The 72,089-nt window shown below is 40.2% G+C and overlaps 3 protein-coding genes across 4 annotated transcripts; 1 reads left to right on the top strand and 2 right to left on the bottom strand.

Moving 5' to 3' along the window:
- Positions 1-17,767: 17,767 nt before the first annotated feature.
- On the bottom strand, positions 17,768-20,538 carry LOC135703844 (probable ATP-dependent RNA helicase DDX23). 2 transcript variants are annotated; one of them, XM_065225174.1, is made up of 2 exons: positions 20,349-20,538; positions 17,768-20,297 (listed from the first exon to the last, which is right to left on the bottom strand). In XM_065225174.1, the coding sequence occupies exon 2, from the start codon at positions 20,279-20,281 to the stop codon at positions 17,828-17,830; it is 2,454 nt and encodes an 817-aa protein (XP_065081246.1). In that variant the 5' UTR covers positions 20,282-20,297; positions 20,349-20,538; the 3' UTR covers positions 17,768-17,827. The 2 variants fall into 2 exon arrangements, with proteins under 2 accessions (XP_065081246.1, XP_065081245.1); XM_065225173.1 differs by having other exon boundaries at positions 17,768-20,287.
- Positions 20,539-31,088: 10,550 nt separating this feature from the next.
- glu (structural maintenance of chromosomes 4-like protein gluon) lies at positions 31,089-69,182 on the top strand. Its single transcript, XM_065225195.1, has 5 exons — positions 31,089-31,318; positions 31,379-33,272; positions 33,332-34,406; positions 68,032-68,631; positions 68,696-69,182. The coding sequence occupies exons 1-5, from the start codon at positions 31,195-31,197 to the stop codon at positions 69,053-69,055; spliced, it is 4,053 nt and encodes a 1,350-aa protein (XP_065081267.1). The 5' UTR covers positions 31,089-31,194; the 3' UTR covers positions 69,056-69,182.
- On the bottom strand, positions 47,995-49,395 carry LOC135703895 (plasminogen receptor (KT)). The gene is made up of 3 exons (XM_065225263.1): positions 48,795-49,395; positions 48,498-48,738; positions 47,995-48,428 (listed from the first exon to the last, which is right to left on the bottom strand). The coding sequence occupies exons 1-3, from the start codon at positions 48,876-48,878 to the stop codon at positions 48,295-48,297; spliced, it is 459 nt and encodes a 152-aa protein (XP_065081335.1). The 5' UTR covers positions 48,879-49,395; the 3' UTR covers positions 47,995-48,294.
- Positions 69,183-72,089: the final 2,907 nt, after the last annotated feature.

Here is a 72,089-nt window from a genome sequence, read left to right as displayed (position 1 = left end):
TTTTGACAATTTTGACTTAGGAAGCATTACTGCCTCTAAAATCGATTTTTTACAGAAATCATTAATTGACATGATTTCTGATATGCTTAAATCTAACTCCATGTTTGATGCTATTCAAACTGGAGTAAAATATGCAAATAATATTGTCATGACTTTAAAATTCAGTAATGGATTTTAAAGCATTAAACATTTTAAATTGGAATGCTCGATCTCTTAAAGATAATGAAGACGAGCTATTTAACTTTTTGAGAGTTCATAACGTGCATATTGCCGTTATAACTGAAACGTTCCTTAAACCTGACCATAAGGTTAAGAAGGACGCAAATTACTTGATTTATAGAAATGATCGTCTTGATGGACCCTGTGGTGGCGTTGCCATCATTGTTCATAGAGGAATCAAACATAAAATTCTTTCTTCATTTGAAACCAAAGTTTTTGAAACTTTGGGAGTTTCTGTTGAAACAAAATTTGGACAACTTACGTTTATAGCTGCCTATTTGCCATTCCAATGCGTAGGCCAGCAAAAGAATTTTCTCAAGGGTGACCTTCAGAAACTTACCCGACATAGGTCTAAATTCTTCATTATTGGTGATTTTAATGCAAAACACCGCTCATGGAATAATGCTCAAAGCAATTCCAATGGTAATATTCTGTTTGATGATTGTTCAACTATTCAATATCCAAACAACCCAACATGCTTTTCTTCTGCAAGAAATCCCTCAACTATTGATTTGGTCTTAACTGATTCATGTCAGCTTTGTAGCCAATTGGTTACCCATGCTGACTTCGGTTCTGATCACCTTCCAGTAACTTTCCATTTGGCATACTTTCCTGATAAATGGAAAAATGCAAAAGTTGTTCCAATTTTGAAGCCGGATAAAAATCCAGCTGAAGCTTCTAGCTTTGGACGGTAGCTAGTTTGCTTTCTTTAATAAGTAAACTTTTTGAAAAGATAATTTTAAATAGAATGATGCTTCACATCAATATGAACTCAATTTTTGCAGATGAGCAGTTTGGATTTCGCCATGGGCATTCAACTACTCATCAACTCTTAAGAGTTACCAATTTAATTCGTTCAAACAAATCTGAAGGCCACTCAACTGGAGTTGCTCTTCTAGACATAGAAAAAGCATTCGACAGTGTTTGGCATGAAGGTTTGATTGCTAAATTGAAAAAAGTTTAATTTTCCACTTTACATTATGAAATTAGTTCAGAATTATTTAACTGACAGAACTCTGCAGGTAAATTACCAAAATTCCAAATCCAATCGACTACCTGTTAGTGCAGGAGTTCCTCAGGGTAGCATTCTTGGGCCTATATTGTATAACATTTTCACTTCGGACCTCACTGATTTGCCTCAGGGTTGCAACAAATCTTTGTTCGCTGATGACACAGGCATTTCCGCTAAAGGAAGAAGTCTTCGTGTTATTTGCAGCAGACTGCAGAAAAGTTTAGATATTTTCTCTTCTTATTTACAAAAATGAAAGATTTCTCCCAACGCTTCCAAAACTCAACTTATAATATTTCCACATAAGCCTAGAGCTTCGTTTTTGAAACCTAGTAACCTAGTGGTCAAACCAAGTGAAATATCTTGGATTAATACTTGACCAAAAATTAACTTTTAAATATCACATTGAGGGCATTCAAGCCAAATGTAACAAATATATAAAATGTTTGTATCCTCTTATAAACAGGAAATCCAAACTTTGCCTAACGAATAAACTTCTAATATTTAAACAAGTTTTTAGACCGGCCATGCTTTACGCTGTGCCAATATGGTCTTGTTGTTGCACTACCAGGAAAAAAAGCACTTCAAAGGATTCAGAACAAAATTCTGAAAATGATTTTGAAGTTGCCTCCCTGGTACAGTACTACCGAAGTACATAGAATTTCGAATGTTGAGACTTTAGAACAAATGTCCAACAAAATAATTAATAATTTCAGGCAAAAATCGTTGCAATCCTCAATTGCAACGATTAATTCCCTTTATACTTAGATAAGATTTAGTTTTAGTTTTTAGTTTTAAGATATCAATTGTTATACTGACATGCAGGTTTAAAAAACCTGTTTAAAATACTGAATTTCCAAGACACACACTAACTTTAGATTACTGGAGTCAGTAAAATTTTACTGGGTTTTTGAATTGCGGATCGCCCAGTAGTCATCACAGAAATAATTTGCATTACCGAACTGTCCGTAAAGTCAATCTGTCAAAAATTACTGTTCATTCAGTAATTGGTTCGAGTTGCGTATACTGGAAAACCCAGTATTTTCTTTTTGTTTATTTTGCTGCAATTTAACTGACAAGACAGTTATTTGGTTAATTATTATGCCGTGTTACCCAGTTTTATTAAAAGTAGTGAATGTGCAGTCATAAAAGCATGAATCCTGGTGCAATTCACCGTTTATAATATGCCAATTAATATGACGACTTAATCCCTTGACGTACCCCGGAATAGCGCGTCGATAGTGAAAGCAAACAATGCAAACATCCATTTTGTTAATCAAAATTTATTGGAGACCAAGGAACTGCAAAAATAGTAAATAATAAGTGTTGGTACTAACGAAATAGTTCTTCAATTTCGCTGTTGAGCTTTCTCAGTTCCGTCATGATATAATTCAAATTATAACAAAACTGCGCGATAAAACACTTGCTCCCGGATTTTACTGATGGCGGCGGGAATGAAATTGACAGGTTAGAGTTTTACAATTCTTGATCGGTAAAACAAAGTGGCTATTTCGCTGACCAGTCGGTAATCAAATAAAGACTACTTTGTGCACAGTAATTATTTTTACTGACTTTTCGTGAAACCACGAAAATTTGGAAATTAACGACTTTCTCAGTAAATAAATATTCTGTGTACAGTATTTTGCATCAAACGATACCGAAGTTCAGTTTGTGTTTTACAGAACGTCGGTTATTCACCTGATTTAAACTGAATTTTCAGTAAATCTTTCGTTTTACCGTGTAAGCCCAGTACAAAAAAATACCGAACAACTAAATGCTGGATTAGTGTGCAGGAACAATGTAAAAATACTTAGATATATATCATAACAATTAAGGCTGGTAAGTTACTGTAGTAACTGGAGCACCTAGGTTAAAATGAAATGTAATTTATTTTGAATTTGGATCAACAAAAGAGTTAAAAAAAAATAAAAAAAAGTGAGCGCTCAACTTCCGAGCCAAGCAGACGTATTCTGGAAGTCGATCTCAAGCTATATATCGTTTGTCGCGCTGCGTTTTTCCATCGCCGAGCCGTAGCGTGTTCCCGCGTACTACGACTCCACGATGGCGCGTCGCGCGAACACATTCCGCATAGATTATACGATGTTGCCACCTGCGTGCAGAACAAAAAGCTGCTAGTGCAGAAGTCGTATGCCGATGCGACAAGGCAGCCTTCACCAACACCAACCAAACCAAATGCGAAGCCACGGAGCCAAAATCCAACGTTGCAGACAAAACCCCCGAAGAAGCCGAAACAGCAGTTGTTGTCGGTTACACAAAAACCAATTAACACGCAGTCGGAGACACAATTTCCTCCACTCACTCTCCTCATCATACCCGTATCGGGTCCAAAACCGCCGGCGGAGAAAAGGTCGCTGTCCAACACGTCCGGTCAACAGTTCCCTGATGGTGGAAAGTCCGATGGCAACGAGACAGACGACTCGGCAATCGCCAGCTCCAGCATCGCTACTATCAATATAAACACGATCACCAACGAAACAAAACTCAACGCCTTCCGAACTTTTATCAGAACGATGGAGCTTGACATCGTGTTTCTGCAAGAAGTGGAGAACGAGCAGCTCTCGATTCCTGGCTATAACGTTGTCGCAAATGTCGATCATTCGAGAAGGGGGACTGCATCAGCGCTAAAAAAATACATTCGGTTTTCCCATGTAGAAAAGAGCTTGGATGGCAGGCTCGATGCTCTATGCAGGTTGAGAACACCACATTGGCAAACCTATATGCATTGTCGGGAACAGCAATACGTGCCGAGCGAGAACGCTTTTTCATTTATTTTTTTGCCATTTAAATGATCTTTATTTCTTGTGATTGTGTGGTTTACATGTATGAATTTGTTAAGTGACACAGATGCGTCTTTTCAACTTTAGTACATTTGAGATTTTAATTATTATTTACAGTTCCTAGTCCTATCAGGCCTATTTTAAAGTATGACCACCTTGGTGGGATTGGTTTGATTTGAATTGGAAAAAGGAGACTACTTATAACTACTATTTACAACTACAACTAACCTACAACTACTATGTACACCTAACCTACTATATACAAATTGCTTATCAAAGCATGTTCTGATAAATTACATTTTTGTGTAAATTTAGTCTTAATTTCGTTAATTTTGGAATCTATTTTGGCAATGCCTGCCTCTTCATGTAAATTTGTTATTCTAGTGTCGAAAGGACGATCAAGAACCATCCTCAGCACTCTATTCTGAGCGACCTGAATTTTGTTCCTGTGAGTCTGTGCACATGATTCCCACACCGGAGCTGCGTAGAGGATCGCAGGTGCTATGATTTGTTTGTAGACAGCCAGTTTGTTCACCCTTGAGAGGCGGGATCTGCGGCAAATCAGCGGATACAGACTCCTAACCAAGGCGGAACACTTGACTACGGTTTTCTCCACATGCGAGCGGAATAGGAGCTTTTCGTCAAACAACATCCCGAGATAGGTTACTTCGGCGGACCACTCAACCCTTGTGCCATCCATGATTACAGTACAAGAGGGAGCCGGTTTTAGTTTGGGTGATTGCCGATGGAGGAACATGATTGTTTGTGTTTTGGAAGCATTGATTTTGATTTTCCACGTGGTGGCATAATCAGCAAAGGCGTTAAGGCATCGTTGAAGTTTGTTCGTTATTTCGCGAGGCATCCTTCCTTTGACAGCTATTGCGGTATCATCTGCGAACAGGAAAAACACGCAACCGTCTCCAAGGGGAGGAATGTCGGAAGTGTAAATGCTGTAAAGCAAGGGTCCCAGCAGACTGCCTTGCGGGACTCCAGCTGGGATGGAAAACGTGTCTGAAAGACAGCCATTCAACGATACCTTAAACGACCTTTGCTGGAGGTAGTTACGGGTGATTTTAACCAGATGTAATGGAAAGTTGAAGTTACAAAGCTTGTATACAAGCCCATTGTGCCAGACATTATCAAACGCTTTCTCAACGTCTAACAAGGCCATGGCTGTGGACTTGGATACAGCTTTGTTACTTCGGATGTTATTCATCACCCGCACTAGCTGGTGATTTGTGGAGTGCCCCTTTCTGAACCCAAACTGTTCCGGAAGGAGAATGTTATTTTCCTCGACAAACTTGAGCAAACGATTGAAAATGAGTTTCTCGAACAATTTGCTCAGCGCTGAAAGGAGGCTGATTGGTCTGTAGCTTGAAGGCAATGTTGGGTCCTTCCCGGGTTTGCGGATAGGTATGATTTTCGCTGTCTTCCAGATACTTGGAAAGTAGTGCAGTTCCAAGCATAAGTTGAAGACAGCAGCCAGCAGAGAGTGAACCTTCATGCTGAGATTTTTAAATACTAGGTTGAATATTCCGTCAAACCCGGGGGCCTTCATGTTTTTGGTGCATTTCAGCGCTGAGCAAATCTGTTCCACTGTGATTCTATCCTCCGGAGGGATGGCACAAGGGGAGGAATCAAGGTTGAGTACGCATTGCTCAACCTGAACTTCGAGCGGACTTTGGATGTTGAAGCCAAGCAAGTGCGATTTGGCAATATGCTCACCAATCGCATTTGCTTTCTCCTGAGGGGTGATAATGGGTTTAGGGTGCGTCTTTAAGACCTTGGCAACTTTCCAGAATGGTCTGGAGCGGTCGTCCAGATTCTGGACAAGCCGCCCGAAACTTTCGTTCCGGAGTGAGACCATTTTGGAAGCAATCTCCTTGTTCAGATTGGCCATTTCACGTTTCCTCGCTAGATCTCCAGTCCTCTGAAACTGACGTCTACGAACATTTCTCAGGCGAATTAAGAGTTGGGTGTGGGAATCAATGGCAATAAACTTACCCCTCACAGGAACTCGTCGGACGCACGCCTCGTCAGCCACGGTTATGGCTTGGTGGAGTACTTCCAACGCTCGGTCGATGTCCTCCACGGAGTCAAGCGGCGGGTTGTCGATGATGTGCCTGTCTACCAAGCGTCCAAACTGGGCCCAGTTTACGCGATGGTAGTCCTTGCGCAGGCTTGGAGCAGCAGCTACGTTGTATCCCAGTTCAGCCACCACCGGTTGATGGTCGGAGCTGAGTTCGTTTAAGGCTACCGGCTTGGACAAGCCGGTATTTGAAAGGAACAGGTCTAGCGTCGATGGGTTGCCTGCCGGTGAGATGAATGTTGGCTCGTCCGAGAACCAAACGGAGTACAGCCCATGCTGCGAATGGTCGAACAGCAGACGACCGCTTTGGTTCTGCTGGTAGTTCCGCCATGCCTCATGGCGAGCATTCAGATCTCCTCCAACAACGAAGCGGGAACCGGTACGGGTGATGGTGGACAGGTCTTTCTTGAATTTAGCCGCTAGTCCGCTGCTGGCGGCACACTGTCGAGGGCAGTAGACGGCGATGAACTGGACGTATCCAGTCGACGACTCCACCTCCACACCAAGGGCCTCGATGATAGAGGTGCGGATATGGGACAGAGTGTGGTATTTTATTCCTTTCTTGACGACGACCGCAACACCACCCCCCCTGGAGCTGGTGCGATCAAGCCGGATAATGTTGTGGTCAGGCAACCAGAAGCTGTCGCCGGACTTTAGATGGGTCTCGGTTAGAAGGCCCACGTCGATGCTGTGCTTGCGGAGGAAGTCGGCAAGCTCAATCTCTTTTGCTCTTACAGAGCAAGCATTCCAGGTGACGATAGTTAGCGGTTTAGACGCCATACTGGATGATGAACTTACCGAGCACCTGGATCTGTTCGGGCTTATTGCGGCACTTACGAAGAGCACCGGACATGTTGACGAAAATTTCCATCAGTTCATCCGCTGAGAACAGATCGGGGTTGTTGTTTTGCGCTGTTGGTTGTCTCCAGAATCCAGGGGGGATGGAGAGCTTTGGCCAGCAAAATCACCGGAAGCTTCTTGAGGGGGGGCGGGTTGCACCCGCGAATTCGCTTGCCTTTGCTGGGGAGCACGAAGAGGCGGAAAATCCTCCGTCCTGAATGCTGGGGTTTTGTCCTTCTTGCGTCCTGGTTGATTGTTGCTTGACGCCTGCTTTCGGATGCGTTTGAAGTCCTCGCGTTTGGAGCACTGTCTGTCGGAACCTTGATGTGCACCACCACAGTTAGCGCATTTTATCGCCACGGCTCCATCCGCAGGGCAGTTGGAAGTGGCGTGTTCTTGAGCGCAGTTGCTGCAGCGTGGCTTGATGTTGCAGTTGCGGGTACCGTGTCCAAAATTGAGGCACCTCATACACTGCGTTACGTCACGATGGCCGCCACGGTATGGCTCCCACCGTTCGATGATGGAGCAGATCGATCGGATGGCTTGTAGCGCATTGAGCGTCACCGTCCCTTTCTGGAAGTGCACCAGGAAAAGACAATCCGGGTACGTCTTCACGTTTTCGTCTCTCCTTGTCATTCGGAAGACAGCGATTGGGGCAAGCTTGTACCGGTTGATTTCAGCTTCGACCATCTTGGGGTCGAAGTTTGGTAGACCCCTGATGACTACCTTGAAGGGCTTCTCACCGGGGATGTCGTGCGTGAAGAATTCCGCCTTGGTATCCTTCAGATATTTCACGGCCACTTCGTACTCCGCTTTTGTTCGGAGCATCACCTTGGTGCCGATCCTGCCGAGCTTAAACTCAGCTGCAACGCCCAGCGATGAAAGATCGCCAATCAGCGTGTTGAGTGGGACTTGCTTCACCACCAGTGGAGGAAGCTTCATTTTTGCTGCACTCGGTGTGGCAGCAGTTTCGTTGTCGACGGCGTCGCCGAAATCACCAATGACGCTGACGTTCGTCGCGGTGGCATCGTCCCGTCCACTCGCACCATCGGACTGGCCTTGATTTTTCTTCCTCTTCTTTGACCGCTTCACCGTGGCTGAGGTGGTATTCCCTACATCGGTGGGAAGAGTAGCGTACCTATTCGAAATAGGTACACTCAAGCTACCCTCACCGCTGATCTTCTTCTCCGTTTTCTCTCGGAGCCTGCTCCGGGAGCGCTGTCTTCCCATCACACGAAGCGACCGACACTACTGACGACGCGATTAAACTGCGAATGTTTGGAACAAACTAGAAACTTTAGAACAACTCGACAGAGCGAGCAAAGACCGAACTGTACTGCTTGACGTTCAAGCAGAGAATCTGTGAACGCTTTTTCAATAATACCGTCGCCTTTTATCTTCGGCACAACACCGAACATCTAATACTTGCCGGAGATTTTAACTGTGTGCTACGATCATGTGACTCGTCGGGCTTCAACAGCAGCCCCGCTCTCCAGGCCACGGTACAGCAGCTATAACTCAACGATGTTTGGGTTAAGTTGTACCCCCACGACCCCCTTCTCCACATACGTAACGCACAACTTGGTCTCCAGGCTCGACCGCATATACGTCAGCAATGGTCTATGCACGTATCTCCGGAGTGCAGCCACGCATGTATGCTCTTTTACGAACCACAAAGCGCTTACCGCAAGAATATGCCTCCCTAGCCTCGGACGCGAACCTGGCCGCGGTTACTGGTCCCTTCGTCCCCATATTCTCACTGCAGAGAACATCGAAGAGTTCCAGATTAGATGGCAGTATGCAACCCAACAGCGAAGGAACTTTCCAAACTGGATAACGTGGTGGATATCATGCGCTAAACCGAAAATTCTTTCTTTTTTTCGGTGGAAATCTCGCGAGGTGTACAGGGAATTTCATGCTGAACACCAACGTTTGTATTCGCAGCTTCGGCAAGCATATGACAACTATTATCAAAATCCAACGGTGCACGCTATATCTGAAGGCACTTTTTTTTGCAACTTTCATGTACCTCAGTTTTTTCTTCACAGGATGTTAAAATTGATCCCAACATATAATAACAACATAAAATAAATGAAATTCAAAATAAAATAAGCGGATGCACATATGATATAATAATTGGAACAGAAACTAGTTGGTCTGATAGCATTAATAGCGAAGAGGTCTTTGGTAGTAAATATTGTGTTTTTCGATGTGACCGCGATTTATCATTATCAGGTAAAAAATCAGGTGGTGGTGTACTTATTGCTGTGAATGCTACATTTCAAGCTGAACAAATTGTTAGTGAAAGCCAAAAAGAATTTGAAGATGTGTGGGTTAAAATTTTAATAAACGACGAAGAACATCTTTTCGCTTCTGTCTACTTTCCTCCACACTTTTCCAAAAAACCAGCTTACGAAAAGTTTTTCACTGCTGCAGAACTGAAAATTCAAAGAGAAGATCCAAGAACCAAAATTCATATTTATGGAGATTTTAACCAGAATACTGTTAATTTTATACAGGATAGTGATAATGATTCTCTGTTGTTACCAATTGTAGGAGAAAACGATACTTTGCAATTCATCTTTGATAAAAGCAGCCACTTGGGACTTCATCAAATTAACCATGTTCGTAACCAGCTCAATTCCTATTTGGATCTTATGTTTACTAATTGTACAGAAGATTTTTGTATTGTAGAAGCAGCAGTTCCATTATGGAAGAATGAAAAATTTCATACGGCTATTGAATACTCAGTGTTCACAGACTCGCATCGGTCACGCCCAAGCGTTGTTGATTTTGAATTAGTTTATGATTTTAAAAATGCAAATGTTCCTGAATTTAACAACAGACTGAATAACATAAGTTGGCAAAACCTTTTAAAAGATGAAAACAACATGGACAAGGCTGTTGACATATTTTATACTAACTTATACAATATTATTGAAGAATTCGTTCCTAAAAGACAAAAGAGAATAGTGAACAGCACCAAATATCCTGTGTGGTATACACAAGAAATCAGAAATATTAAAAACAGGAAGCAAAAAGCACACAAGGCGTATAAAAAGTTTAAAACGTCAAAAAATTTAGAAAAATACGTTGAAATTTGCGGAGCACTTGAGGCAGAAATATCGTCAGCATATGAGAATTACAATTCAAGAGTAGAGAACAATATAAAATCAGATCCCAAAACGTTCTTTAACTTCGCGAACGAAAAAATGAAGTCATGTACATTCCCATCACGCATGCAGTTTGAAGAGTGTGATAGCACTGATAGTGAGGATATTTGTAACCTATTTGCTCGTTTTTTCCAAAACACATATAAGAAATCCAGTAATGCTCTCGATTTGAACTATTTTTCTTACCTACATGAAGGGGAAAATGACGTATCAGTTAAAAATATCACTGTTAAAGAAATTTTTATGACTTTTGAAAGTCTCGATGCTGGCAAAGGACCTGGTCCTGATGAAATACCTCCATTTTTATTGAAAAAAATAGCAACAAGTTTTGTTAAACCATTGTTTTGGCTTTACAATTTATCTCTCAAAACAGGTGATTTTCCAAAAATTTGGAAGAAATCATTTTTAGTTCCAATATTTAAATCTGGCAAACGGTCAGATATTAAAAACTATAGAGGTATTGCAATTATGTCATGCATTCCTAAAATGTTTGAAGCAATTGTTAACCAGAAAATATTTAACCAGGTAAAGCATCGCATTTCAAATAATCAACATGGTTTTTTTTAAAGGTCGGTCAACGTCTACTAATCTGTTGGAATTTGTAAACTTTTCTATTGAAGCAATGGATAGAGGTAATACCGTTGAAACCTTATACACTGACTTTAGTAAGGCCTTTGACAGAGTAGACATTCCCTTACTTCTTTTTAAATTAAAACGTTTAGGTTTGACAAGTACACTTTTAAAATGGATTGGATCATACTTGACAGAAAGAACACAGATGGTCCGCTTTAAAGAAAAAATATCTTCGCCAGTTAATGTTACCTCGGGAGTTCCACAGGGATCTCATTTAGGTCCTTTATTATTTATTTTATTTGTGGATGACGTGAAGTTTGTGTTAAATCGTTTAAATGTGCTCATATATGCTGACGATATGAAACTGTACATGGAAATCTTTGACAATTCTGATTTGCTACATTTTAAAAATGAAATTGATGTTTTCTACAACTGGTGCGTTAAAAGTCTGCTGGATATTAATGTTAAAAAATGCAATATTATATCATATTCCAGAAAAAACACTACTCTAGATTTTACATGTACTCTAGGAAACCAGCTGGTTGTAAGGTGCGATAAAATTAGGGACTTAGGAGTAATTCTTGACTCGAAGTTTACATTTGTAGATCATGTGAATACCACAATTCACAAAGCAAATAATATGTTGGGATTCATAAAAAGATTTAGTTATCATTTTAAAGACCCATATACCATCAAAACACTTTATATAGCTTACGTGAGATCAATTCTCGAATACTGCAGTGTGGTTTGGGCTCCATACCATGAAACTTATATAAATCGTATGGAATCAGTTCAAAAACAGTTTTTGTTATTTGCTCTTAGGAAACTAGGCTGGACCTCTTTTCCCCTTCCTTCTTATGAGTCCCGTTGCATGTTGATAAACATTGAAACACTTAAGAAACGAAGAGAAATTTCCATGATTTCCTTTGTCAATGATATTATCTCACAACGCGTAAATTCAGAAAAAATATTAGCAAGATTAAATTTTTACGTACCATCACGCATGTTAAGAACTCGAAATGTATTTCAACTGTCACCTCACAGAACGAATTATGGTAAAAATGGACCAATTAATAGAATGATGAGAGTGTATAATAATTATTGTGAGCATATAGATCTAACGATGTCTAAAGATACAGTAAGGAGAACACTAACTGCTAGGATTTCATCTCGTTAAGTTTAAAACAATTTTTATTTTTTTAGATATTTGTATATGCAGTCTACATTTGCTGACAATTTCAAATAAAACGTATGTTTTAAAATAGCATGTAAGGCAACAGCACTATTGTAAAACGGTCTACACTGATTGACGACAAATAAATAAATAAATAAATAAATAAATAAATAAATAAATCATATCTGTGATAGTTTTAAAATATTTCACCTTGGGTTTTTTGAGAAAAAGTGTTTTGAAGTTTACAAAGCCGATTATGAAGGAGTATATGGCCCTATTGACGATACAAAACTATTACGAATTGAACTTAGGAGTTAAATAAGGTTTAAAAGTAGATTGAATTAATCCAAATGACTTTAAAGAGCTCTCTTTGACTCTCAAGTAAGATTCGTATTGATCCGTTTACGCAAAATCAATTAATATTTGTTGCTAGAGCAACATCTTGTTTATTTTTTCTCTTCCCTCATAAGAGTAAAAGATAAAGGACGAGCAGGACAGTCTAGGACAGCCACGTAATCATAGTAGGCATTGATTTTCGTCCTGTTCCGAGTGTTTTTTTATAGATGTATTGTGTAGAAAAAAAATTTAATAAATATTTAAAAAAATCAAGAAGAAAATAGAGCGTTCGCTTGTTGTGCTTCGAAAAAGCGACTCTGCCTAGAAAAAAATTTCACTCCACTTTAGTAGCGACGATCGTTGAAAGATTTTTACCGGAGTTCAATAAAGGAGATAGTAGGTATCCGACATTTTTGTGTCCCGTACTCAGCAGGTGGCGAAGGTGGCATTTGCTATCATGTGCGGCAAAACATTTGCTTGTATTTTTAAAAATAAATAGACATGTTTGACTCAACGGCGACAACGCCGATAATACAGGAATTAAACTCACATGAGGTTAGCTACTCTTGCCCAGTGAGTTTAGGTAGCCCTCACTTTGAATTACTACAGAACTGCTGGAGCTTCATTGCAGTTCGCATATTTTGTCTAAGGGAACTTTCAGGAAGGTTTAGCGACTTTCTAGGAAATTCTGCAAACTTTATGGAACTGTAGTGAAGTTTATTGAACTTCAGGGAAGTTCTACAAACTTCAGGAAAATTCTTTAAACTTTTAAGATATGCTTCGATCTTCAGAGAAGGTCTATAAACTTTTGGAAAATTCTGCCAACTTCAGGGCCTTTTGTCAGTTTCAGGGGAGTGCAATGTCCTCCTGGTAAGTTCTACGCACTTCAAGAGAGTTCTGTGAATTATAGCAACATTATATGAATTTCAATGATACTCCGCAAAAAGTTCTTTAAACGCCAGGAAACGTTTGTAAACTTTAGGATGCTCTGTGAACCACAGGGAAAATTTGATAACATTAGGGAAATACTGGGAACTTAAAGAAATATCTGAGAATTCCAGGAAATGCTAAATTCAGAGACGTTCTGTGAACTTCAAAGATGTTCTAAGAACATCAGGAAAGTTTGAAGAATTTCATCGAAGTTCAACGAAATCAAGGAAAAACTTCTATAAACTGTCTCATTGGGTTGCTGGTGGAACAACTTACACTTCATGTCTTAGAAAAAAGGTATGATAGAGAGGATTTGTTGTGATATCGCTTTCTCTTTTACGCTTCTCTTATGAAATGTGATCGACGATAACGCTTCAAATTGGGTGGTTGCTGCAAATGCGACTCAGCATACGCAATTTGGATTCGCTGGTCGCCATAGTAGGTGCTTAACAAACGTGTAGTTTTGGACGGATGCAATTTTGATCATCAGCTAAAGATTTTGGACAATCTGGATCCTACTATCCGACTGACGTTTTTTCTGACTACATTTTTGAATTCATCGCTCGATTTTACATGGGAAATGACCATCAGCGACAAAGTTCAAATATGCTGTAAACTAGTGTAATAATAGTAAATTTAGAGACTAAACCATTGCTATTAACTTATTTTATTTATTTAAACATGACAAAGTTACGATATCTTACGGTACCGAAGAAGGAATCTTACTGTTCCAGTGAAATGTAGTATTTTGACAACTTTAATCTCTTTTTGAATCATTTTCAGCTGAATTTGTTTCTATCCTTAACAGTTTTGTATCGTCAATAGTCCACACCCAACCGGTGGATGTAAGATTCGCTTACAATTATGTGGGATTCATCATCAGAGGATGTAAGTGGAGACCGCATGAACCGAGGATGCGATATACCTAGCTGCGGTCCAATGCAAGAAAATTGGAGACCGAAAAATGTAGAGTGTATTAGTGAGGTAATTTTATTGTGTCGAAAAAAAATAGGAATTTGGTTGCCGACTGGACTTCGACCACGAACATTGCGATTATCAGACCTGTGCTTTCTCCACTGCTCTCTCCATGTTCCTGAATATGGGCAGCCTAAAAGCAAACATGAAGCGCTCATTTTCTCGCATGCTCGACTTCGTATGCTTTTTCTGCTGGAGATATTCGAGACAAGTGTGTGCGTCGTTCTACAATGTTCTACAATGTGCGTCGTTCTACAAGCTTACTGGTATAGTCGAAAGCATAGATAGTTCACGAAATGAAAAGACAAAAAACCATTACGGAACTAACATTCATTGTAATAGAGGCATTCGAGGCAAGTGTGTGCGTCGTTCTACAATGTTCTACAACGTGCGTCGTTCTACAATCTTACTGGTATAGTCGAAATATCCACGCTAACACGAAATAAAAAAAGACAAAAAACCATTACATCGCTTGCATGGTCAATTCCTAACATTCGTTGCGATGTTCATGAACAGAGGATGATAGGAAACGGAACTAACATTTATTGTAATAGATTTTTGGTTTGCGTGCATATACGCCTTCCTAAACGCCTAAGTATGCTTCAAAACACTTTTTCTCAAAAAACCCAAGATGAAATATTTTAAAACCTTCACAGATTTGATTGTTAGGATCAATATTAACTGCATGTGATGAAAAAACTGAGGTACATGAAAGTTGCAAAACAAGTGTCTTCAGACATAGCGTGCGGTGTTGGCTACGATCAACCGTGTGAAAGCGCTGATGCTTACTCACCAGCGAATGTTTTCCCAGCACTTTATGCGTATCAACGATACATTCATCGCAGGGGAAAATATCAGCACGTTCCAGCTTGGCGAGAGGCGAAGGAAAAAAACCGTCATAACAGAGCTGGGTATCGAGAACGGCGAGACTCTAAACAGCTCCGAAACAATTGAAAACCACCTACTAAACTACTTCAGGGAGCTTTACAGCGTCTGACGAGAGCGAGGAGGCACAATCTTCTTTCCACTGCGAACGAGTGATTCCAGAAAGCGACGAGCGAAACGAGGCGTGTATGGCTGAAATAACAACAGCAGAAATAATGTCATCTATTCGCACATCGGCTAAAAGGAAGGCTGCTGGCAGCGACGGGCTTCCCATCGAATTTTACCAACGTACGTTCGATGTCATGCACCGAGAGTTAAATGTTAAATCTCGTTTTAAACGAAGCTATGACCACGGAGCTTCCCGTTGAGTTCGTCAACGGAGTGATCGTGCTTGTACGAAAGAGATGAACTGTAAACACGGCACGAGGATACCGACCGATCAGCCTTCTAAACGCAGACTACAAAATCCTCAGCCGTATACTCAAATCTCGTTTGGAGATTGTGTTGAGGTCGTACCCGGTTTTGAGCGATGCGCAGAAGTGCTCTAACGAAGGGCACTCAATTTTTCAAGCAACTCAAGACCAACAATTGAAATGGCCTCAACTCCATTTTGTAAACAAACCTTGTAAGGCCATTTTCTCGCGAACCGAAGTCCGCAAAAGCAAACCATCATAATGAACAGGTAGGAGGAATTCTTCTCTACCCGATTGTGGTTTAGTTTTGCAAATGTAGGTTTTGGTTCGCGAGAAAATGGCATTACAAGGTTTGTTTACAAAATGGAGTTAAGGCCATTTCAATTGTTGGTCTTGAACTCTTTCTCTGAAGGATCGCATTGCAGAGCTGATAGCGAGGAAGCGGAGAGGGAAACTAATAAGCTAAGATCTCGATCACGCTTTCGATCAAGTGTCCCACTCATTTCTCTATGGAACAATGCGGTAGTTGGGGATAAACCCAGCCTTCGTCGGTTTACTGGCTCGTATTGCTGGACAATCTTCGTCTCGCCTGCTGGTCAGCGGGCATCTCTCGCAGAGCTTCGCCATCGAACGTTCGGTTCGCCTTTGTTTATGATACTGTTCGTCATCTACCTCCATCCGTTTCTGATACAAACGGAAGGGACTCGTCGGCCCCGATCTCGTGGTGGCTTACGCAGATGATGTGTCTGTTATAGTTACCAATACACGCGTGATTGAGCGCATCAATGACCTGTTCGGACGTTTTGAACGTGCCGCCGGCGCAAAGCTCAATAGATTGAAAACTGTTGCAATCAACGTCGGGCTCATTGATGGAGATCCACTGAATGTGCCATGGTTACAAACAGTAGAAACGGTGAAGATTCTTGGCATTTATTTCACTAACTCAATCCGCGCAATGACTAAGGTTTATTTGGATGCTCAAGTTACCAAATTTGCTCAACATTTGTGGCTGCACTCGATGAGGGGACTTAACCTTCAACAGAAGGTTATTTTGCTAAATACCTATAAATATCACGGCAAGGATTTGGTACGTGGCATCAATCCTTCCACCATATTGTGTCCACACAGCGAAAATCACAGCAACCATGGGTTCCTTCTTGTGGCCCGACCAACCGGCGCGGGTTCCTATGGAACAATTGGCACAAGGCAAAGCATCTGGCATACTAAAATTGCAGCTACCGGCACTCAAATGCAAAGCGCTTCTGGTGAACCGTCACTTACAGGATAGTGGCTCCCTTCCCTACTTTCAGTTCCTTCTGAACCAAGCAATTCCTCCTCCCGCAGATTTTCCTTGCCTTAAACTATTAGCCCAACAAATTCCACTTCTCCCCCCACTTATCTGAGAACACCCCTCCAGCGACCAAATTCATCGTGTTCTTCTGGAGCGGACAGATACACCACGGGTCGAGAGAAAATATCCTGGATGAAACTGGAGACATATATGGACGAATATCGGGTCGAAACAACTGTCATCAAGCCATCGAAGCAGCTTGTATATGTTGATCAACGAGAAGACGGAGCATAGAAGGTTGATGAAGATCATCCAACGGGTAGACGGCGAGAGCTGCTTGCACTGCAACGCTACGGTTGAAATATTGCAGCACAAGTTCAGCGGCCGCCCCCGCGTGACGCACGCATGGGCTTCCATACAGCAGAGGACTACGACGATACTCGGCGGCTGGCAAAGGCTGTCCATCGAGGATCTGCTTCGACCAGAACTTCTGAACATAGGGCTAAGAAAACGAAACGAAATTTTGAAAATCTTTGTATTGTACATCGACTCTGTTAATTCTGTTAACGATAGAATAGATGTTAGTGCCCTAAATTTTTACATCGATTGTGAACAATAATACGTGTAAATTAATGTTTTAACACAGAAATAAACAATACTTTCACAAAAAAATAAATTAACACAACCAAATACGAAGTTTGACCCATTCAATGAGATGAGTGGATGTATTTAATGGTAAACAAATATCAAAAACTGAATAAATAAAACTAGATGAACCTTTTCAATTCAACTCAGATTTTTGTCTTAAAATAAAAATTTCTCGATATTTTTCCAATCTTTTTAGTAAGCACAGATGCATTCAATCACATTGCACGTTTCTTTTTAAAATGATCCCTCCAAAATAAGTGTTAAATCATTAAAAGCCAGTTTTCTCATGCCCAGTTTTTTTACAGCTGGGACTGACTTACGATTATGGGCAGTTACCTAACATGTTACTGCCTTGTTTCGACAGGATGTGATATAAATGAAAACATCACCTAATTACCACATTTCGAACGAACATCATTTTATTAGGAAGGAATCTTAAGCTATCCTACAAATCAATCAAATCCAACTTACCCTCTAGGCGAAAATCTTCTCCTCCCTTCTCTTCTTAGTAACCACCGTTCCCGGCTTATGCTGCGCATCCGGGTGATTCATCAGTTCCGGTGGGCACACCGACACCGGACTGGCGGCAACGATCAGCTTCAAGTCGTAGAACAAGTGACTGTCATCCTTGGTGCAGAACGAAATAGCACAACCCGTCTTTCCGGCACGACCAGTACGACCAATACGATGGGTGTAATCCTCGATGGACTTGGCCATGTCGTAGTTGATGACCAGCGATACATCCTTGATATCGATACCACGACCAGCAACGTCCGTGGCCACCAGAATATCCTTGGATCCATTTTTGAGCGAAGCGAGGGCGTACTCTCGCTGTTCTTGACCTTTGCCACCGTGCAGCGTACAGGCATTGTAACCGAGTTTTTCCAGACCTTTGGCCAGCACGTCCGCTCCCTTCTTCTGGTTGACGAAGATGATGCACGGAGGTTCCACTCCACGGGACAGGATTTCCATGAGCTTCTTGCGCTTCTCGTTTTCACCCATAATGTGCACGATCTGTTCGGTTCGCTCGGTAGGTTTACCAACGGAACCGATGTACACTGTTGCCGGACGCCGAAGATAGGTTCGAGCCAGCCGTTCTACCGCTGGAGGCATAGTAGCAGTGAACATGACAGTTTGGCGATACTTTTTCTTGGTGTTGAAGTTTTCCATCAGCTTGGAAGCATCCTCGGCTTCTTCGGTGTCCGGTTTCAGGTTAGTCACGGGCATGTACTCCAGAATCTTCTGGACGTCCGGTTCGAAACCCATGTCAATCATACGATCAGCTTCATCCAAAACGATGTACGTACACTGATTCAAGACCAAGTAACGATTCTCCAAGACGTCGATCAAACGACCGGGAGTTGCAATGACAATCTCGCAACCAAGTCGAAGTCGGAAGCCTTGCTCTTCTCGGGACAAACCACCAACGACGACGACCGTGCGGATGCCCAAAGGTTGACCAAACTTCTGAGTCTCCTCTTCGATTTGTTGAGCCAATTCTCGCGTTGGAGCCATAATGATTGCATACGGGCCTTGGTCAGCCGTTTCTAATCGATCAATTTTCGGAAGCGATTGAATCCAGGACAGCAATGGGATCAAGAAGGCCAGTGTCTTACCGGAACCAGTTTCAGCAATACCGATAATGTCCCTATTTTGAAGACCAATCGGAATGGCCTGTCTCTGAATGGGCGTGGGCTCCTTATAGCCAACTTTGTCAATGATCTCCAAAATCTCCTTTGCAAAACCTGTTTCGCTCCAGTTTCTGAAAGGATTGGGAATTTTGCCTCCCTTAATTGTGATGTTATAATCTTCCCGGAAGATACGCCAATCACGCTCGGTCAACTCGTCGCAATCCTTCTCGGACCAATGGCGATCGTCCCATTTCTGCTTGTCTTCCTTCTTCTTGACCTTCTTCAAACGAACCTTCTCCTGCTCCTTCTCGGCATCTGTCCGACGTTTTTCCAAAAGATCTCCGTAGAACTTGCTTTGCTTCCGCTTCTGGTCTTTGATGTCAATTCCGGCAATGTTACCCCGGCCGAAGAACTGCACATGATGGCGTTCTTTGTACAAATTGTTATAATCTATGGAAGTGTCCTCGGCAGCATCCCAATCAAACACGAATTTCCTATCGTTCAGCCTCCTCACCCTTCTCTTCTTCTTAATGATTCCCAGATATCTCTCTCGGATCGCTTCCTGTTCCTTTTCTTTATCCTTAACGGTGGTGTCTTCGGTGGTTGTAGAACGCCGTTTATCATCATCCTTTTCCTTGCCATCCCTCTCCCGTTCCCTGTCTCTTCCTCTTTCCCGTTCACGTTCTCTCTCCCTCTCCCTCTCCCTTTCCCTTTCCCTTCGATCGTATTTTTCCAGGGGATCCTTCTTTTCTCTATTCAACAGCGTCGTAACTGGGACATCTCCAAACTTGGGAACTCCACCCGAAGCAGCTGCTCTCATTGCAGCTACTTCCTCCTGTCTTCTCTTTAGCGCTTCCGCCGCTCTTTGCTCCTTCGTTATAAACACCGGCTTACTCCTTGCATCTTCTTCCGCTTTCTTTTTGGCCAACAATTCTTCCAATGAAAGCGGTTCCTTTTTGGCCTTTTCCGCTTTCTTCCCCAACTCAGCTTTTACTTCCTCAACATCATCGTCCTTCTTGTCCTTTTCCTCCTTCCGTTTCTTCTCCTCGCGATCCCGCTCCCTGGAGCGAGACCTCTTCCTGTCAGAACCAAAACCAACATGCATACGATCTCGGTCCCGATCCCGATCTCGCTCTCGTTCCCTTTCGCGCTCCTTCTCACGATACGTTTCTCTGTCGCGAATATCCCGATCGCGTTCTCGCTCGTACTCCCGTTCCCGGTAGCGGTCACGGCCACGATCCCGTTCCAGATCGATTCTTTCACGGGACCGCGAGCGACGCTTTTTGTCACCGGCCATGGTTAGCTGGAATTTTCTGGAAATTACTGATCGGTTTTATGCATCCAAATAAAAAACGTTTACAAACCTTTAAACGCAACTTTCGATGTGAGTTGTCCTTCAAACAACAGAGATAATAACAAATTCAACGGGATGACTGGAACGATTTGCCGAAACCAGATGTTAATACTTTCACACAACACTGAGCTGAATAAAGTAATGTTTGGTAGTTCATTTAGTTAATTTCCTTGCAAGTTGAAGCAGAACCAATTTCCCTGAATAAAAATTCAATTCAGCAATCGTACGCAGAATATAAACACATAAAAGCATCGGTGCGCAAATGACAGTTAGATTAAAAATAAAAATAATAAAAAATCCTGAAGGGCGCATACAGTGAGAAACGAAACAACTCAAAATTAAGTATTTTATACCTTGTACAGACATACAAAGTTCACTGTTGTACTACCGTTGTACTGCTTTAAGCTAGTACCACAAATTGTACGTTTTGAGGTACTTGATTAAAGGAGTACAACCAACAATCAATACGAAACTAACGATTTTAAATTGGCTCACCACTTTAGTAGCCTATTGGTCCCAAGCAAACGATTAACGTACCCTATTCTAGTTGAAATTCTATTACTGCACTATGTTTGTTTTGATTCGCTATGAAAGTTTGACAGATAACATCAGGGGTGTGTGGATTCATGCAGAACATGCAGGGGTGAGTGAAATAGCTTGGGACTGCTTGGGACCGTTGTTCTGGTACTGAGTGAGCCAAAAATAATAATGATTTTCTTCGGGACCCAGTAGTCTTAGAGTTACCTCTATGGTACAACGGTACTAATTTGTATGTCTGTCTGTGGTATTATACTCTTCTTCACCTGCGTGAAAAACGAGGGGGGGCGACACTTCTAAATCTCAATTCTAGATGCTCAACAAATCTCACACTACACGAAACGAAAATCAATTATTTAATTCATGTCTTTCACTTATACATTTTTGCCAAAGCCTCAGCCTTATACATTCCATAAGACAAACTACATAGGTCCTACTAGAATGCATAAAAGGTATGTGTGACCGCTTATAGATTTCATTTGACACATGATCTTTATTAACTTTTTGCAAGGCGTCTGCTTATTAGTTGACTTATACATTTTATGAATAATCAGCAATGGAAATTTGCCAAAAGGTATAAGGAGATTTCTATCCGTGTAGCGAATCAATCTTCGAAAATTTTCTTTCATTTCTCGCATCTTTCTGCTCAGTAAGCAAGCCACTGCAACCGACGATCTTTGAAATCCTTGAACTAAAAGCTACGAAAGAGGCCTTCATTAAGATCCACTTTCACGCGACGTTAAATGTTTCGATTTTCTCTTTACGCATGGTTCAGGCAATCATAACAAGCTATGACCGACGTGACGATTGTTTGAGACCTGGTTAAACAAGCTATTCAAATGAAAATACGTTCTCGAATTTCACTTGGCATGTAATGAACAACAGAAATACGCGATAATTCATATTTTCGCTATCTGTTACTGTTTCCAAAATATCTAATGGCAATTACCTTTGTTGTAATACTTCCTGTATTGCCATGGTCATCTGGGAGGAAGGTCGCATGTAGTGCTTTCCCCAGGAACCGTTCACGGCCACCAGCTACTGCCCGTCCAGTCTTGGGCGTATCCAGCGAGGCATCCTTCAGATTACTTACAATCTCCGACACTCAATGCAAATCGCAGGCACACTTACGCTAGTTACAAAAAAAAACACACCCGTGCAAAGAAACGGATCAAATAAACGTCACTCTCGTGAAAGCACACCCGTCGTCGTCGAACAGCTTTCTGGATCTTTAGTTGCCTCTGTGATATACTTACTTGCGGCATACTATTTTGGGAGTGTATATGAGCGTGTACCATGTACGGTAGCTCATATCTCATTGTGATGGTGGGACATAGTAGACAAATTAGAGAAAAAAAAAAACAAAAAAGAAGGAGGTATTAGTATTAGTTATATGTAAACAAACAAACAAAAGAAGAGAAGAGGAAACAAGAGCAGAAACATAAGAAAGGGGATAAAGTAGATAAGAAAGAAAAGAAACGTAGGCAGATTATTAGAAAAGGCATTATCCGAGACTCAGCAATCAAATGTCACTCCCACCGAGAAGAAGGAAGTCACCGGTGATGGAGTTTCTGTGCGAATAAAAAAAAAACGAAACAAATAAGCGAGCAAATAAATATAATACCGTTCCGATTCAAATTTCGGACGATTCAAATTTCGGACACTTTCATTTTTAATTAAATATTACATCCAGTTAGAAACAAAGTAATAATGTTAGATGATCGTGGAGGGCACTAGTCAAAAAAATTAAAAATTTACAAGACATGTGGATCATATTCGACCGAGATAATCAACTTTTAAAAGTGTCCGAAATTCGAGTTTAAGTGTCCGAAATTTGAATCGGCACGGTACATAACATAACAAGAAAAAAAGAAAAAGAAATGTATATATTTGTACGCACTTATTTTTTTAATTATAGTCACTTTAACACTTTTGGGTCATTCGTGACTTGTCCGGGGGTGAGATTTGAATTCGTGACTTTGGCGTGAGATGTATGGATGCTAACCTCTACGCCGGGGTCGTTCCCTGTACGCACTTAATCTAGCTCGGTAAAATCTCCAACAGTCGATTACCTCGGCATTTACTTTTGCTTATATCTCTGCAAAATATCTGTTTGTTAGCTGATATCTCCGCAAAATGTTATTTGTTAGCTGAGTCTCGGCAATTGTTTTACTGGATCTCAGCAAAATAAATTGCAAAACTGCTCGGCTGTTGGAATCCCGGCGAAAAAATTTAAGTTTGATATATATGTATACCGAGGGGTGCGGCACATCTAAATCTCGATTTTAAATGGTCGAAAAATCTCACACTAGCGAATCAATCAACGAAAAATCTTTTTTCATCTCTTGTATCTAAGCCCATCTACTCGCATCACTCTTCACCTTTTTGCAGGAAATCTTCAAAATCATAATCAATCGTGTTTATATCTATTAAGCGCGAGTGCATCTCACAACAGCAAAGCATAACATTTCCTGCATCTTAGATAGAGTCGCCCCCCTCGATGTATACATGGTGCTAGCATAGAGGTAACTCCCCGCATAAACAATAACCATAAAATGCGCCTAACCACCAATTCGGGATATCATCCCAATTTTATGTGGTATGGTCGCACCACCTAAGATATCGTCAGTATATGGTACACGTTTATTAGGGTCTAAAGGCCGGCGCACAATAGATACGTTTTCGGGTTTTTTGACAGATAATGCATGGGCTAACTGTTAAAAAACCCGAAAACGTATCTATTGTGCGCTGGCCTTAAGACTAGAAGGTCCCGAAATAACGTGCTCAACTTTTTGGCTCAGCTCTGGTACTCTCTTCGGTCCCAAGCTAATCGATTCACCCCTCGAAACATAGGAAAATCCATTAACCCCTCATTTTATCTGTCAAACTTTCATAGCGATTCAAAAAAAAACATTGTGTAGTACTAGAATTTTGACTGGAATGGGGTACGTTAAACGTTTGCTTGGCACCAATAGGCTAGTCAAGTAGTGCGTCAATTTGAAATCGTTAGTTTCCACCGGTTGCTAGCACCATCTATCATCCACATTCCCAAGCATTGATGTGCAGCTAGAGCATCCCTCGTTCATGCCATTTTTTCACCAGTTGCTTTTCCCTCGTTCTGTCAACGCGTCAGCTGTGTTGAATAAAAACAAGACAGATCTATAGAATTGACTGAATTCTGCAGAAATAAGGATACGTTGGAAAAATTCACAGAAGCTAAGACTTTTTTTTTAGGGATTTGTTTTGTTTGTTTAGTGTGCTTTTTCTTTCGCTGGAAACAAGTTTTTAAACGAGGCAATGCATCACAAATTAGCATAGAGGTAACTCTAAGACCACTGGGTCCCGAAGAAAATCATTATTATTTTTGGCTCACTCAGTACCAGAACAACGGTCCCAAGCAGTCCCAAGCTATTTCACTCACCCCTGCATGTTCTGCATGAATCCACACACCCCTGATGTTATCTGTCAAACTTTCATAGCGAATCAAAACAAACATAGTGCAGTAATAGAATTTCAACTAGAATAGGGTACGTTAATCGTTTGCTTGGGGCCAATAGGCTACTAAAGTGGTGAGCCAATTTAAAATCGTTAGTTTCGTATTGATTGTTGAAATTAGTGCCCTTTCTACCACTGCTCATAACTTTAATGTGTGTACAGCAAAAAAAAATATAATATGTATCAATCAATGCAATTCATGGTGAAGTATTGAACATCAATAACTGGTAAAAGGGGTAAGGTTGATAGAATATTACAGTCATCAACATGATTTGTTCTTGAATTCTGTGTTAATCGTACAGCGTAATATCAACAATCAATACGAAACTAACGATTTTAAATTGGCTCACTACTTGACTAGCCTATTGGTCCCAAGCAAACGATTAACGTACCCCATTCTAGTCGAAATTCTAGTACTACACAATGTTTGTTTTGATTCGCTATGAAAGTTTGACAGATAAAATGAGGGGTCATTGGATTTTCCTATGTTTTGAGAGGTGAATCGATTAGCTTGGGACCGAAGATAGTACCAGAGCTGAGCCAAAAAGTTGAGCACGTTTCTTCGGGACCTACTAGTCTTAGAGTTACCTCTATGGTAATATCACAAACGAAGTGACAGACGGAGCGACTCGAAAACTTTGGTGACGCACCTGCTATTGCAATTTTTCAGTGTACCACATGGCAACACTACTACTACCAACAATCAATACGAAACTAACGATTTTAAATTGGCTCACCACTTAAGTAGCCTATTGGTCCCAAGCAAACGATTAACGTACCCTATTCTAGTTGAAATTCTATTACTACACTATGTTTGTTTTGATTCGCTATGAAAGTTTGACAGATAACATCAGGGGTGTGTGGATTCATGCAGAACATGCAGGGGTGAGTGAAATAGCTTGGGACTGCTTGGGACCGTTGTTCTGGTACTGAGTGAGCCAAAAATAATAATGATTTTCTTCGGGACCCAGTGGTCTTAGAGTTACCTCTATGCTACTACTGGATTGTACCAACAATCAATACGAAACTAACGATTTTAAATTGGCTCACCACTTTAGTAGCCTATTGGTCCCAAGCAAACGATTAACGTACCCTATTCTTGTCGAAATTCTAGTACTACGCAATGTTTGTTTTGATTCGCTATGAAAGTTTGACAGATAAAATGAGGGGTTATTGGTTTTTCCTATGTTTCGAGGGGTGATTCGACAAGCTTGGGACCGAAAAAAGTACCAGAGGTGAGCCAAAAAGTTGAGCACGTTTCTTCGGGACCTACTTGTTCAAATCAAAACAAAAATACTAGCCCATCTGGTGGCTGATGGCACAAGCTTCTTAGAAAATTCTATTACAGCGAACCACATTAATTTAATTGATTTCTTCGCCAGTTAGTCGTCTGTCACTTCGTTTGTGGTAATACTAGGAATGGAATCACTAATGTGCAGCACTTTTGATGTAATATTCAACAACTTTTTTTTCTGTGTTCGTCAGATGTGGTATGTGTCTCCAGTGGGATGCCTTGACCACCCGAAAAAAAATAACAACAAAAATACAATAAAAAACAATGTAACAATAAGACGAAAATTATTGTCTTTACAATGATTTATATTGTTTGGTCTACATTAAATTTACCTTGATTTATGTTGTACAAAACAGTAAATTTCATTGTAAATGGAAAATTTACAATAAAAAAGGGGGGTTGTTAAGTATCTTAACAATGAAATTTTCGTGATTTCCCCATATAATTTTTTTTTCAATAACATTATATATTATTGTTATTTTACTGTTGGTTGGCGAATTTATTGATTAAAAAAAATAACAGTGTACTTTAGAGTGTTTGTGTTGGCTTGACAGATCTACTTTATCGACTTTAAAAATAAATCGAAAAAATAAAACATCGACCCGGGAAGGGAAGGGGGGTGGTATGTCTGTTACGGGTGAGTCCTTTTTTTACTGGTTATGGATTGAGATTCGATCCGGAACTTGTTAGAAATGGAAGCCAACTCCCCTGCACTCGATCTCTCTAGGTCACGTCTCCTTGGTGGTTGAGCGTCGTTGATAAGTTAATGCATTCAACTGGAGGGAATCGCCCATGAAATATGCTTCCACCTGAGAGTTATTTCCTGACATCTTCAAATGGTGGATTTTTTTATTATTATTGTATGATTATTGACTGCACGGAAAAGGTCTGCATTAAGCGGGATTTAGATGAAGCAGGAGAGTTGAGTTCAACTCAAACCGATCTGGTCGTAGGCGTTCAATTGACTTGGCAACGAATAGAGCCAAACGAACTGTCAAAGCCAGAGCCATACGGGCAGCGCCTATCTTGATTACATTGGCAGTGTTGCTGACCCTCTCATAATCTGCATGCTTCAATCAGATTTATTTTTATTGTTCGTGAAGTAACCCACAGTGAAAACACACCAATATTTAATGTAACAAAAATTTTGATTGTAATAGAGTTGTTGATTATTGTTCGTGATCGAATCATGTTAACAATAAAATAAATTAAAAATACAATAAAAATCATTGTAACAACATTTTATTATGTACATTCATTGTACAGCTAGGTAGCAGTTTTGCCGTTTTCGGAAGGGTACAACATTATAACAATCATTTTTATTGTCGACAATAAATGTTAATGTTAGAGCATTGTTTCCACTGAAAATTTCACTGTAATTTTTTTTTCGGGCTGACATCTACTAACTAGACGTGAAAAAGAACTGGCATCACTGATAAGTTAGAAATTTGGTGGCTTTGTCAATGCTTCAGTGGCGCCACCATGGCAAATGCAAGCACATTCCCAACTAAAACATTATTTGCGATGAATATGATTGTGAATGTTATCCTTCCCCTTGGCTAGTTTCTTAACCTGGACGTTGGTGGGCGGGCCTAATCTTATGCTTCATAGTGGAGCGTTGGAGACGGTTGGTTTATGGCCATAGGCGTAGCCAGATAGGGGCAGGGGGGGGCGACTGCCCCCCCCCTAAACTCGGCAACACAAAGGCTTTCGAGGAAATGGCGTTCGGTGAAATGGCATTCGGCCAAATTTTCCATGGTAATTTTTTTTTCGCCCCTCCCTAGCTCGAAACCTGGCTACGCCCTTGTTTATGGCCGACATCGTTGGCTCATGCCGTGACAGAACAGCGTCATGAGCATGCGATGAGGATTACTGAGCTTCCCCTCTCTGATGAACCATTGCATAAGAGAACCAAAGTTCTAGCCTGAAGTGATAGTATCACACTTGTTACTCCTTTAGAGCAACCGTACCAATGAGTAAGTAAGGCACATTTACCAACCTCTACCATAACGCTACTTACGTACCGGGAGTTGCTATTCAGGTTGGGGAAATAGCAATCCGCACCTTGGGAAGTAGTGAGTTCATAAATTTAGCAACCCGGTAGCAACGCATCAGACGGTTGCTATTTTGAATAAACGCCAAAAGTTTGTTTTGCCGGTGTGGAAAACGGTAACTTAAATTATGACTCTGATAGCAACGACCGGTGTAGAGAGGAGTGATTAAGCCAAAATGGAAACGCTGTGCATAAGTAAAATAGTGCCGCAAATGGCAACGACTGGTACGGTTGCTCTTAGTTGAAAGCCGCGTTGTAGTACGCTTATGTATAGGCACTAACGTTGGGTGCAGAGGGAACGACACTCATTTGGCTGTATTTTTTCAGTCTAGTAATTACTTGGGGTTTTCGGGAAAAAACATAATTGATGGGATTTTTTTGAGTGTGTCGTGTTGACGAAAATAGAGCAGGGATAGAAAAAATAGATAGGAATAGAACAGGCAATTCAGTGTCAACATTTCAAAGGGGCGTAATTGATTTTGTAAACAGTGGCTTTAACCGTTGATTTCTCGCGAATTAAAGCTTACCACTCCAAATTAAAAATGCTAGCTGGTAGAGAAAATATTCCTCTACACACTTAGAAATGATTACCGTATTCGGTAATTTTTTACCGAACTTTCAACAGCTGAACGTTCGGTAATCCGTTCGGTAAACGAAATAACTACCGAACGATCGGTAAACAGATGTTTGGATTATTTGTCAAAATGACCGAAAAATTCGGTGATTTTCTACAGAACAATTCGGTAGCTATTACCGAACTTCCGTAAAAGGAGAACGAAATATTTTTTTTTAAATTATACTACTTTTTTCGATTCATTTATATTGAATTATCTTTTTACAATAATAGTTATTTGATTGTTTTTATTCAGAAAATTTTGTCAGGGGGGTTTGGTGCAATATTTGAAACGGATAATGGCTGGATGAAAATAGCGAGCAGGAGATACCCAGCATATGGGGCGATCGTTTGTGCCCTCCAAGAATGGTCTTCTGACAAATAGAACGGGTGACATTGTATTTTGGATGGTAAAAATTTCTTCGGTCTATAAAATAGTAATTGTTAAATGTTTGTTGTAAAATACTTCTGTTTATAATACTGTACCTGGTTCCATTCATCAGCACTTTAAGTTAGTTTATCCTCGAAGCACGGTTCACTTATAAATAAAGTTTCTTCACGGTTTGACAGTTTGTACAAACCGAAGTTCGGTAATCTGATTTATGTTTTACGGTTTGTTCGGTGATTTTTTTTACCGAACTCGGCGATTATCTCATTTTACAGTTCGTACTGTAATTTTTTTACAGAGTTCGTCACTTAAAAAATCAGACCACCGTTATTTCGGTAAAACTTTACCGAATATTGGTAATTTTTTTATGATTTACCGAAAAATCTGTAATAATTTTCGTTTACCGATTATTTTCGGTAAAAAATTACCGAACAAGCCAAACGTAGCTGAGTGTGTACTTGTTGGTTTTATTAATTTTCATGTGTGAGCTTTTATTCCCGAGAAATCGACGGCTAAAGCCATTGTTTACAAAAGCAATTACGCCCCATTGAAATGTTGACACTGAATTGATGTGATGTGAGCTGAGTGGTGCGGAGAAACACGAAATGGTTGTCAAAAAGAATCCAACTGGTGCTGTCAAAAAGAATCCAACGATCTAGAGCTGCTAAAAGTGATACTTTTCTCATACAATCCCCGTCGGCAGAGAAAGTATTGTGGTCATTGTTGAAAATATTGTCATTTCGGCATTTTTTTTACTAATATTCTTCAACAAAAAACTTGCTCAAATACTCGGATGTAAACAATGTAACGAACGAACGAACCTGCACGAACTGCTAAAGGAAGAATGCAAACAAACTTTATAAGAGTCATGTGGGTAGGTGCACTTTCAACACCATGTACACGTTATTTATGGAGCAAAGGGTGAACTTTCGACAGCATGTATATGCAAATTGTGAGCAGTGCATTAGCAAAACAATTTGTGATATCGGAAAATTCTCAAGTTGTTTCCTGCTGACTTGCAAAACAAAAACGGCTGTGTTCGCAGGATGTGAGGGGTATTAAAAAATTTCAGAGGGATACGTTCATGAAATACGTAATGCTTATAGGGGGAGAGGGGGTCACCTATATCGTTACGAATTATACATAGGGGAGGAGTAGTAAAGCTTTGCGTTACGTAAAAAAGAGAACATTTTGTTTTTTTTTCGTTTCTTGATGTAAAGTTTGAAAATACAGGTCTTTTTTGACGTTTTAGGCAACGACAACGAAGGCTGTCATCACTAAATCTTGCTTTGCAAAATGGATCTGTTTTAATTTTATAAATTGAGATTTTTGCTATCCTTGAACTTTTGAAAAGGAGGTACTCGATGTTACGCTGATCTTTTGTTTTTGTTTTGAATATTAATAATATAATTAATTACCTAATAACGAGGGGGCGACACATCTAAATCTCAATTCTAGATGCTCAAAAAATCTCACACTAGCGAATCAATCTTCGAAAAATCATCTTTCATTTCTCGCATCTACTTGCATCGTGCTTCATCTTTTTGCAGGAAATCATCAAAATCGACATAAATCTTCCTTCCATCTACTCAGCGTGCGTGCAGCTAGCCACAGCAAAACACAATCTTTTCTGAATCGTAGATAGAGTCGCCACCCTCGGTCACACCATTTGATTCTGTGTACATCGTACAATGTGATATTACACAACCGATAGATTGACCTGGTTGCAGCAGTTTCGATGTAATATTCAACAACTTTTGCTGTGTATGGCTTATATCATGTAATATACACAGAAAAAAAGTTGTTGAATATTACATCCAAACTGCTGCAACCAGGTCAATCCATCGGTTGTGTAATATAACGTTGTACGATGTACATCGATTTTGCGAACAAAACTACATCCATTGATGTAATATTGTATCTGCTTTTTGATATTACATCATTATTTCATACATCAGCTTGAATTACATTGATCGGTATTACATTTTTTTTACTGTGTAGGCTGTCTTGCAATGAGCACTCATACATCTAGTTTTCACTGGAAATCCTATGTATGAGTGCTCATTGCAAGACAGCCTATATTACATGATATAAGCCATAGTCTGTACAGGGTATTAAACTCCAGAACGAGCTTCAGAAAGCTCAAGGTCAATACCGTGTTATCCCCATTTTTTACGACCTATTGAAAATTTACTCGAGAATTACCCCTTCAGAAAACTTTCTTAGTGTACGGCCGTTGAAATCTGCCCTCTGACAGTTGGCTATGAAATTTCAAATAGCTGTCAAAACTGTCGCTAACCTCCAAAGAGCGTCCACATCAGAGTTGCAAGTTTGTAAACAACTGTATTTATAGATTCAATTATTTTGTGCAAAAGTTCGTTGCGTTCGGTTTTGGTGTAGATTTTGTGTTTTAGACTGATTGAAAAATATTGATAATCGGTGTGAAAAGTTAGAAGAAAGTGTGCAAAATTGAACAATGAGTAAAAACAAGCGCCGCTCGGGCGGAGCGGCCGATCCTTCGCGGCAGCAGCAACAACCGCCGGCCGAGGCTATGGAAGTGGACATCGATGCCGACGCCAATCTGTCCGAGGATGAGGAAGGTGGGATTCGTTTGAATTTTGGATTGCAAGTGAATGTTTTAAGTGGAATTTAATTTACAGGAGGAACCCGTGTCGGAGGGATTTACATTCCGGCTCCAGTCCCGCCGTATTGCTCGACGGAGTGCAAAGGACCCCGGTTGATCATAACGCATATTTCGAACTACAACTTCAAAAGCTACGCTGGGCAGGTCATGCTGGGACCTTTCCATCAGCGCTTTTCGGCCATCATTGGACCGAACGGTAGCGGCAAAAGTAACGTGATCGATTCGATGCTCTTCGTGTTCGGTTACCGAGCGCAGAAGATTCGCTCGAAGAAGTTATCCGTCCTGTTGCACAGTTCATCGTCGCATCCCAATACGAACAGCTGCACGGTCGGGGTGCATTTTAAGAAGATTATTGACAGCGAAGACGGATCGTTCGAGTCGGTTCCGAATTCGGAATTTGTCGTTTCCCGGACCGCATTCAGGGACAATACGTCGTACTATACGATCGATAACAAGCGCGTGCATTTTAAGGAGGTTTCAAAACTGCTGAAGCAGTATGGAATCGATTTGGATCACAATCGGTTCCTGATTCTGCAGGGTGAGGTGGAATCGATTTCGATGATGAAGCCGAAAGCGCTGACGGAGAATGAATGTGGGCTGTTGGAGTACTTGGAGGACATAGTTGGGACGACGAGGTACAAACAGCCGCTGGTTAAAATTAGCGGACGAGTGGAGATGTTGAATGAAGACCGAACGGAGAAGCACAATCGTTGCAAGTTGGCCGAGCGCGAAATGAAGGATCTGGAGAAGCCAATGCACGAAGCTGTTGAGTATCTGAAGCTGGAGAATTCTCTTACCAGAACGAACAATCAGCAAATTCAGAAGTACATTAGCGAGCAGAAGAAGAAAATCGCAGTGCTGGAGGTGGAACGTGGACAGGCTGAAGAAATCCTGAAGAAGCACGATAGCACGTTCGAAGCGCTGAAAAAGGAGCGCATCGAAAAGGAGACACTGGTGAAGGAGGAAATCAAACAGTACGATGCCCTGGTCAAGAAGAAGGATGACAAGGAGGCAGCTGTGAAGGCGTCTTTGGCCAAGTACACTAAGGTACAGGCGAACATGAAGGCAACGAACGAGCGACGGAAGAAAACCAAGGATCAAATCGAGTCGGAAAAGAAGAAATTGCTAGATCTGAGGGCGATTCCGGCGAGAAATGCAAAGGAAATAGCCGAATCCGAAAAGAAGATCGAATCGCTCACCAAGCAGAAAACTGACATCGAAGCGAAGTTGGCGGTAAATTTGACCACCTTGAAGGACGAAACCAAAGTCCTGCTGGAGGAGAAGGAAAAGCTCCAAACGAAGCTGATTGATTTGAAGAAGGCCGTTGACGATTCCAAGTCCGCTCTTTCGTTGGCCGAATCTGAGCTAAACATTTGCAAACACAATGAAACGACCGAGAAACGAAAGCTGGAAACGTTAAAGTATTCTTACGATGATTCCAACAAATCGTTACAGGAGAAGCAAGCTCGCCTGCAGGAATTGGAACAGAATCTCCCACAGCTGCGATCGGAACTGCAAACCGCCAAGGGGAAGCTACAGGTAAATGTGACCGAAGAGAAGGACCTGCGCAACCAGCTGCGAACGGTTCAAGGCAAACTGCAGGAATCGATGCAGGCCATGCAGGCCACCCGGTCGCAGGGAAAGGTCCTGGATGCGCTGATGAAGGCCAAAGCCGAAGGACACCTTCAGGGTATTCTCGGGCGGTTGGGCAACTTGGGCGGAATCGACTCGAAGTACGACGTGGCCATCTCGACGTGCTGCGGTAATTTGGATTTCATCGTAGTTGAGACGGTCAACGCGGCACAGGCGTGCATTGATTTTCTAAAAAAGTACGACATCGGCCGGGCATCGTTCATCGCGCTGGAGAAGATTCAGCAGTACCAGCAGCAGTGTCACAATCGGATTCAGACGTAAGTTTTGGTCGGTTACGGTTTGGTTCATAATTAACGCATTTCTTCTTCTCTTCCAGTCCCGAAGACGTGCCCCGACTGTTCGATTTGGTCAGCGTCGAGGACGAACGTGTTCTGCCGGCGTTCTATTTTGCCCTCCGTGACACGCTGGTGGCTGATAGTCTCGATCAGGGTCAGCGGATCGCCTACGGTGCCAGGCGGTACCGTGTTGTTACGTTGAGTGGTGACGTCATCGAAACATCCGGTACCATGTCCGGTGGTGGCCGTTCGATGCAACGTGGCCGCATGGGCACCAAAGTGCAAACCAAAACGTCCGCATCGGATACACCAAAGTCCAACAAAGAGTTGGAACACCTACAGGTCCGCGCTCAGGAGATCCAATCACAGATCAACTTCCTCCAGGAACAGCAGGGAGAGCTGGAACAGCAAATCCAGCGTGTGGCCTCTCAGCTGAAGCACGAGGAAAACGAAGCCAAGCGCCTGAAGATGGACGTGACCAGCTTGGCTGAACAATTACCGCGATTGAAAGATCAAGTTGAACGGCAGGAAGCGCGGGTGGCGCAGACGCATTCTGATCCGGAGAAAGTTAAAGCTTTGGAGGAGCAGGTGAAAGATTGCAAAACAGAGCACAAGCGGACCAGTGATGCAGCGTCTACCATCCAAAGGCAGGTCGATGAGTTAACGAGTAAGATCACCGACATTACCAACAACATGGTGAAGGATCTGCAGGCGAAGATCAACAACATGACGAAGCAAATCGATAAGCTGACGGCGAACATTTCCAAACTGACGGTGGAGGTGAAGACATCCGAAAGAAACGTAAAGAAAGCCGAGGACAAAATCGCCAGCATGGAGGATGAAGTGCTCGCTGCGGAGAAAACGATTCGAGCCGGCTGTGAGGAGCGCGAAGCACTGGAGAAGGAAGCGGACGACCTGAAACAGGAACTGGACGTACTGAAAGCGGACATTGAAAAAGCGCACGAGGGATCGTCCAGCATTAAGAAGGAAATTGCCGCCATCCAGAAGAAGGAAGCCGCGGGCAAAATGAAGCGGTTGGAGTTTGAGCAGATTTTGCAGTCGATCGAGAAGAAGCTGAACGACGTGAAGGACACGATTCCGCACTGGAAGAATATGGTGAGTTTCTTTCGTTTGCTATTGATTCGCTCGAATGCTTTTTTTAATCTATGTTTCGAAATTTATTATGGCATGGGTATTGCTCATTGCTCCGGTTTCGGCGAGTATTATATAAGTTTGACGTTTCACGATTTGGTAAATTCTTCAACTTACAACTAGATTGAATTGGAACGTGGGCAAAACTGTTTCACAAACAGGATAATCATTAAGTTGAGTTGACGACGGCTAGTATAGGTCATTATAAGATATCATAATACGGTCTGTTATGTTTTACGTTAGTCTTACGGGAAATGGATTACAATTACCTTCGGTCGTAATTGATTAATGCACACACTTTATTGTTTTATCGATAGATATTGAATCGGGATGGTAAAATGGGATGTTTAGAATATTTGAGAATGATAAACCGCGTCGGCGGCAAAAAGGTGGACAGTTTTGAATGTTTCCTTCTGATCCTGGCTTTGCTGTTCAGAATGTTATTTTGATATGACTCTACTGTTTTCGGGCTGTTGGATCTTTACGCCTGCCCTCTACTGAGTGGTCTTTGAGCACTTCCGCAGTTGTTAAATGAGAGCTTCCTTGCTGATTGACTGTTTTTGGCAATATTGCAACATGAGTTCCTCGTTGGATATTACAATTTCAAATGGCCACGCATTTCATTAAACATTAGGAATCTATGCAAATAGATCGAATGACGAAAATTTAACCTAACAAGCTTAAACAATACCAACAAGACATTTAATAAAAATTATTAATACACATTCGATAACGATGCAAATAAACTTAACCACAGCGGAGGCAGTCCTCTGTTCTCTGCATTCACAAATTCACGAAATCGCAACCGTTTCGGCCATATTGAAGGGTATTTGACGGTTTTGTCCACTTTTTCTGATTCTGATTGTGGATTTCAAGGTGGCGTCGAATATTCACGTCGGACAATGATATCCGACCCGGTCTCTACACGTCACCCTGATTCCAAAAAAATCCATATTGAAGGGTATTTGATAGAATTTCTCGCTTTCTGATCGGAAGCGGCCATCTTGGATTTCAAAATGGTGTCGGACATCGATTTTCGGTCTCTTTACCGCACCCCGATTCTAAAAATACCTATATTGAATAATATTTGACTGTATTTTCACTTTTCTGAAACCAAAAGCCGCCATATTGGATTTCAAGATGGCGTCAGCAGGTTTGCTGCAACACCTCAAACTCACTGGAGGTTTTAAAATACTCTTGTCCTGCGAGTTTAGCCAGTCCTCTCATCGAGTGAGTGGCGTCAGAAATGTAGGGAGATACACCGTCGGGTTAACCTCACTTTTTTACATTTGGCAGTGGTTTGTTTACATGGACATAGAAAAAGAATTAAAAAAATATTGAATGTTTTTTTTTAGATTTTTTGGAGAGGAATGTTTTTCAAATGAACATAGTCGGATATCATATCTTTTAATTCTTTTTATTTAAAACCTCAAATCCACTTGAATCGACTAAGGCTGTGAACCATTTGCCGAGTTAAATTTAACTCGTGGTTAAAAGTGACATTTCGAAAGTTATTTTCTATGTTCGAAAATCCCCGTGCTGTCGATCGACCGGTTTTCGAGCCACGGTTGTCAAAATTTAACTTCTTGTCTGTCAGAAATAACCATGCTCGGATAGCAGGGTTAATCGATAACTTTTCATCTGTCAAATTTTAACCAAAAGTTAAAATAATCCACCAAATGGTTCAGAGCCTAAGGCTCTGAACCATTTGGCGATTTTTTTTTTAACTTTGGTTAAAATTTGACAGATGAAAAGTTATCGATTAACCCTGCTATCCGAGCATGGTTATTTCTGACAGACAAGAAGTTAAATTTTGACAACCATGGCTCGAAAACCGGTCGATCGACAGCACGGGGATTTTTGAACATGGAAAATAACTTTCGAAGTGTCACTTTTAACCACGAGTTAAATTTAACTCAGCAAATGGTTCACAGCCTAAGGCTCTGAACCATTTGGTGGATTATTTTAACTTTTGGTTAAAATTTGACAGATAGAAAGTTATCGATTAACCCTGCTATCTGAGCGTGGTTATTTCTGACAGACAAGGAGTTAAATTTTGACGACCGTGGCTCGAAAACCTGTCGATCGACAGCACGGGGATTTTCGAACATAAGAAATAACTTTCGAAATGTCACTTTTAACTACGAGTTAAATTTAACTCGGCAAATGGTTCACAGCCTAAAAATGAACACATGAATAATACTCGCGTAACATTTGAAACAGGCCTATCAACTTTTGTACTCAAAACTTGTTAAGCCCTTTTCGTGCGAACTGAAAATGCCCACGCAAACTAACAACACCAACAGGTAGGGGAAATTCTCCCCTTCTCAATAGGCGAATCCTGAGTGGTGCGAAGTGAAATTTTCTTCGTGTTGGTAGTGTTGAAATAAACGTTTCATCACCGTCGGTTGGTAGAGAGAAGTGTCAAACGGCTTTTTGTGCAGAGCCGATTCGTGACTTTGTGATTGTTTGTTGACATTGTTCATAGCTGGAGTTTTTACGGAGTGGAATAAAATTCAGAATGAAGTGTTTTGCTCACTTTTGCAATTATAAAGGTGGACACGACGAAAAGCGAAGCCTATTCAGGTTTCCCAAGGATTCAGCAGTACGAAAAGAGTGGCTCAGTTTCTGTGAGGTGGATCTCAATTTTCAAATCAAACCCAGTGACCGGTTGTGCAGTATTCATTTTGATAAAAATTGTGTAAAACATCTGAATTCAGTTGCTTATCGTGATAAAAATGCAATCCCTACACTGCGAACATATGATGATGGTCCATTTATCAGTGAAACAATTGACGAAAGTGATAAAGTTGTTAACGATGAAGATTGGCGATCGCCGGAACTGAAAAATATTTCAAAGCAAAGGTGAGACATTTTTTAAATTGAATTTGAAATCAACAAACAAAATAGGGTAGAGAGCCTCTGCGGCCTAATCCCCCATTGTTGGTCTATCGTGCAGGAAGAATTAAAAATAGTGTCGGTTAAGTTGGACACCGAAACGATGAAATCTACGACTTCGGCATTAACGAGTCAATTATACGTTTGGTACGATGCCTTCAAGAGGACAACGTATGAATATTTACACCTTTTGTTCGCGAAAACAAAAGAAGCACTCCAACGACTCCTTTTTTACCTTCATTGTGTGCTGAAGTGGGATGCAAAGGCTTATCAATGTGTTTGTGCTGAATAGGGACTCGTATATAATAGGGACTCGTATATAATAGGGACTCGTATATGATAGGGACTCGTATTTGGTGGCAAGAAACAGTTTTGTATTCTTAACCAATATAAGTGTAAACAATTTGTGATTCATTATCAAGCTCAAAGTCATCTATTTCCATTTTCTTATGTAAAAATGCACTCGAAAAAGACGTATAAGTTTTGCCACACAGTATTTTTTAAATCTACTGCACGTGACAATAAATAAATTTAAGTGCTGTTTTATTTTGTTCACTTAAATGTTGAAATTAACACAGTACCCCTGGTATTTGGGAAACCATCCGTGTTTTACTGAGAAGAATGAAACATCGTTGGTTCAACTTGCAATTGTCACGGCACCGTTTAAGATTATAGCGTACTCTAAAATTGTTAACACCTGCAAATAAAAACTCCAGTATAAAACAACTATTATTCATGAGGGAGTTCGTGGCGTAGTAGGCTACACGTTCGCTTCTCAAGCGGATGGTCATGGGTTCAATTCCCAGACCCCCCCCCCCCCCCCCAACTTTGAGCACCGGTGTTGAGTGGTAAGCATAGTTGCCTCTCACCCCAGTATGGCCTGGGTTCAGTCCCAATCGGCGCCCTGGGATTTTCTGAGGCATAAAATCCCTGATCCTCCATTCACCGTGCCCTTGCAAATCAAATTCTTAAGCGTTTGTGAAATAGTGAATTACACTCCATTTATGTTTCTGATCATTTCTAAACAAAGTTAAATGAAATTCTACATGTTCGGTAAATGAATACCGTGCATGTAAATGAAATGGTGACATAGCACGGTGAATGGGGACCATGTCATGATCCGAAAAAAAGCCCCAAACTATTTATTCTTGTTCAAAAGACATTGATTTCATATTTTTTCTTGAGTTAAAATAAATAATAAAGCAGTTTGACGTTGGTAGCGAGAATGGATGAATGGATCATCTTGTTAAAATACGAGAGCCTTGGACCGCACCAAATCTCCTTAAATGCATGGTGCTTTGCTTCTGTCTGCAAAATATACTTTTCATTTCAGGGAAGTCAAGAAAGAATAAAACCCTGACACATCCTCTACCTGACTTGCAATCAAACATAGTAATTTTTATTTGTATAAATTGTTGCAAATCAGATGCAAATTTAATGTGGCCGACGATATCTATGGAAGTGCTGTCGAAATTCCCTGGGACCTCCAATGGCAACGATTTGACTTCCCTCCAAATCGTGTGAAACTCGAACATGAAAACTCTATAGAACCCCCGTAGAACCTCGCTGGCAGCAACTAAAATATCCACTGAAACCTCTTCTGTCGCGGGAAAAATCTGTTGAAATTTCCTGGAACTTTTGTACTATCATCACAAATCTCCTTAGAACGTTCTCCGAAGTCACAGTCGTTCCTGAGCGAAAAAAAATCGAAGGGGTTTTTTTCAGCGCAGGAGTCTACTTTGGTCCAAAATACGCAATAATACTGTTATTTTTAACTGTTTGAGTCGTTTCGAATCACGTTTTTAAAAAGATCAAAAACATTACTGAAAAATATTTATTTTTTATTTTGAACGATAACAATACTTCTATCTATTTCAACGAACCACAATGATAAAAAAGTGGTTCGATTTGACAGCTCGAAAGTGGTTCGATTTTGAGGTCCGTCTTCGCACCACTCAGGGCGAATCCATTAGAAATTAAGCGATCGTTTCAGCCTCTGGTGGTGAATAAGGAAACCACCAAAAGAGTGATGAGGGCTTAAATTTTCGCCGTGAAGCATAGGAAGAGGAAAATGTTTTTACCTTTTCTGATTAATTTATCAATCGCAGGTGCTTGTAATCATCATACCCATGGAATATTTTGTATTCTGTATCGATTTTGGAGTGATCCGGCTGGTGCTTCCACATATTTTTGTTAAGAAAAGTGAAAATTTATAGAACTACCCCAGCGGTTATGGTTTTCCGGATTTTTAATGTGGTGCTATTTGAGCTGTAAAACCGTTCAAATATGTGAAAAATAATAAAATAAGACCCCTCCCGATGGAAATATGCAAGATACGCATAACAATATGCGTTAATTTGAGATGTAAAAATTGTAATTTTGATGTAAACAAACGGTTTGGTTGACGTTTCCTCTCATAATCGCCTAGCGTACTCTACGTTACACTGCAAATAAAATTCACGCAATATTCACCTGAAAAGGTATGTAGATATTTTCCATCTTACTTTTCATGTGAATATTACGTGTTTTGGGAATGAAATCCTGTTCAAATGATGCATATAAAAATCAAGTGATTTTCACGTAAATTTTATCGGATCTACAGATAATATTCAAATTGGCGACACTTAAAAGTTACGTGAATTTCCAAGTAAGTTTCACAGGGTTTTACAGTTATGTTTAAGTGAAATTGTGGTAAATTTCGATTTATTTTTTCATGAAGTCTATGAAGCTAATTATTTTGGTAACAGATTTATTTTCAAAGTGTTTTATTAAAATAAAATTTGTCTTTAATTGATGCACCACCATTTCATGATTTCACTGGATTTACTGCCTATTTTTTCCTAATCCTGGGGTGGAACTGCTTCTAGAAAGACTTACATTTTTTACTTTAGGAATAAATTTCAAATTCTGGGAGCTGGGTATTTTCATTAAGATCGTTGATTTCTGTATAAGTGAATAGAAAGCGAACATTGATCATGTTCTATTTTTTTTTCTTTAAATGTAAATATTTGATGCATACCATTAATTTTAGCCAGGAACTGATGCTCTGGAAGCTTTCAAAAATCCCCCGTTTACTGGAATAATCTTGTAGCTCGTAATTTGAAATTATGAGTAGCCCAAATAATCTGATCCTGCATTCGCTTTTTCATTTCTGGATTAATAAAACTTAAGATTATTTTCTGGATTCCAATGAATGTAAAAAACTGGGCTGTCTGGCAATCAAAATCTTCCAACAATGAGGAATGCCAATACTTTCTTCTGTCACCATCTTGTACTTAAGAGGTTACGCACAGAACATTTTCACACTATGAGATCACGGAAAATTTACGTGAATTTCACATAACCTTCACCAGCATGACACATGGACTCGACCAGTAAATCCAGTAAACTTCATTAACATGTTGTTGAATTTTACGTGTAGCATGTAAATTTTATTAGATTCTTGTTTTTAAGAAGTCACCAGAATTTTCAGGTAAAAAATACGTTTGTTATGGGTTCAGTGTAGTGGTACATAGAAACAGCCTATAGTGCTCTTGGCGAAGGGCACGCACTAGTCTGTCAATACTACGCAGCCTACTGACCAAATATTTAAAATCTTGTCATCACTGCTTTCGTTACTTTAAATACACTCTAAGTTTCATTATATACTTTAAATACTGACAATATTTGCTACTTAAATTATTTAAATTATTTGCCATTACATTAAATATCGTTAATTATGTGTTTATTACTTTCAATATCGCTAAAAGTATTTAAAATCAAATGATTACTGTCATCAAAGTATTTAAATTACTACGATGTATTTTAAATATCACGCAGTCATACCAAAGATGAATACTAAGATGAAACTGTCGGAAGAAAAACTTTCTATTTTAGTGTCTTCTTGCACGGTCCCTTTCATCCAATGAGAACCCCCCGTATTCAAGGTAATTTTGTGGTTTTGCTGCCCCCTCGGAAGAGATGAAATTTTACGCTCATTTTTATCAAAACAATCACACCAAAATCAGAGATGTCCCATTTTTTAATTACTCGATTAACAACTAATCGATTATTTTTTGTTCGCTGTGCTGCCATTTTTCCACCAATGAGAGTGCAGCACATGTTTGAAACGATCGGTGATGATCCTGTGGAGATGTTAATGTTTATATCGGCATGATCTAACCGATTATAAATATTTTACTTTTCGGTTCGTTAATCGATTAAACGATTATTCGAATGAAAATCGGACATCACTAGATGAATGCGAAACGTCATTTCAAATATAAGGCCGTTCATAAATAATGATACAATTTGAAAGGGACCGGGGCTAATCACAAATTACGTCTCCATGGTAACTGAAATAAACACGAGTGTTCACCGGTTGGTCATACCAACAATCAATACGAAACTAACGATTTTAAATTGGCTCACCACTTTAGTAGCCTATTAGTCCCAAGCAAACGATTAACGTACCCCATTCTAGTCGAAATTCGAGTACTACGCATTGTTTGTTTTGATTCGCTATGAAAGATTGACAGATAAAATGAGGGGTTAGTGGATTTTCCTGTTTCGAGGGGTGAATCGATTAGCTTGGGATCGAAGAGAGTACCAGAGCTGAGCCAAAAAGTTGAGCACTTTTCTTCGGGACCTTCTGGTCTTAGAGTTACCTCTATGGTCATACCTAGTAGTGCGCGCCCCTCGGCTCTTGGTTTGTGTGGGCGTACTTTGGTTCTCGTGAAAAGGACCTAGGAAGTTGTTCACAAAAGTTGATAGGCCCTTTTCAAATCTCACGCGAGCATTATTCATGTGTTCATTCAGGGCCCTGCTGTTGTGTTAATTTTTTTTCAGTAGATGAACAAAAGTTCACCCGTGCACTCGTGTATAAAAGAAGTAAACAAAAACTCCTCAAGAGAGAGGGAGAGTGAACTTCAGCGAGAGGATGATTTGACGTTAGATGCGCGTTTCGAGACTTCGAATGACTTTTTTGTTCGACGCAAGAAGCTCAGAGTTCACCCAGAGAGAGAGAGAGTAAGAGCGTGCGATAGAAAACATGAACATGAATGGAAGCAAACCTCACTCTCATTTTATCCCCCTTCGCTCACAAGCTCTGAAGCTCAGTTGAATGATTTGGCAGTAGGCATTCTACTCCTCAGAAAAATGCTACGCTCGGCTTCTTTCAAACTCGCGAGCGAGGCTCCATCAAGCCTGGGCGTCAGTCATCCACTCAGAGTCTCTAACGTCTCCTTGATTCCAAAAATATAAATATTGACGGGTATTTGGGTATTTGACAGTATTTCCCACTTTTTCTGAAATCGGAAGCCGCCATCTTGGATTTCAAAATGGCGTCTGACAACGATATCTGGTCTCTAGACGTCATTTCGATTCCGAAAATACCCTTTTCACGTTCGGTTGTGCGATATGTGAGAGCGTGTTAGTGAAAATCCGAGGAAAATAAACAAATCACTGACAAACTCATTTTGACAGATCTAATTTCATACATTTTTTAGGTGAGCCAAAGGAAAATAATAAACAAATTTTCACGGCGATACATTCGCAATTGTGCGTGCGTTAAACGTCACTAATCTCTATTGAAGGGTATTTGGCAATATTGTTTTTTTTTCTGAAATTTGAAGTCACATTTTTGAATTTTAAAATAGCGTCGCACATCGATATCCGGTCCAAAGACGTCATTACAATTCCAAAAATACCCATATTGAAGGGTATTTGACCGTATTTCTCTCTTCTTCTGAAACTGGAAACCTGGCCGGCGCCAGTGGTGCACAGAAAAAAAAGTTGTTGAATATTACATCCAAACTGCTGCAACCAGGTCAATCCATCGGTTGTGTAATATAACGTTGTACGATGTACATCGATTTTGCGAACAAAATTACATCCGTTGATGTAATATTGTATCTGCTTTTTGCTATTACATCATTATTTCATACATCAGCTTGAATTACATTGATCGATATTACATTTTTTTTTGCTGTGTGTAGCGGTAAACGTGACTGCTTTCTCACCCCAATGAGTGCGATATCGTACGCAGGTGTGGAAGCTGCCATTCTGTACATTCGATTGCTGTCAATGTATGGCAATCGATGTCCATCGGTGATTGGCACTAGATTGCGGAACAGAGACCGTCGTTAAATAAAGGAAAGATGAAACTGGAAACCGCCATCTTCGATTTCAAAATGGTGTCGGTCATCGATTTTCGGTCTCTAGACGTCACCTCGATTCCAAAAATACCATATTTAAAGGTATTTTAAAGAATTTCGCAGTTTATGGATTTCAAGATGGCACTGGATACCGCTTTTCGGTCTCTAGACGTCATCCCGATCCTGAAAATATCCATATTGAAGGGTATTTGACAGTTGTTCCCATTTTTTCTGAAACAGGAAGCAGCCATATTGGATTTCAAAATGGCATTGGACATCAATTTCTGGTCTTTGAACGTCATCGCCATTCCGAAAATATTTTGACGTAGGACTACGTCTGTGATTTCTATCCAGCATTTTACGAGCACTTATGGCCGCCACAATCTTGCTGAGTTTTTGGTAGGGTATGTTCCCTGATTTGACGTTTGGGTTGTGTCGTTTGACGTGTAAACGTTCAAATTTGATCGTTTACACGTCAAACGGCACAAGCCAAACTTCAAATCTTATGTTCCCTACCAGAAACTCAGCCAGATTGTGGCGGCCATAAGCGATCGTAAAATACTGGATATGTGGGTACACTTTGGGAAAACCAAAAATGAAGCATGTAGCTAAATTATGAAAGATTTTGAACGTTAATAACTCAGCTGCCCCTGAGCCAATTCCAACAATTTTATCACCAATCGATCAAATATATTTCTACGCATCTGTTAAATTTAAGACTTTATCATTTTTCAAAAATTCACTATTAAAAATTGCACGAATGTTCAACTGTTGCTATGATAATTAAAATTATCACCGTTTGCCTGTGAAAAGCGATTTCCCTAACACAGATTTCAAAGTTGAATTCCATCCTGTCTCACCAAACGATGTTTATTCAATCACCGCATGGTGAGTGGTGGTGTTCTCCGGTACACCACGAAAGGCTCCCCGCAAGCAGCTAGCTATCAAGGCTGACCTCAACCGCTAATCGGATTCAGTTCCAATTATCGTGTGTGGTGGTGTCCGGTCGTCGGCATCAGCTGCAGCAGCTCTTTCGGCGCGTGACGTTGAACATTGTTCTGCAGTACACAACGAAAGGCTTCATGCAAGCAGTGAGCTCTCCGTGAGTCACTGTAGGTTATGCATGCCGAGCGCGTCACCCACATTCCAAACAACATACAGCTCACCAGCCTCATCTGTGTTTAACACCCTAATAGCTCAGCATTACTCAACCATCACGACAAAACGGTCCTTTTCAGGACCACCATACATTTGTAAAAGAATATTTTTTGGACATTCCTCAAGGTCATCAATCGGATGTCAGTTCCCATATCAAGATAGAGCTGGAATTAGGGCGTAACAGCTTTTGTAAACAATGACTTCTTGAGAATTTACACGGATTATCCTTCGGGTCGGTCCGATGGTGAGATATTTTCATGATATTTTTTTGATTTTTAATATGAACCTAGCACTTTTCCTTGTCAAATCATAACCGAATCGTATATTTGTAACTTTGTGGATCATGCACGACTTATTACTATGTATACCGGAAATTATAGGTTTTCCAAATCGTCCAGGACATCAGTTGATTTGTTTTACTAGATCAACCAATCATCCAATCAGATTCAATGTGGATCATGCATGGTCTATTTCCGTGTAATCCAGATGTTGAAGGTTCTTCAAATCGTCCTGGAGTTCAGATAATTTGATCTACTAGATCAACTGAGATTGGGACAATGTCAAATATTTTCAGACAGATGCACAGTGTCTATATGGATAATGTATGATTTATTTCCACGTATACCAGATGATCTAGGTTCTCCAAATCGTTCTGCATTTCATCTGATTTGTTTTACTAGATAAAAAAAAAACGGGGATAATATCTGTAGTATCGAAATATCAATTGGGAAATCCTAGAACATTTGGCATTCACGGAAAAAGGTTGGTATGATCCACATAGACACTGCAAATTTGTTTGGACTTTTTTTTTTTTTATTATAGTCTCTTTAACGCTCTTGGGTCATTCGTGACTTGTCCGGGGGTGAGATTTGAACTTGTGACTTTGGCGTGAGAGGTATGGATGCTAACCACTACGCCGGGGTCGCCCCCGATTGTTTGGACATATTTCGATACTAAAGATATTGAATTAGTCTTGCGTGATCTAGTAGAAAAATAATCTGATCTCCAGAATGATTTCAGAACCTATAACATCTTGTATACGTTGCAATAGGTCGAGCACGATCCACATAGACACCTTGAATCTGTTTAGACATATTTTGCAGTCTTAGTAGAACACATTAACTGAACTCCAGGACGATTTGGAGAACCTAGAATATCCGGTATACATGGCAATTACTTGCATGTATACGGTTCGTTTATGATTTGGCAACTAAAAATGCTATCTTCATATTGGAAATAAAAAGAAACATGAAAATGTCTCACGTTGGATAGACCCCAGGGAATTTCCGTGTAAATCTGGTGTGTGAGTCATGGATTTGACATCATTTCTCGATTATTTGCAAGGTGTTTGGTTTGAACCGGTAAAAAATTGAGAACCGGTAAAAAATGAACAACAAAATTGATGACAGCAAAATAAGCCGGGACGGAAAGGTTACAATGAATTCCACAATTTTTGTATCAGGACATCAGTCCCTTCGTGATTTTCGCGACATCATTTAATGTTTTCGCGACTGAAAGTTCAAATCCGCGACAAATCCGCGAAAATTGCGAAATCCGCGCCTGTTGTAACAACCCTGTAACTCTTAAACAACAACAATTTATGGTGGTCCTGAAAAGGTCCGTTTTGTTGTGATGGTTAAGTAAAGCTGACCTATTAGGGTGTTCAACACGGATGAGGCTGACAAACTGTATGTTGTTTGGAATGAGGGTGACGTGCTTGGCATAGATGGCCCACAGCGGCTCACGACGAGCAACAGAATCCGATCAGCGGTTGAGGGCAGCCTTGATAGATAGCTGCTTGTGGGGAGCCTTTCGTTGTGTACTGGAGAACATCACCACTCACCACACGCGGTGATTGAATGAACACCGTTCGATGAGACCGGATGGAATTCAATTTTGAAATCTGTGTTAGGGAAAGCGCTTTTCGCAGGCAATCGGTGATAATTTTAACTATCATAGCAACAGTTGCATATTCGTGCAATTTTCAATAGACATTTTGAAAAGTGATAAAGTCTCAATTTTAATAGATTAGTTGACAAATTTCCTATCGAATGGCGAATTGAGAATTAAAATCAGATCAGACAAAAATCAGACCACGTTCATGCCGCGACCGACTTTGATTTTTGAAATTGCAACCGCAATATTGCCTTAAAATACATGGTATGTTAGATTTAAACTTATGGGACCTAACATCCGATTAATGACCTTGTCATGTCTCGAGTCACTTTTGAAATTTGGTCTATTTGAAAGTTAACGCGAGAAGTGTCCAGAAAATACTGTTTAACAAATTTATGGTGATCCTGAAAAGGACTGTTAAGCTATTAAGGTGTTTCACACAGATAAGGCTGGCGAGCTGTATGTTGTTTGGTACGGTGACGCGCTTGACATAAATGGCCCACAGCGGCTCACGGCGAGCAACTGAAATCCGATCAGTAGCAGTGCAACTTCTCCCTCCTTCTTCGGCGAATGGACCGCTCGCGGTTGCGGGCAGCCTTTCGTCGTGTACTGGAGAACAATCTACAACGCCACGTGCCGAAAGCACTGCTGATGCTGCTGATGATGACCACTGGAAACCAGTCACCACCGGGGTGAATTCGATTTTTATATTTGTGTTAGGGAAAGCGCTTTTCGCAGTCAATCGGTGATAATTTGCATTATTATACCAACAGTTGCACATTCGTGCAATTTTCAATAGTGACCTAAAATGTTCATTTTAGCAGATTCGTAGGTGATATTCCAATCCATCGGCTTTTTTAGAATTAATATCCATCCGCTATTGACCACTTTTCGAGACGCGGTCGATTTTGGTTTTTTGAAATTGCACCCCCAATATGTTGCCAAAAGACGTAATCCAACGTCAAAAAAATATTTTAAAATTTCCGAATTTTAACTTGAAAATTGTCGAGGAAATGCGTGGGAAAGGATGTTGCTCGTGAACATTGCAAAAGTATGGTTTACATCTCACTGCAGTTTGAAAGATTATCGAGAAAATCTACCCAAGAAAATATCGACTAAGTCCACGTAAACAGTACCACTGAAATGTCATCCGATTGAGGTTAACCCCGACGGTGCAAAACCTAATTAGGTCAAACGAAAACGCAGACAAATGTATTGGTTATAAAATTCTGTTAGTATTTAAATTGTACATTTACATTTACCATTAAATTGATAGAAGCATTAAAGTATTCTTATAGCAAATGCTCAATTGTTGGCTACAAACATGATCTATACAAATTGGACTGGAATTTTTAAATGGAAATTCAATTGCAGCAAGTCTTACGTAAATAAAAAGCAAGTCTTACGTAAATAAAGGAAACATTCAACACTATTTCACCCGATTACCTAAATGCCGACTGTATATTTCAGATACACTTCAAAAGAGCTAAATGAATAGTGACGTTCATACGACATTGTTATCCCTAGAAATTAACTCACACACCCATACACATTTACCTTCGCTCACTGTGCGGTGGAATAATATCCCCGTGTTGCCGTGATGATGTGTTGTATCCACTGTTGTTTGTAGCTAGCCTGCATGCTTTCCATGCACGGCTGCTTTATATCCTTTCCTTCCTATTATCAAATCTCTCCATGCCTCATTCTCTTCTCATGTTTTATTTATTGAGCTTTATCGACTTCGTCTCTCAATTGGTAATCAGCTCTTAGTTGTGATGAGGATGCATACGAATCTTATCGTCGTTCTCCATCCGAGCGGAATCGATTTCCGATACCGTCGGTAGCCCGCTGGGCCACTCCAGCACCTCCGGTTCGTGCTGCATAATCATCTCGGCTTCCGCTGAAACAAATCATCATTAATTTGTGAGCTATCAATCAATATAGTTCTATTGAATAAATAATCAGCAACCTATTATTCGATGTACTTTTGTCCCGTACGCCAAATCGGCATAATAAGCCACGATGAATGTTAGTGGCACAATCGGTGCTAGCGTTCCTGGCATTTTGGTTTTGTTAAATCGACCAATGAAGCCAAGTGTGGAGACACAGTAGAACGATCCCAGCCAGTAGAATAGTTCCCGAGTACGGGAAATTTCCATCGCTGCTTCCCGTTCCTTGATCTGGTAGTGCATCTGGATCCAGCGTTCCATCTGAAAAGACGCAATTAGTTGATCAATTCATTTCGCCACTCATCATCTAAAATCACCTTAATTTTATTCATCTCGGAAATGTACTCCTGGTTCTTCTTCAACACTTCCGCCCCAGTTGGATGCGAGAAAAAACTTCCCATTTTTGTTGTTGTTGTTTGTAACCGTAAGATTCTACTGTTAACTGATGGTGCCCTACTGGGTATATCACAGCCTCACACACTAAAACTATCTATTATTGAAATCGATCACCCGAAATCCGTACAGTTTTTCAGTTGAAAGCAAAGGCAATTGGTTGTTCTACAAATTTCGCTAGACTTATTGTCTCCAGCTTCACTGCACCTGCTCTGGACTCTTCTAGGTCAGGATAGAAACTCTGTCACTGTTACGCCACCAACTCGCTCTGCTCTGCAGAGTAAACATTCTTGTTGTATACACAAATATGACACTTTCTGAACCTTTACGTATTTCCGTATATTGGTTTTTGATTAGAGCACATGTTTGGGACATACTGCGCAGACGCATCGTTTCCGGTGTGTGCCGTTCTCTCGTGCCCATTATAGAGCCTGCTCTCTGTTTATTTTGTTTCGACTCGACTGAAACGATGGGACTGGTAAATTAGTGATAAGACGATAAGCATCGGATTAGGAAATGTGCATCTAAATACTTCATTGTCTTTCACATAATCAGCGGTAGCTGGCGACTGGGTGCAGTTTATCAGATAACGGCGATTAAGCAGAGAGTCATTCCTTTTTCACAGTACACGGATTCAAACAAGCCAAATGTGGCGTCAAGTGGGTCATTAGGTCGAATTCCACTAGACCGAACGTTGTTAAGTCCGGATTTATTTTCCAATGTGTCGTTTACAGTAATTATCATTCTATGCGAAACGCCCTGAGCATTGGCATAACCTTGAGAATTCCTTAACTGCAATCAGGTCCCAGGGTTTGTCTGTATCTTTACATGTTGAAAGATGCACACTAGTGATGCCAGTTGTGATGTTGCGGACCAAAAATTTGTTGGAATTTAACTACTAGTCAAAATTAAATAGTTTTGTAGTTTAGAATTATGACTTTAACTATGAACTGCTTTTCAAAATAATTGAGTCTAATTGGTTTAATTTTGTTTGGAATTTGACATCACACAGTAAGGGTACACGGTCCTAACCTCGGTCTAATATGAAGCCTTCAATTACATATCTTATTTAATAATTGATCTGCAAACGATATTTTACTGGCAAAACGCAAGTTTAGATATTCTTATTATTTGAATATTAATTAAACACGACCAAAAATTGTAAAACTCACTATTTTAAAATGAAAACTATCCAGGTACGTGGATGTAATGTCGGTCTACTGTACTCCACTTGGGTCTTTTAATGGATGCAACTTCGTCCTATCGAAGATGAACCTCGATCTTCAAAGGAACTTTACCTTACCAATTAGGCTAAGGCCTTGTTGTCCTCTGCTGTCCGAAGAAGTCGTCTCCACTCTACTCGATCCATGGCCACACTTCGCCAGCCTCGTAGTCTGCGAAGAGTCCGCAGGTTGCCGTCGATCCACCTTACCCGCTGCGCGCCTCTTCTTCTTGTTCCTGTTGGGTCGCTTTCTAGAACCATTTTCACTGGGTTGTCGTGCGGCATTCTTACGACGTGCCCAGCCCACCGTAGTTGCCCAATTTTTGCAATGTGGGCGATGGATGGTTCACCCAGCAGCTGCTGCAATTCGTGGTTCATTCGCCTCCTCCACATTCCGTCCACATTCCGTCATCATCTGCCATGATGTCGATGTCATCGGTGAAGCCAAGAAGCTAGATGAACTTCCTGATGATCGTGCCCACTCGTGTCTATTCCAGCTCTTCTGATCACATCTTCTTACGCGATGCTGAATAGCAGACACGAAAGTTCATCACCTTGCCGTAACCCCCTTCGAGATTCAAAGGGACTCGAGAGTGTCCCCGATACTCGAACAACGCACATCACTCGATGCATCGTCGCCTTGATCAATCGCGTTAGTTTATCCGGGAATCCGTACTCGTGCATAATCTGCCATAGCTGATCTCGGATCGATTGTGGTTCTGCAGAACCTGCCGAATCGCGAAAATTTGGTCCGTGGTAGCGCGGGCACCCATGAATCCCGCCTGGTATTGCCCCACGAACTCTCTTGCAAATGGTGACAGGCGGCGGCATAAAAATTGGGAGAGTACCTTGTAGGCGGCGCTCAGCAGTATGATCGCGCGGTATTTACAGCAATCCACTTGTCGTTTTTTTGTAGATTGGGCATACGACACCTTCCATCTTCTTCGTATTACTATTCGACTTTGAGTGAAACACGCTAAAAAAAAATTAACATGAAAAAGTTGTTGTTCGAATAACTTTTTTTCCTTAAAAGCGCCCACTTTGCGATGTATGAAGAAAAGTTAGGTAATTATATTGCCTTGCATGAGAAAAAATATCAAGCAAATCTGAGGGGTACCATTTTTGGGAAAATGACTTTTAATTTTTAAATATATTTTTTTAGAGTGTAGAAACCGATTTTTTATTTTATTTAAATTTTTTTATAAAATTTCAGATTATTTGCTAAAAGTTCGCCATACATCACTATTTTGTAGGGCTTGTCATTTTTAAGCTATATCGATTTGAAAAAAAAATCGACAAAAAACTTTGACCCTTATCAAATGTTAGGCGAGATAAATTTTGAAAAAAATAAGTACGCAAAGTTGCTTAAAATTGCTAAGTCTCCACACCCACAAAGTTCCATAAGGTTCTGAGAGGGTGCTGCCAACCACTGGATGAGTTGGCGTGAAATCCGTCATGTTTTGTTTTTGTTAAATTTTTTATACTTTGTAACTGTGAATGATGGTCATGAAACAAGTCATACAATTAAGATTTTTATTTTTAAACAATGCTTATAAAACAAAATTTTTGTATTATTTGCTTAAAATATCCCTAACAATAAACTTATTATAAGAAACAGCACAAATTAAAAAATCACAATTGGTCAAATTTGTATTTTCCTTCTACTTAAACTTCTTCCTCATCATCAGCATCATCATATTCTTCTTCTTCTTCTTCTCCTTCTTCTTCTTCTTCATCATCATCATCATCATCATCTTCTGGTACCATTTCGCTTGAGTCAGTTTTTGTCTTCATCAGAAATTTAACTTCCTCTGGTAGACTTTTAAAATTATGTTTTTCCTTCTCATAATAAGAGTTAACCATTGGATCGGTGGTGTGTTTTCAAGCTTATCCTTCCGAGTGAAATGCTCTCTAGTGTTTTTAATGACTTTGTTACATTTTTCTTGAGCCTCCTCCGTCATTCTTCCAATCGGCAATATCACCGCCTGAACAATGCTATGCCCATGAATCAAAATTCTGTGCATCGACGACGGCATGTAAAACCACGCGTACAACTCTACGTAGCGCTTTGCGGTATCAATACAGTAAATTTTGAATTTAGCTGGGTCTATTTGCTGGGAACAAGAAATTGCAATAAGAATGTTCCGAAGTCTTGTAATCAACTCCAAATCTACTCCTGTGATTTCGGAACTGACTTTAGGATTGGCAAAAAATCTACGAGCTGTATTGCCGTCATTGCTGTTGCCAAATCCTCCTGGCTTCGGTTTGTCGACAATCAGACCTATTTTGCTCTCCCATATAATGTCCTCTATGTTCCAATCATCTAGCAACCGCAATGGAACAAATGATGAAAAAAAAAATAGTGGAATCTCTATTTACATCGATTTGGAATTTTTGCTGTGAGTCCCGAAGCACCATCACAACCCCACTTGGCAATCAAAGTCAAATGCTCCTCCTTACCATCTTGCAATCGGGGTTCAATAGTACTTTCTAGCAGCAGCAGTAACCTTTCAGCGGTTTTATTTAGAATAGCCTGGAGAACAATCTTCACATTGCATTCTGTGACAAAAAATGCGTTTTGCGGAGGATAACATTCCTTTTTGGCTGTTTGTACTTGGTAGTACGGTGGGTACCTGAAATAATAAAACCATTGTATTTTACATACAAACTCCTTACTTTCAACTTAATACCTGTCTTTTACTGGTTCCCTAATAATGTTGTAACTATATCTCGTCAGTTTTGCCATCACTAAAATGGACAACGCCTTCTCAGGTGTGATTTGAGTGGTTTGGTTGTTGAGATCAATAGCCTGTTTAATTAAATTTGCTGCTTTGTAATTGTGGTCGGCACGCAAACTCATTTCCGCAGCAAAGCTTAACTGATTTGACGAATATTTTGCTCTAATTTCCTCAGTACGGCGCCGCTTCGATCGATCACTGCATTCTTCAAAAGCTTTTTCAGATTTTCCTAGCCGCCAAGGTGCATCAGATGGTGGTATTGCATATTCCTCTAACCAATCTGAATGGTCCTTCTCAAAGCGGTCGCGCTTCCGTTGGGATTGTAGAAATTTCCTGTTGAATGCTTTCCAAAAAATCTCAAACTCTTTTTTCGCATTCGAAGGAAAGCATTTTTCCGCGGCTGCTTTCATCTTTTCTAGCGATTCTTGATGTTTCATCGTTGCGTAAATCTGTTTTCTTTTTAGTCCGTTTCCTTTAGATTAAATGAAAACAAAATGATTTTTGTAACGGTATTGAAAATATACGAATTAAAACGAAATGTTAGATCACTATTTCACGACATAAAACGCAAAGAAATTCACCATACTAAAAAAAAACTTATTGCTACGGTACGGGCGACCGCTCTCGTATAGACAGTGGTTATTCAGGATTCATCGCAATTAATTTGTTCTCCAAATGCAACTTACTTGTATTTACATTATCTGTATCCATCGCTGATTTGGATTCCATAATTAATTTCGATGATAACGTATAATAATAATAACTTCAAACCGATAAACGTATTTGTGAAATATATGGATAAACTGATACCGTAAAACGGGGTAACATTGATAGTTTTTAAAAGTATTTTCTAAATATTTTTACGGCAATGAATGGTTTTCAAATTTTACTTTTTTTAAACAAGTACTGAGGTTCCTTGAGTCCATTCGTTAGTAACATGTTTAACGAAAATTATTGTATTTGCACTATTTTTTTTAGTCTTTTGACCGAACATCAATCTTTTGATTTGGGGTTACTTTGATAATGCTCGATGAATATAGAAAAACATACGTGAATGTCAAACAAGTTAGTTCAAGAAATATGAAACTTTGAATGAGTATATAATCAGAAAAATTATAAGCAATAAGAAGACAACATTGAATATGTGATGGCCTTATTGGAAAAAAAAACATTTCATAAGTGATGGTTTGAGTGCTTTTTCAAACAGGCGAAAAGCAAGAAAATTGTTTTTTAATATGTTTGGAAAATATGTAACACATACTTTATAAAAACTCTTTACGATATCAAAGGTAATACCCTAAGGTACAATATGGAACCAATGTTTTCAATTCAGAAAAAGTGCAGCGGGTAAATTTAATATTATGATTATGAATATTATACCATCAAAGTTACCCACATTATCAAAGACACCCCGTTTTACGGTATCTTTTTACTGCTGCGCTACTACGTTTGGGAGAGAGATGAAGTGGTATGATAAAGAGTGTCGAGCACTTTTTATCATTCCTTTTACAAAAGACTCTCTGCCTTATCACTGCTTGTTGAAAGACACAAAGAATAATGCAGATTGAAAACGGGCCTTTGCAGATTAGTGCTGGTCCAAATTGAATAATTTCTATTTTTCGATGCTGTGTTCAACTTCTTAGGAGGACATAAATTTAGCCGAAGGGTCGTACACAAAATGCGTTACAAATTTTCTATGATTTTCAAACCCCGTCCTTAAATTTTTTGTAACAAATCCCAAAAAAAAAATATGGCACGTAAGAAAATCTTAGAACTCTCTGTGCTTGCATAAACCATTACGTAATTATTGTATGAGCCGTAATAACAGAAAATGGTTCATGAATGATGTATAGATAAAGCAAAATTTGCTGTTTTTATGCACTAAAAATGCGCAATCAACCAATCTGCTGATCGTGATTCTAATTTAAAATTGTAGAATGCCACCTGAGTACAAACACTTTTTTTTTTTCATTTCGCACTATCAGCATCCTGCGCAAGTCTGCGCAAGATCAGATTATGCTCATTCAAAACCTTACATTTTAAACTACCTACAACTGGTGTCAACCATGGCAAACCCTGGCTTCATAACTTTGAAGCTTCATTTATATGGAAAAATCACTATTTTTTTAATCAAATAAAGATTTAGGCCTACTTTAATAATTTTCTACAAAATTTAATGAAACAAATTTGTTATGCATTGTTTTTAAAACAACTTTCTCTCAGACGTCACCATAATCCAAGCTACCGTTAAACCTCCAGTTGATTGAGTAATAATGCCGTTTTTTTCGAAAAAATGCAAAAAAAGTTCAAGGTGACCAACTTCAAAAAGGCATAAAAAATTCAAATTTTCTCGTATTGCGTTCATATCAAGAGCAAATTTTCATTACGTCGAATGTAACAAAGGTAAACAAAGTCGAGCTATCAGTGTCAATTGATGCTCCTGCTATTACACTATATACTGTCCGAATATAGGATCACATACCATTTTTAAATTTATTTACCAGTCGAATTGCTTTTTGACGTAATCACCTTCCGATCAAAATAGTTTTCGATGTTACTTAAGTCACCCAATTTCTATGGAGATGCCGTTTGACTTAAGTAACAGCGCTGAGAAACCCGTGAAAAGTGTACGTTCGTCGTTTCGCTTTCTCATTATTAAAGTGAATAAATCGAACTGTTTGTTGCTAAGATGATTTCGGTGGTCCTAAAATGATGAATGGGCTGCACGTAAGGAGACATAAATGATAATTCTCCCGAATATCCTGGTAAATACACTTTGACTTAAGTAACAATAGGGGCCACCAAACGACGTATAATAACTTTTGACTCAAAAACCAGTATTTTTTAGCATGAAAGCTAGCGATTTGCATTTGTATGATTAAAACCCTGCTAAATATGTTAAACATTGCTATCACTATGAGATTATATGTGTTTACTTTGAAATAGGAATAAATTTTCGGTCATCAAAACAAAACTTTATTTTTCTCGGATTGGTGCGAATGTTACTTACGACATAATGAAAATTTGCTCTTGATATGTTGGATTTGAACGGGTCAATAGTATAGAATGATAGAAAAAATAGAATGGAGGAGGAAATGCAAATTTTTCAATTTTGTCTAATGGCCAGCCATTCCCCACTGTGCGAAGGTCTGCTGCCGTGCCACCTTCGTTTTCTGCTGCATCACCGTTGAGGTCAAAGGTCTGGCATGTGAAATCGCACTTCTATTTCACTCCTTATCATTCCTACGTAACCACATTGTTGACGTCACTTACACTTCTCGCGTAAGAACTGATGAGGAAGAAAAAGACAACGTTTTCTTACCAGTTGATCCAGATAACATAAACCACGATGCTTTTAGAATCAACATAAAAGCCAAATAGATCATCTCACGACATACGACGAACTGTCAAGTCAATTCCAGATCAACATGGGAAATCGGCCGGATTTAAACGTCCATTTCTCGCGGGTTAAGACTTAAGACTCCTTCAGGCAAACGAACAGTAGCATGTGGTAGAGTATGTTTGCTCTATTAAATGGTGTAGCTAGTTTGCGTGGACTTGTTGTGATTCATAAGCAATCGTGTGAAGTCATTATTATGTAAATATTTACATTCGGTTCATGTTGCTCAAGAAGTAATAGTCCGAAGGGACCTGATCGGAATTTTAATGGACGGCCGATAAGATCGACTCAAAATTGAGTGGTTTTTCACTAATAATTGCAAAAATGTTGGTCACGCATAGACTGAGTAATATGTTCCTCCCTTTTCCTCATAAATCTGCTCGAATATGAAGAAAATCGATGAAAATTTTACTCGGTCTACGAGTATACTTAATAGACTGATTGAAACATCTCTCGATTTTCCTTATATTCAAAACGTTTTTCCTGGAAAACCGAGGAAAATTTTACTCAGTCTTTAAGTGACCTGCGTTTTTGTGAATTTGAGTGAACTGAACTCAAATATAAGTCAAATTCGGTGGCCGTGTGCCTCATGAAGTTAAATGATATTTCTAAAAGATACTGATTAATTCTAAATCTTATAAAATTTTGTTGCAAATATCTTTTCTTTCGATTAATATTATTTTTGAAATGGTGTTTCTCTCCCAAAACCTATGAACAGAATCATATTTCAATTAATTAGCAAAACATTGCATCACTTCCTACAATATTCTTAATCGTCGCGAGTGCGCTTTATGTTCACGGCTATCGAAAGTCGTTGGAGTAGTCCTCAGAACTGGCCAAGTGCATATTCTTTCAAATGTTTTTATCACGCATGGCTTCGATCATTCGGATGAGACCCTTCCTTTTGGTTTGTGTACATTAGACCTGTTCATTTTAACAGAAATATTCGGAATGTACCGGGTCAACCGCGATTACTGTTCGTCATGATAATTTGAACTTCTATGCAAATTTTCAGCAACATCGGTGATGATTTAGAGGTGCTTCAAGTTAATTTTATGTTTTTAAGTTAATTTACGGCTTATAATATTTGTATCTCAAGACTGAAACAACGAAAACTGCTGTAACAACTTTCATAGCAAAGCCTAATGTGTTATCTACCAACTTTGTGACTAAAGGTTGACTATTCAAAGTGCTGATTTCAAATAACAGACTAAAGTGGTAATTTTTATACGATAGATGGAGGAGATGAAAGTCTAGAGTTGATAGTTCCATTAGAGTACGGCAGTGTGAAAATTGCGATAGATAGTAGATAGCGAGCTAGGACCACTTTTAAGGAAGGTACAAATCGGTTTTTTCATCTCTCTTTACCAAACTCCCCCTTTGGAGAGGGATGGTGAGGGGTGAGAGGTAAAAATCAAAAAGAGGCCGTTATAGCTAAAATTCAACAGAGCCAATAAAAGTTTCAATTAGATTGACAGAACATAGGGTTAACTACCCCATTTCCGGCCTAGAAATGAAAAAGAGAAACTAATCGTTGAGATATTGTCAAAAGTCTAACACTGCTGCTTGACGCCAAACTCGGCCTACGGATTCTAGAATCGGCCTAACGCATTGAAACGCCATTGAAACGCCAATGAATTCACTTCGGCCTATCGGATAAAGATAAAAATTAAATCGGTCTGAGCGCTTCTTTTGTTTTTGGGAATAATGGGTGCAAACCTTCATATCACGCGTTCTTATTGACTTCGTTCCGTAGCTTATCAGCTAAAGTATCGTATCTAACGCATAATTGACTTGTTAACTCTGAAATCATGGATTTATTTGAAGTTTTTTACTCGATAGGCCCAAAATGGGCGATTAGGCCGAAGTAGCTCTCTACCCTAGTTGCATTGCTTTTCAATGACGACCGATGACTGTTTCAGCAATTTATAAAATAACGAACATTTTGGATGGCTTGAGTGACGCTTGCCTTTGATAAAAAAAAACAGGTCTACTGAGGATTCATATTTCTAAAAATATCATCTATCAATGAAACAGTCATCGGTCGTCAATGCAACTATGCTTGGATTATTTTAGTTCAATTTTTGAAAGCCTACGTAGGCGTAAATCAAACGAAAAATAATTTGATCGTGAAATACTGTTCAGATGTCTCGAATGATTATTGATCTCGAATGGTAAGATTCGTTTCAAATATTTTTATTTATATTTATTTGCAAAAAAACATACATGGACTTTCTGGGCAGGATGGCATTATAGAAGGGGTGGCATGGCTAACCCAACTAACAATTTTCGCAATTTAAACGCTTTACTCATTTCATTTATACAGTGTCAATACCAAATTATTTACAATGTACCGGAACCTGGAATTGAACTCGAGACGACCGCATTGGTGAACCTTGACACTACCAACTTCGCTACGCCAACACTTTGAACTAACGTAAACAAATTTACATGCCCTTCTACAACAAGATTGCTGAGTAGAGGCTTTATAATATTGCACATGAATCACTTTTCTCGACTAGTTAATTCAACTTTGTAAAGGAGCAGAGTAAAAGCTGTAAAACTACACAAATCTAAAAATAAACCTAGTTGACTGTAAAAATGCTTCCGAAGTAGCGCAAACACAGTTTATTCAGTGGCGTCGCGTCCACATGTGCAACCTGTGCACGACACAGGTGTAAATAATTTTAAAAAATGCGTTTAGATATTTATATATTTTATTGTCACATTATAGCTGTACTTCTTTACGCCAGACCACAAGTTACCATGAATACACTATTTTATAGTGTGGTTCAATTAAATCTTCGACCTTGATTTGCTTCAAAAAGTATTGAATTCAGTTCGGATGGTCTGACTAATCCCTAATGCATTGATTTCTATGCCTGATGTAAGCCAAGCAGACCTTCTATCACCTCTTGAAACATAACACAAATTTTCCACAATGCACCACTAGTGTAATTGAAACTTTCAGCAGTCACGCGTCAAATGGGAGCAACACGGAAACAGCAGTCTGGTACGCTTTGGACGTTGTCATACTTGCAGACCGGTTTGAATGTGTTAGTTCAAATTAGAAGAACATTTTTTGATGTATGAATGACTAAAGCGTGCATTTCGACAGTGAGCATGCATAAAGGCGAATACGCGATGGTCGATTCTCTTCATCGATTCTCTTCATCGATTTTCTCTTTGCATTGCTACAGCTAAGCGAAACAATTTTCTAGAAATTGTTCAATGCAGAGTAGTAACAGGTTGTATTGGCTATCAAAAGCAACAACAAACGCACCGAGAAACGTTAAATCTAGCGAGTTATTAACAAAAGAGAAAATCGACGAAGAGAATCGATCATTGCGTATAGGCCCTTATGCATGCTCACTGTCGATTTCTCGCTGTGCACTTGGATATCTGATTGCAGGCAAAGAGAGTAACGGAGAAAGAGAGCGCAAAAGCTCGCTCTCTTGTCAGTTGTAAATCTCTCAATTACTGATGGTTGCGCCGGTGCGCCTGTCAAACCCAAGGGAAGCCCCTGGTTAATTCTGATAGTATTGTTCTGATGAATAAGAGTTGATTAATTCAACTTTGCTACCCAGGAGACTTCATAATCGAGATAAAATGATTTTGACACTGTTTTGTTTCAAAAAGTGTTTGACGGATATTCTTCATTACACTTCAGTCGAAAGAGTTAGCCTTACGATAAAAACAAGAATTAGTTAAGTTTTGCAATTCTCGATGAATATTTCAAATGGTCCTATCTGCTTTGATCGATTCTCTTCGTCGACTTTCTCTTTTGATAACCACACCTACGCAAATGCATTTGGTGCTAATTTTGCCACACAGTTTGACAGCAGCAGTTCCTATCTTGTGCTTAGAACGTTGAACACAACAGGGAATGCTTTTGAAGTTGAGTTATTAATGAGCTTGAGCTTGAGCTTGATTGACCGCCCACGGTTGCTACTCTGTTATTGCCAGATCAGCTGGTATTACACAGAGAACCAATAGACGATGCTTGGGACTAGCAATCATCCTCAATGTGTAAAAACTGGTGATCTTAAATTAGGCAATACCAGCGCCGGCCGCGCCCGAACACAAGTCAAGAAAGGAATGGGAAGGATTGTGTTGACATGACACTCGCTTTGATGGAAGCCGAGAACACCTCTGCACTTCCACGAGGAATCACTGGGATGTTGGATAAGAGGGCTGGGTTTGCAGCAGGGTTCGTTTTGGTAAACGATAAGCTGAATTGATGTCCTAACGACCATATAACGCGAAGGAGCTTGGGACTAAACCCACGGTCTTCTGCTCAGTAAGCAAAAACGTTTGCCATTAGACAGACGAGCACCTTTTTAATCACCGAGTTGCTGTTATTACCATGTAGTCATATTAACAAATAAAACGATTGACGAATCTTGAATGTGGATGGGCCTGAGATTAGACTCATGATGTTCTGCTCAGTAAGCAAAAACGGTTGCTCTAAGGCCACCGAGCCCCTCATATCACATAATACCGTTGCTCAAATTTTTGTATCTATTCAAACCCGGAATCAACGACAACAACGAGTTTCGCAAAATACACGATACACAAGCGATTTTTCCATAAATCTCTTTGATATGTAAAAACCTGGGACCGCGTTTTTCTGCTCAGTAAGCAGGCCACTGTAACCGACGATCTTTCAAATCCGAAAACTAAAAACTACGAAAAAGTACTTAGGCCTTCATTAAGTTCCACTTTTACGCGACGTTCAATGTTTCAATTTGCTCTTTACGTATTGTTCAGGCTATAAATAGGCCCTTTTCAAAAGTTACGCGGCAAATACGCACAATCGTCGCCTACCTCGCAAAACTGGTTCCAAACGACAACAAAGGTATAAGCAACGATGGATTGTTGAACTTTGCTGGCTCCAGTGGTGTAGTGTAAAGCAAAAAAAAAAAAAATGTAATATCGATCAACTTGAAGTACGTACGCTGATGTATGAAATAATGATGTAATTGTAATTTTGTAATTTATCAGCACACACCCTGGTCGACCACTGTAAACCAATCTGCCGTTAAGCGAGTGTGTACCTACTGAAACCTGGCCGTAGGCCTATGCTAGACCGTATAGCATAACGACCTTCTTCCACTAGCAGGCCTGTTTCTGTTTGCACAGACAGTCCCACTATAGGGGATAGTAGGAGATTAAAAGAATGGAGAAGAGTTATAGAGGTTTTTTTGTTGTTGTTTTGCTGAAAAGAGAGAAACAGAACTATACGAAATTACACCTGCTGAAAAAAAGATAAGTCTATTATTTTGGTTAGTGATCGTTTGGATTTGACCCAGACAACCAGAATGTACGTATATTCAAAGTTGTTTCTGTGATATACAAACATATATACAAACAAACAAATCGTATAGAATGCAAAAAAAAAGGCTTATACCTACAAAAGTGGAGGCCATATACGTGCAAATTTAAATTTCTTTTTAAACGAGTTGATTTGACATTGTATACGATTCAATCTGTAATAACAAATTCAATTTGAAAAACCTTACGATGTAATCCGATTTAATTTGTGAAACAGTACGATGCAAAAAAGATTCGTCGTATTTAAGTCGGAAATTTGCATTCTATACGATTTAACTGAAACATAATGCGATGTATGTCATACTTATATGCGATGTTGACTTAAACTGTAGTTATTTACGATACTTTCTGTACATTGTTATGCGACTTCTGGTTGTCTGGGGAGTCACCCCACGTTGTGTTTAGGTTAGTATAAATAAATATTACTATATAGTCATATAAATCACCACAGCTCATTATCTTCAGCGTTATCGGTTTTTGTTTCTGGATCTTTAGTTGCCTCTGTGATATACTTACTTGCGGCATACTATTTTGGGAGTGTATATGAGCGTATGAGCTCATCTCTCATCGTCATGGTGGGACATAGTAGACAAATTAGAGAGAAAACAAGGTGGTATTAGTATTAGTTATATGTAAACAAACAAAAGAAGAGAAGAGGAAAGAAGAGCAGAAAAATAAAAAGGGGATAAAGTAGATAACAAAGAAAAGAGACGTAGGCAGATTAGTAGAAAAGGCATTATCCGAGACCTCAATCAAATGTCACTCCCGCCGAGATCTCAGCGAAACCCTCCCCGCCGAGACCCGCACAGCCGAGCTCGGTAGAAAAAACTAAGTGTGTAGATAGATTAGTAGGAAAATAAATAAAACTACTTTAGCGTTAGCGTTAGCGTTAGCGTTGTTATGATATACTTCGTAGATTGGATACTAGCGACACTCTTCTGAAATTCTCAGTTAGACTACTTTCAGGAATAATGCTGAGGAGTAAACATTGGTTCCAATCTAAACAAGAGTAACAGAAGCATGACTGTCGCTATTCCCGGCCACGCCCATCTTCACCATAACTAGGGATAGGGAAGGAAATGTTGATGTAGTACTTACTTAACGAGAGGCCACCGACTTAGCGACACCCTCATAAGTGCTACGGAGTTGGAGGGTTGGGTAGGGTATTCGGTTAGGATTCACCTCAAGTTGGCGATGCAACCAAAAGTATGTATTGTTTATTTGTTGTTTATTTAATCTCTCGATAGCCGGCTATCGAAAGAACATATTAATTTTGTTTAGTGATAATGAATTTTAAGAGTCATGACGGAGAGCTTGGGATTAAACCCATGATTTTCTGCTCAGTAAGCAAAAACGATCCCTCCAGGGTCATCGAGCATCTCAGAACCATAACGCTTCGCGACAATACTGGACTACGTTTTCGCTTGATATGCAAATAGTTTCCGAGGTTAATGTTCAATATCAAATATACAAATGGTGGACGATTTATTGTGCTGTGGAAGAGCTTGGGGTTAAATCCATGATTTTCTGCTCAGTAAGCAAAATCGATCCCTCGAGGGTCATCGAGCATCTTATAATCCACAGCGCTTCGCGTCAAAGTACGAATATATGCATGAACTATCTATTATTGAATAACTAATATTTACGATAATTAAATGAAATAAATAAAATATAAACTACAAACAAAACGTGACTGCTAAGATCTCAAAAAGATATTCTCACAAATATATTTCACGCCACCAGGAATCTCAAAACCATTAGACGTTATAATGATACTCTGCACATGTTAGACACAAGAAGAGGCCAAAAAGCAAGCGTCCGACACACAAAACCCGTAAAATCCACTTGCAGTCACAATCAACGATTCTACGAATCGTAAGCGCTCACGAATCATAAAACCGCTGACTGCGACACTCTGAAAGCGAAATTGACAGGCTCTATGCGTCAAACACCCGCCCTCCAATCTTCTCCCGCATCCAACAGCACAAATCTCCATTACAACATCTAACGAATTCAAAACTCCGAAAATCACTCATCTATAGCAAGTGAGTGGAAGCAACCCTGCATGCAACCATTCTTCATGATAGGGGAAACGCTCCTATAGTTGCGGTACGTTAGAAGCGTTAGGTTCCTATAGTTGTGTATGGAGTCTCCATACACAACTATAGGAACCTAACGCTTCTAACGTACCGTAACTATAGGAGCGTTTACCCTACACTTTTTCTGCCTATCTTTCTATTAGGCCTGTGGACATGCGTTAGCTTCGAAACTGGGTAAATTTTCAGATCACAAAAAAAAACTTGAAAAAAACTTTCATAGGTAATTACAAGTAAAATAAATATTGATTATTTTACGCAAAAACGAGCAAGTAATATTAAATCTTTTGTATCGTATACTAATGCCAATTGGCTGTAACAAAAATAATATGCTAAAATAAAATAAAATTTTAATAAAATGATATGCAAAATTTACTAGAAGATCATTACTTTATTGGTGAGAAGTTTCTAATAAGCCCTCCCAGTTCCTCTGTATACAGAACAAATCTGATACTATAATCAGAATTGCTCAGTCTGCATGAAGCAGCCGATTTCATCAAGGAAGTTCTATTAACAACCAAGAATTAATCGTTTGAGGTATACTGAAGCATTAAGAAGGTGATATGTGTCACTATAGGAAATCATCATCGTTGCAAATGTAAAGAAATTAAACATAACCCTTTGCTTCAGTACCGTCAACCTCCATGTCCATGGGGAGGGGGAAAATAAATAAAACTACTTTATGACTCAAAGTGCAATGAATGAGCGTTAGTTTCGGGATCATTTCAGTGTTAGAGTTATGTTAGTTTTGATCCGTAATCAGCCCTGTCGACCCCTCCAACATTAGTTGCAGGCAGTGGTTGTTAGATAATGCGGCACTGTAACTCATCGTCAATCCCCTTATTCCAGGGCAGGGCCTGACGATTTGAATCTAATTTTGATCAGTGAACGGGCACCATATGGTACATTTTCTCACCATGAACCTATAATGTCCAGCCTATCTGAATTATTTAATAAATGGAAGCCATAACATGGGTTACGCTCCCCCTAAGCGGGCCCTCCGCATCCTGTCTCTGTCTTATCTCAAATACAAAATGCCAATGGTATGAATGTATCTATATATAACTTGGAAATGACGTACGTATAAATAATCCCGTAACCCACTCACTTGGTCAGGCTTCAGAATCGTCCAGTGGGCAGTGCGCTCTACACTCCAAGTTCTCTTTTTTTCAAATTTACCGCAAATTTGATATTTTACCCATTTACGATCTATAGAAGACTGCCAGAAGCTTCAACAGTATATTGATCTCTTCGAAGGCTGGTGTGACAGGAATCATCTCGTTATAAGTGTGAAAAATGTGCCGTGATATCTTTCACCCGGAAGAAATCTCCAATCTGCTGGCCATACACGATTCGTGGAGAAGCATTGGAAAGAGTCACAAGCATCAGGGATCTTGAAGTGGAGCTTGATTGCAAAATGACGTTTCGGGATCATTACTCCAACATCATCGCTAGGGCTAACAGAAATCTGGGATTCATCTTCCGCATTCCGAAAGAGTTTCGCGACCCGTACTGCTTACGATCACTGTACTACTCCCTTGGACGTTCCGGGCTAGAATCTGCTTCTGTCGTGTGGAGTCCTCACCACGAGGTCTGGATAAAAAGGATAGAAGCAGTTCAATCACGATTCGTAAGATACGCGCTCCGGTTCCTGCCTTGGAATAACCCAAACGATTTACCACCGTACGAGAGTCGCTGTCTCCTGCTAGGAATGACAACTCTGAAAAGCAGGCGACGCCAACAGAAAGCAGTATTTGTTGCGAAGCTGCTGTTAGGAGAAATTGATGCTCCCTACATACTCTCTCGAATAAACCTTGGTATTACACCCAGACAACTCCGTCAACGGCAGATCTTGAGGCTTAACTTTCAGAGGACCGATTATGCTCAGAATGAACCTATTAGGGCAATGTGTATTGAATTCAACCAAGTTTTTTTTATCTATTTGATTTCAATGTTAGTATTAATGTTTTCATTCAACGACTTCGATCAATGCTATAGTGTTAAGGGTGCCTAGTGTAAGTTAATTCATGTAGACCGTGGTTTGTCCGATGAATAATAATAATAATTTCGTTTATTTCGTTAATAATTTCGTTAATTTCGTTAATTAGTCACAATGAAACATTGTGACAGAAGTTGAGGTTACTAGTGTATTAAATAATCTAGGTCCTATTTAGGATTATATCTGAAAAATCCAAATCTGGCCAACGCCCACCCTAAACCTAAACCTGTTCTAATCCACCTGAAATGACTAACGAGTGGAAGACTTTGACTACCCAGCCATGCAATAGTCTCATTCCGTGCCTTATGGCAACTTGGTGATTCTATTGCGCTCATCTTCTGGCACCACCCAGGGGAGACTTGGTCCTGTACCCAATGCTTAACTTATCTCCATTCCACTCAGCTACTCGCAATTTCTTGTGATATAGTGGACGGAATATTATTATATGAGACAATTCAATGCAGACGTCTTTCCAAATTTGGCAGATCGACAGGTAATCGGTGAGTTACCACGATAGTTGCTATTCAACAACTCGACAACGTCCCATCGTCAACGCCTGCTATGAGAATTTCCCATTGCAGACGCCAACGAAATGACGTCATCGAGCTATCGATCAACTACCCTGGTTATCGCCTGGTACCTTATAGCACGAAGCTAGGAGGCGAACCGGAAGAATCGATGAGCTACCTCCCCCTTTGGGCCCATACATAAATTCAGCAATCGACTAAATTTTCAATAGCGACCAAAAATATCCATAAGCACCGTCCTAATAACGCGTTCATCTAGATAAAATTGATAAATAGCAGATTTTTAGCGATGGGCCAAATATTAGATCCATAGGCCAACATTAGTAGTCTACAATGGTTTGAGCATCGCGCGCGGAATACAGGTATAAATGGCTGGAAGTCGTTTCCCTGGATATAGTCGTGGCACTGCGGAAGCTTATACGTGTAAATGGAAGTATTGCCGAGGACTATGCTTGGACTCTTGATAACTAGATACACCTGAAAATGTTTTTGGTTGATGCCTATAGCATATTTACCAGGGAATTTATATCTGTAATTGTAACCAGCTCGATTTTGTTTGCAAACCTGGTTAGAATGTTTATATTTAATTATCTTGAAGATAACTCGTCCAGTTCAAACCTTTGTAGTGGTAAGAGGTGGGACCATCATCATCAACTGCACCCGAACAGTGGCGATGGGGCTTCGTCACTACTTCTCTGGCTGGAGCGCTCTTGCAGGCAGCCTTGGTAGCCTTTCCACCGGCCCGTATCGTCTGTGTTGAGCTACTTCGTAATATGAACGATATGAACACGTCCAAAGTTTGAAAGGAAATGCGACTTCGGCTTGTTTCGTTTGGTACCAACTATGTGTTGTCTCTGTTAGGTACCTTGTCCTCTAAGCAAATGTATGGGAACTTTTGATGCAACGGCGCCGGTGGTGTAGTGGTAAGCGTGATTACCTCTCACCCCAGCAGGCCTGGGTTCAATCCCAGTCGGCGCCGCCGGGATGTTCTGAGGCATAACATTTCTGATCACGCCTTCCTTCGGATGGGAAGTAAAGCCGTTGGTCCCCGGTTCATGAGTTGATGGGTCGATAGGTAGGGTCCAGGTGTGGGAGCTGCCTTCCTGGCACGTCGGTAGCATTGGTGCTCAGCACGGAAAACAAGATCGACGGAAAAAACAAACCAAAGGAAAAAAAAAAAAAAACTTGATGCTTCCAATTTTAGTTAAATTTTTTCGTTGTTTAACTATTCTCGCTATTTGTACTATACGCCTCAAAATTGCTGCATAAATTCTCCGTCGAATGGTATATTGCATGACATATTGCACATTAATGCTTTGGAGAAATATGCATTTGAAAACATCTCCCATTTTCGTTACATGTCTCGTTTTTGATTTCTTAATGGACCCCCCAGTATAGTAAAGAAAATTTGTATTTGGATTTCTTCTAAAATTCACATTGAGGTTTTTCTCAAAATTGGTCATTTCTTCTTGCAATGTACTTGCAATTCTCTTCTGAAATCCTTTGAAAAATACGTATTTTGATACAGACTGCATTGCATAATAATCTATGTCTCAAATTACAAATTCGCTTTGGATATCCTATGCTCATGAGTAGAAAGAAACTCTTCTTGGCTTGAGTCCCCTAAATTAAGAATCCAAACCAAACCAAACTTCTTGAGTTGAAATTAAATCTCCTCCCCATGGCAGCATTCTACCTGTCTTATTAGTTAGAATCCCTTAACAGATAGGTAATAACAACTGTTCACATTCAACCTATGTACATATAATTGGACAATGACAGATTATATATTGCTGAGCTCAGCCTGGAACATATCGAATAACGATTACCTCATTTTAATTTCAGTTGAAACCCTTAAAAATACACGAGATTCCCGGCGAACCTGCCCCGGAACCGCTGAAGGACTACACCGAAGAAGAGCTGGACAGCTACAAACTTTCCGATCTGCAGTATCAAATAGCCTACCTGGAAGAGAAGCTCAACTCCAGCAAACCGAATCTCTCCGTCATAGAGGAATACCTGAAGAAGCAGGAAGCCTATCTGCAGCGGGTGACCATCCTGGAGGAAATTACCGCCAAACGAAACGAAATGCGTCAGCTGTACGATGACGTGCGGAAGAAACGGTTCACGGAGTTTATGCAGGGATTCCACATCATTACGAAAAAGCTAAAGGAAATGTACCGGATGATTACGCTGGGCGGTGACGCCGAACTCGAGCTGGTCGATTCGATGGATCCCTTCAACGAGGGTATTGTATTCAGTGTTCGTCCTCCGAAAAAGTCGTGGAAAATGATCTCTAACTTGTCGGGAGGTGAGAAGACGCTTTCATCGTTGGCGCTGGTGTTCGCCCTTCATTACTACAAACCATCTCCGTTGTACGTGATGGACGAAATTGATGCGGCGTTGGATTTCAAGAACGTTTCAATCGTAGCAAATTACATTAAGGTAGTTGAAAGGTTCATACATCGAGACTTTTCAATCAAATTTTTCCATTTTTTTGCTCCCATAGGAACGAACTAAAAATGCCCAGTTTGTCATCATTTCGTTGCGCTCCAACATGTTCGAGCTGTCCGATTACCTGGTCGGAATCTACAAGGTAACCGATTGTACAAATTCGGTAACGATGAAGAACGATCCCCCGAAGTACCACTACGCCTCAACACAACAGCGGTCGCAGTCGTTCTTCAACCCGAACTTGAGTCTGCAATCGGATCCGGGAACCGACCAGTCGCTGCCCAAGGCTACAACTGAGGATACGGTTCAGCAATGCGACTCCCAGAATGAGAATGTTGAAAGTAATGTCCCGGAGCCAACACCGGTCACCGCTGCGGCACCACAGCCGATGGAGGTCTCGGTGGAAGCAAACTGACGCTAAGTATTTGTAAAGATTCCTTTCTATGTTTGTATTTAATTTTTTTTCATACAACAACACTGACTACCATATTACATGTTGCTAGCTTTAGGGTGAACATGTTCACATTTCTACAAATAATAACGAATTACATTTTGTGTGACAAAGTATACATTTGGGCATTTTCCCGTTTCAATCACTACGGAAAGAAAGCCACACGAACAAGCCGAGAAATGCGGAATCCTCTGTTTTTGGCAGCGCCTTGAACCCGCATTCCTCAAAGGGTATTATAGGATGATGTAATGTCGAGAAAGAGAAAGTGAAAATGCAAATGTCGCGTGCGTCTACCGGGTTCGTTTAATCTTAGCGCTTTGGGTCAAAGGATATGAGTGTGAGCTGTGGTGCCGAAGCGTGTGGCGGAGCGAGCAACGTTTCTTTCATGCTCGTGATGTTTCAATAGCGCTGTGTGATTGATTTATTTTGCTATTCCTGTGTATTGCCGGCAATTGACGAACGATTTGATTCGTTGGTTGTTTGAATTTTACGAAGATTGTCCACGATCATGCGCAGAATAGACCTACAAGGTGTAATGTCGACTTTAAGGGCATCGCTTTCTTAGCAGGTTCGTATTTAGGAATTAGGTTTTTCAATATTAACTACACAAACTTTCTGAATAATGTGTTCAGAAAAAAAGTTTTTTGAAGCAGTCGTAGCATAATAAATTTTAAATGATTAATATAAAATTCAGATCGCATAACATGTATGCTTCGTTGCAAATTTTCCCCCAATGTTTTTTAAACGTTTTAATTTAACCTTCAGTCCTGAAGAGACCCCATCAAAAGGTGGAATCTCAAGAAGCAGACCACCTAAACCATCTTACATAAGGCAGAACAGCTCAATAGGCATACATTAAAAAGACGGATTGATTCAAAACAATTTTCATATGTTGGACTTGTTCTCAAACTTTGTAGTAGGCAATACCACTGCCGGCCACGTCCGAACAAAGGTCAATTAACACCCGAACACGATTCCTCCGGTAAAACGTGTAACGGTACGGTACGATGAATTTAAGTTATTGGTGCAAGTTAAGAAAGAAAGCGACTAACAAATCTTGGATGTGAGAAGGCCTGAGATTAAAGCCATGATGTTCTGCTCAGTAAGCAAAAAGGTCGCTCCAAGGCCACCGAGCCCCTCATATCACATCACACCACTTATGATCAAGTTGTAACGATTCAAACCCGGCACCGACGACGACGACGACAAGTTTCACAAAACACAGGTTGAGTAAACAATGTGACTATAAAGCTCCTTAATATGATGGGGTTTGGGTTTGATTCCACGATCTTCTGCTCAGTAACTACTTTGTAAGGCAGCCGAGTAACTCATATCGCAACAAACACCTTCTGTCCGACTTACTAAACCAAGGCCCACATGGTAATGGAACAAACTCCTAGTGGAGGTTTGCGGAAGCTTTTGACGTCTATTTGTTGACAACAACAATAACAGTATATTTTTTCAGTTCATAAAACGCTCTTGTTTTGGAGATAGTTACCATGCAAGGGGAGCTTAGAAAAAAAATCGTGCACTGTCATCTGTAGTAAAGTAAACGGCGGAGTAGAACCGGTCGTGAGGTCCATCAGAAGCAACCCAGGTATGTCCGATCGCGATTTGAGTAAAAAGTGTGATGCCGCCCGTAGTACAGTACAGCGAAGGCTTACAAGCATACCGCGCCAGTAGGCAACCAAATCGATCACTGTTTGACAACCTGCTAACCAAGTTCGGTGGGTGCATTCTTATGGATGATGAAACCTATGTAAAGGCTGACTTCGGACAGCTTCCAGGACTAACATTTTACAAGGCGAAGACTCGAGGAGGTTTTCCTGGCGGATTCCAATTTGTTTTTGCGGATAATTTCGCACGCAAATATATGATCTGGAAGGGAATTTGCAGCTGCGGCCAGACGGCGCAGAGGTTTTAGTCACTGAAAAAAAGATGAACTCGGAGGTTTACAAAACCGGATGTCTCCAGAAGCGAATTCTGCCCTTCATCCAGTCACATGACGGAATCTTACGAGTTGTCACTACAGCCGGGAAGTACAACAATGGTAAAATGACAACGAAGTCCAGTTTGTTCCGAAAACCCTCAATCCGCCCAATTGTCCACAGTTCAGGCCCATTGTAAACTACTGGGCAATTATGAAAAGGAAACTGAAGGTAAAAGGTACAGTTATCAAAACGGCAGCTCATGGCGCTTGATGGGTTGTATTAAGGGAAAATTTCGAGAAAATATTAGGAATAGCACTTGACTGAAAACCGTTTTCACTAAGTAGGCCTTACTGCCTCATAAAATACGACGAGCAAGCAATGTGAGTATGAACGCTGATGACCGACTCCGGTGAACTAGTATTTTAAAGATCATTATCGGTGCCGGCAAAGTCTATAAGTTCATCAGCGAGGGGATTGTTATGGCCCACGCACATTAGATCCGGATCGGACGCGTTGCGGCAAAGTGACAGCTAAATCTATTGTCTAACTGTCATATTTACGTCAACGCAACGCAAACTGATCTAATGTGGGTGGCTCTTTAGTTAAAATCGCGTTCTCACAAGAAACCGAGAATTCTTCTGCAACTCCACGGGTGTCACACGAAGGACGTTTTTGATAGTGGAAAGTACGATTTAGATCTGAATTCACTTTAAAAGGCGATCTTTAAATGCAACCTCAGAAATCAAAAATGGTAGACACTATAGCCAACCGAGCCCCTTACATCACATTACATCACTGCGACCGATGATCAAGGTATTAAAAATAAATTAGGATTAGTAAACTTTTCCAAACAAAACGAAATCTAATTAGGGTGGGTGAGCCAGTAGTGGAGGTACTAAGCCGATTTATCAATTAAAAAATAAATATACGATGTACACACAATTGTTATACGTCAATTTATAGCTTTCAACCTATATTTTGATAGAAAAATATTACATTGTAATAAAATTGTATAAAATTTTAAAAAGATCGTCCTCCATTAATACGAACACTGTTCCAGTAGTTGT

Source organism: Ochlerotatus camptorhynchus, unplaced genomic scaffold (assembly GCF_037179485.1).
Source record: "Ochlerotatus camptorhynchus isolate MF236.1 unplaced genomic scaffold, CSIRO-AGI_Acam_v1.1 ptg000222l, whole genome shotgun sequence".
Taxonomy (NCBI): Eukaryota; Metazoa; Arthropoda; class Insecta; order Diptera; family Culicidae; genus Ochlerotatus; species Ochlerotatus camptorhynchus.
This window is presented reverse-complemented; position numbering and strand designations above follow the sequence as displayed.

Bases quoted from the DNA above. Each gene is read 5' to 3' on its own strand.
- LOC135703895 (XM_065225263.1), bottom strand. From the start codon at position 48,878: ATGGGAAGTTTTTTCTCGCATCCAACTGGGGCGGAAGTGTTGAAGAAG. The intron at 48,739-48,794 runs GTGATTTTAGAT...GCGTCTTTTCAG, and splicing joins CCGAGATGAATAAAATTAAG to ATGGAACGCTGGATCCAGAT. The intron at 48,429-48,497 runs GTTGCTGATTAT...GATTTGTTTCAG, and splicing joins AAAAGTACATCGAATAATAG to CGGAAGCCGAGATGATTATG.
- LOC135703844 (XM_065225174.1), bottom strand. From the start codon at position 20,281: ATGGCCGGTGACAAAAAGCGTCGCTCGCGGTCCCGTGAAAGAATCGAT.
- glu (XM_065225195.1), top strand. From the start codon at position 31,195: ATGAGTAAAAACAAGCGCCGCTCGGGCGGAGCGGCCGATCCTTCGCGG. The intron at 33,273-33,331 runs GTAAGTTTTGGT...CTTCTCTTCCAG, and splicing joins TGTCACAATCGGATTCAGAC to TCCCGAAGACGTGCCCCGAC. The intron at 34,407-68,031 runs GTGAGTTTCTTT...TTTTAATTTCAG, and splicing joins TTCCGCACTGGAAGAATATG to TTGAAACCCTTAAAAATACA.